Genomic DNA, 71,019 nt, shown 5'->3' with positions numbered 1-71,019 from the left:
GAGCTTCAGTATGGTCGAGGATTGAGCTGTGCGACCTCCATTTAAGCACTTAGGAGGGTTGGAAGGGCAGAAGAGCCAAAACTTTCTCCTACCGCTGTCTCATTAAAGCGCCGAGGCTCATCCATCCCAAGCAGTCCTTTCGCATGTGGAGGCCAGCCCACAAACAAAAATGATTGAAAGTTGGAGAGGGAAATATTTGGAATAACCGAAGTCTTAATTCGGAAAGTAAGAAAAAAGAAAAGATCATATACAGTCCTGAAGGAAATAAATGTACCCAATAACTAGGTCCTAGAGTGAGTGAGTTTCTAAAGGATTTGATAACTAAAGAACTTCGAATTAATGACTTTTAAGCAGAAGCTCTAAGGGGGAATGGAAGTATATAAGGTGCGTTCTGGTGGAGCACATGGCGGCACGTTCACCCTTTGCTCTTCGCAACCTACCTAAAAGGACAGCCCCCATCCCATGTGCTCGTAGAAGAAGAAGACACCGAACCCTCTATAAATGCCACCACATGAATCCAGCCCCCAAAGTACTCTCTTCTGATGGTTATGGCAATGACCTTTCTCTTCTCTTCTCTTCTCTTCTCTTTTAGCTTCTTCTCTAGCTAGACACCTCTCCTCCCAATACCTTTCCAACGTTACCACTTTCAATCTGCTACTATTTGTTCTTACATGAAATGAAATGATCAATATAAGAAAATATGAATAAAAAAGAGTTAGAAAATATAACTGGGCATGCGACCAAATACTTTGGATTAAAATGGTGCTTCTGAATGGTGTTTGATGGGGCATTGGATATACATGCATCTTTTTTTCTTTTTTCTTTTTTGGTTTGGCCTCGACTCTTCGAAAGGGTCCCTCCAAGGTCATGGGATGCACTCAGCCCAAATGCCGGGGAGAAGGTCCACACAATCCTTTGTTTAATATGAGGTGGGGTTTCTAATGACAAGATTGATGGGAGTGGTGTGCCAACCCCATGCACCACAAGACAAGGGAAAGATGAGTGTCGTCGGTGTCGACGTGGTCACCTAAGAAGACACCTAGGCCCAATGATTGATGGCAAGTTTGTAGGTTTACTTGGAGGGGGACCTGCCAACCACGTGAGAACTCTAGTCCAGGAGTTATCAAGAGGACAATGAGAGCAGTGGTTGTCTTTACATACCAAACTCTGGCGTGCAAAACCTCTCATCGGAAACCACATGGTAATCCCTGTCATGCTGTGTTCTAAGGAAAGTCCGGGAGCTTTCGGATTCCATCTCTCTCCCCCACCTCGAGGAGGGACCAAATGATTCTGTTCGTCCTTTTTGGATATCAGGCACGGAGTTATGTGGTTGTTAAACGCACGACAAATCCACACTAACCACTGAAATGGTTGTTGAGAAAGTTTTACATGATTTCCATTCAAAAAAAAAAAAAAAATCCCACAGTAATGCCTACTTTTTTTGAAGGAATTTCCACAGAATGTCATTCTTTTAAAATGCTATAATAATAAAATATGGAAGCAAATGTTCCAGCTGTTAAACTTCAGCGATCCTTAATTCTTCCTCTTGCTTTTCTGTCCTTTTTTTTTAACAATATAATATCCAATATAGTGAGCACTGTCCCTGATATAAGATGGACAAAATCAGCTGTGACAGCCAAAATTGCTCCATTTGAGCTTACTCTGTTCTTGTGATGAAAATTAGGAAAATAATCCAAGCTGCTCTGGTGCTAACTCTCAGCTTAACTGGACTGTTGCTGATATTGAGAAATACTCTTTTCTTTTGATGATCTTGAGACCTAATCAATGCATTCTCTCATTGGACATGAAATAATAGAGGGCCACAACATCTTCTTTTTTCCCTTTCTTCTTCTTTTTTAACTTTTTAGCAAAACGGCACCAAGCAATAGAAGTCCATAGAATCACTAATGGAAAGGATAGCAGAGGTCCAACGGATGGTTTGTGCTAATGGAATGATATCATTAATGCAAATTTTTGGTCCAAGAATCAGACCGTATCACTGAATTGTTCTTGAAGAAGGCTCTTTCATCTATTCAAATCTGCTAGCCAAATAGCAGGAATGCTAAAGTCTCTTTGAATATGTTAAATGTCCATGTTTGAACCTACTTTAGCAGCCCTTGGGTATTTGGAATGTGATTTGCTGCAATCTCAGGAGAACCCGAGAAGAGAATTTGTTGCTAGAAATAGAATTACCGTTTTTAGTAGAAGCTGCTTCTGTCTCGGTTGAATTTCTCATTGAGGAGATCGAATTCTGTAGCCTTCACGAGGCATCATTGACTCAACTGAGAGTTTGAGCTTTTTTTTTTCCTTCAGTGAGAGAGAGAGAAGAGAGAGAGAGAGAGAGAGAGAGAGAGAGAGAGAGAAGAGAGAGAGTTGTAAGTCATTGAGATAATGAATGAAACAAGAGTACGAAAGGCTACTCCAGGCCTACAAAACAGCAAAGCTCAGGTTAGACCCTAATATTCCCATCTTCTAATAATAAAGTTGGTGGACATTTTTTTTGGTGAACACAGAATAAAGACAACAAAGAAAAAAAAAAAATCTTTTGGGCACGAAGATGGGCCTCCTTAGACTGGCTATAGCAATGGCATAACCAGCCAGTCTCATCACTGGCATCTACCTGAGGCTTGTTCACCATGCTTGGTTATTACTTTGAAATTGCTATTAGCTCCAAAGTTCGGCTGTGTTTGTCTGTGCTATGAACATGGCTGAGATTGGAGTCTAGCGAGAAGGGGAGCACATGGGTTTCGCTTATGGTGTGTCCCAGTGGGGGCTAATCTTGTTTTGGACTCGTATGATTCTTCCCTTCACGTGCAAATCCATTGACAAGCTTCTTCAGATGCTTATATCTTTCCTTTTTTTTTTCCCTTCGTTTTGAACAACAGTGATCATGTCCTACCACCAGCATTTGAACACTGGACTTCCCCAAGAATAGTGTCCTTAGAAGAGAAGTGCCAACCAGCTGAAACAAACAGTTGTTGGCCTTCACAGTACTTATCTTCACAGAAGTATGTCATATTGAGGAAAAATGATATTTATTTGGTCAAAAGTTTAAATGGGTTTGGATGGAGGGAGAATTTGCGAAGAGATAAGATTCGTTAAATAGATTTTGTTGTTATTATCTTTTCTTTCCAAAAACTATCTATACTTGTTATATAGTTGAGGTTTCCGACGAGAACTAATCAATTTATCTACAGGCCCAGACTCATTTTTCCTAGTACAATTAGATTATAACTTCTCCAAAATTTTGGGCAAGTCTTTAATATTTTTAAGAGGCGCTTCCGAGATTATATTTATCTGGCCAAATTGTTTCTGACTACTAAACTTGTGACTGCGTATTAAATAATGGCTACATCGATCCAACCAGGCTATTAGAAATAAAATTTGAGTATTTTAATGGTAGGAGAGTGAGGAGCCTTGGAAGCATAGTGGCTTTCCTTTAGAATGGCTTTGTCAAGTCGAAATTTTAAAAAGCATACGCCTTAGGATAAGGCTGAGCTTATCGATGTGATGGTAAGGATAGGATAGGATAGGATAGGATGGAGGTGAGTGGTCTCTTTGAAATAACTCCGATTTGGATAAGAATTTGATTCTTGAGTTTAAAATGAACTCTCTTGCTACTTCTATTTTTTATATAGCATTTCTTGAAAAGGGCCTAATATGCTAATGTACACATTGGCACAACACTTCCTTCTCCCTATTCTGTATTTTAGCTAGATGTGGATATAATTTTCATGACATGCACCTTTGGAAGAAGCGTAAGGAGTTTTTATTTCTCCAACCAAAAAGACTACTATTTGTAATGGCCTAAGAATCATTCTAGGTTGTAAAGAATCTATATAAAGCCGAGTGCTACAGATTTCTGTGAGCTGGATAGCTTGATGTTGGTTGGTGGCATCAGTACATTCTCTATATCATGGGACAGTGAACATGCCAAAGCCCTTGATCATGAATCATGAATGCAATCTTCTTGTCACTCTAGTGTTCATCAATTCCCTTTAGGAGCTTCTACCAAAAATTTTCTCAATGGAAAAAAATCAATTGTGAGTTAGGTAGGTTCAAACTCACCTTAGGATTCGTGGAACTTATAACACATCCTAGGACTGCTGCAAGGCTGCATTCTGAATGCGTGAATAAAGATTTCTGTAAAAATTATTCCACTTTGTCTATGTAGTGTCCAAAGGAAAATCTCTGAATCTGTAGTCAACGCTATGTACAAAGAGTCTGAAACTCAGGAGTCGAAGCATTTCTTTGAGCAGAAGAAGCAAAACGTTTGGTTCTCTTTTGTCTCTAGTCATGCCAGTCTGAGTTCTTTGTTTCTTTTTAATCGTTTTGCAGTTCTGTTGCATGTTTACGTAACTCATTAATTAACGGACATGTAAACCTATCAAGTTAATTAATTTGCAGATGTGTCTTATTTTTCTTCCAAATGATCTTATATTAATATTACTCTTAACATTGTTTGAAAAAAATAATGATAAACAAAAATCCAAACCAATGAAATGACTACTGGTTACAATGTGTGCTTGACAGCTGGAGTCTCTCTAAATCATTCAGAATACAGCATCAGTCCACTGGAAAAAGCTGGAAATATCTCGCAGGACCACTACTTAGAAAATCAAAGAGTATATACATTGAGATCTAAATTTTTTTGACATGTTTAATAAACAGTTTCAATTTGGATCGGTAAATTTTTGATCTGAATTGCTAATGATGATTGGTGGCAATATTTATAGTTGTCAACCATGACATCTTAATATTTTTGGACTTTGGCACTCATAGAGTTAAACAATGCAAGCACTTAGTTTGCACACCCTGTAGGTGGCTCACACATGTGGCTTGCACGTAGCTAGCGTTGAACTGCAGCAATAATGCAATGTTTGCATGCATGTAGAGGTCCACCGTCTGCCCTAATATATGACTAGAAGACAAAAGAAGTTATATTAAGTTTACATTGATTGCCCATGAGATGTACGACACAATGCACGAGATTGATGTCGACTCATGGAATTACACCAAAATCATGCACGAACGCATTTTTACAAACACGCAGGAGCATTAGCAACAATAAGGATGATGCTGATTGAACCGTAATAAGTTAAAACGAGGACAGCGACACATGTCAGAGATATGCACGTGCAACCGCACACATGTGGCCATGGAACGGTACCAGAAGATGCCGTGAGCTTGAGTTGGCCCCGTTGATGAATTAGATATGATAACGAGGCCCCAACTTGCAAGTGACCAATTATGTAGTCGTTTTTCACCTAACCACGCATGTGCGTTTAACGCTACTGTTGGATAGCTCGACTTGACATCACTGTTTTAGTCTCATTATGGTCAAGCTAGGCAGGGAGACCAATAGGGCACCAAGACCCTTCTTGACCAGGTTGCTTGAAATGGGCAGAGTTATTCCTAATGGGTGCATCCAATATTTTGAAAATTAGATCGGATTCATCACTTGAACTAGTTAGGTCGTTAACCGGTCTGGCATTTCTCCAGATATACACTGAAAATGATTTGAGATAAAAACTAATTTGGTCTTGAAAATTTTCTTAAACTTACGGTTGAATCGTCAACTTGTTCGAACCACTTTGAGTTCGAGCAAACCAGCTGGTTAAAGTAGATTAGGATTAAGGATTCAACCGAATCGAGCTCTCTCCTCCCACACTTTCACGATTCCTGATCTTTCTCTCATCCTAGACCCTCCTTTTCGGCACCAACATGAACAAGAATGATCGACAACAAGCACCAACTACCACTCTTAGCCTTCGATGTTTGGGTAAGACCCTATCCCTTTCTCCCTTTCTTGCTGCATCTAAGTAGATGATCGATAGGAGACGACAATACCCCATCCCTCTCCATCATTGGATGGTTAGAGCTTGGTGGCAAGCCAAACTATTGGAGGGTAGTAGCATTAAAAGGCAAATTCGCAATGGCACCTAGATTCCTTTGCTCTCTCTCCTCTCTCTTATGACCTTGCTAACCCAAAGGCTGAAGCCTCCCCTCCCCTCTCTCTCTCTCTCACAGTATTGTTGACTCAATGATCAAAGCCTCTCTTGCTCTCTCCCTCTCTCATGACCATGTTGACATGATGCTCAGAGTATGGTAGTAGGTCAGATTATAGAAGGGCAAATGGATAAAAGCTCCTGGGACTCGACCTACCTTGCTCTCTCCCACTAATTGCTTACTCATAATTGGATCTTTGCTTGCTCTCTCTAGTTGTGCCATTATGGGACCCAGTTGGTCAATATAGGCCACTAATAGGAAATATCAAAGGGATCGCATTGAACTCTCTTCCCAAATCATATTAGGCTAACGGATGGTAAAGCTGATCATCGGCTGGGCTTGGATATAGAAAATATCAGCATAGGCTTGGCCTGAAATCCAATTAAAAATAAATAGAGTTTAGGCCCGAGGTATGACCCATGATCAGCTCTGACGGGTAGCATGCTAGTAGCTGGTGGGGTGATAATTAAAGGAATAAAAATTGAAGCTTCTTTAATTTTCTGCTTCACTATGATTTAGCCTCCAAATTAATTCTGTATATCTAATCATTTATAGTAGCTCGGAAAAGATATTGTTTAGCATAAGTAATAGGAATTTATTTTGCTTATATTAGTTTTGCACGGATTCTTTGTTCAAGTTTTGATTCTTCTGCAAACAATACCATTCACCGAACAGGTACATCAATATGTTTATATATGCTTTTTTTTCTATATATTTTATTGCTTGTATCTCAAAAATATTGATGTATTATTGGAATTTTAAAAAATGAAGTTTGTTTTTAATTTATATTGTATTCATGATATAATTTTTTCTTTTTTGGTCTGGTGTTATTCGTCTCCAATATAGTTATTATTGTTTGAAGAACTTGAATGGAATAAAGTGATAATGATGCTATTATATTATACATTATTTATAATACATTGTTATTATAATTTGTCTGATTGAGTGCACCAACTCCCCCAACCCCCGCCCGCTCACCCACCCTCTCTCTCTCTCTCTCTCTCTCTCTCTCTCCCTCGGATGGTTTTAGCGCAGCCCTTCGGAGCCATCACCGGACCCAACCCCACCACCAGTATCCTCGTCTCCTCCTCCTTCTACCTCCCTTCCCCTCTCCTCCCCCGTGCCGCTCTCGAATCGCTCCTCACCGCTGCCCTCGATGCCGCCGCCAGCCCCCGCCAGCTCCGAGAGGCCCACGGCCGCATCGTCCGTCTCGGGCTTCACCGCAGCAACTTCCTCGTCGCCCGCCTCCTCCGCCGTCTCGCCGACCAACGCGTCTCCACCCACCCCTACCCTCTCCTCGTCTTCGCCCAGGTCCCCCGCCCCAACTCCTTCCTCTGGACCGCCCTCATCCGCGGCGCCGCCCTCCTCCTCTACTCCGCCTCCTCCTCCGCCGCCCATCCCCTCCGCCTCTACGCCGCCATGCGCCGCAGCTGGCCCCCCGCCCCGCCCCTCCCATTTACCTTCTCCGCCCTCCTCAAGGCCTGCGGCGCCGCCCGCTGCCTCCCCATGGGCACCCAGGTCCACGCCCAGGCCCTCGCCACCGGTGGGTTCGATTCTGACCTTTTCGTCCAGAACACTCTCATCTCTTTCTACGTGGAGTGCTCCGACCTGTCGTCAGCCCGCAAGTTATTCGACCGAATGTCTGTGAGAGACGCCATATCTTGGACTTCCTTGATCGTTGCCTATACCAAGACCGGTGACATGGGCTCCGCCGAGGGGCTTTTTGAGAAGACCCCGGTGAAGGATATGGTGGCGTGGACCGCCATGGTCACGGGGTACGCCCAGAATTCGATGCCGAAAGAGGCATTGGAGACGTTCGATAGAATGCGAGAGGCAGGTGTTAAAATCGATGAGGTCTCGTTAATCGGCGCCATCTCCGGTTGCGCTCAGTTGGGTGCCGTGAAGCATGCGGGATTCGTACGGGAGATTGCCGAGAGATATGAGTTCAAGAGGAACGTCGTCATGGGGTCGGCAATGGTGGATATGTATGCAAAATGTGGGCTTGTTGACGAGGCCCGTAAGGTGTTTGATGGGATGGTAGAGCGAAATGTGTACACGTACAGTGCTATGATCGTTGGCCTTGCTGCGCATGGGAGGGCTCAGGAGGCAATCGCTTTGTTTAAGGAGATGGTGGAGAGGACGGAGGTGAAGCCTAATCGGGTCACATTCATTGGGGTGCTCACGGCATGCAGCCATGCCGGGATGGTGGAGGAAGGCCGCTCTTACTTTGCACAAATGAAGGACGAGTATGGGATTTCTCCCTCTGCCGATCATTATGCTTGCATGGTGGATTTGTTGGGCCGGTCAGGTCTCGTGGAAGAAGCACTTGAACTTGTGAAATCGATGCCTGTTGAACCCCATGGTGGTGTGTGGGGAGCATTGCTAGGTGCTTGCCGGATCCATGGGAAGACCCAAATCGCTAAAATTGCAGCAGATCATCTATTCGTGCTTGAACCTGATGGAATCGGGAACTATGTGTTGCTGTCGAACATATATGCATCGGCAGGGATGTGGGAGGAGGTGTCGAAGGTGAGGAAGTTGATGAGGGGAAGGGGGTTGAGGAAGAACCCAGCGGCAAGCTGGGTGGAGGCCAAAGATGGTCTAGTTCATGAGTTCTTTGCAGGAGATGGTTTGCACCCTAGGTCTCGTGAGATAAAGGAGGCACTAGAGGAGCTTTTGCGGAGGTTGAAGCAAGATGGATATGTGCCTGTCTTGAGCTCAGTTGTCTATGATGTTAGTGATGACGAGAAGGAAAGGCTACTGAAGGGTCATAGTGAGAAGCTAGCTCTGGCATTCGGTCTGTTAACGACCACTGTTGGAGGCACAATTAGGATTGTGAAGAACCTAAGGATTTGTGAGGACTGTCATTTAGTGATGCGCCTTGTGTCTAAGGTTGAAAGCAGGGAGATTGTGGTGAGGGATAACATGAGGTTCCACCACTTCAAAAATGGTGAGTGCTCCTGTGGTGAATTTTGGTGAAGGTGAGCTTTATAAGCAACATAAACATGAGAAGGGAGGAGAAATAGTATGGCATGATTTTGATATGAGATTCCTAAATTCTTTTGAAGCTCAGTTGCCTTATTGGATCCTTGTGAATTCATTTGACCTCTGCTGAAGCAGCGCAAAGAGCTGAAGACATGCATTATACTAAATCCAGGGAACTAATTCTATGATCTTTTTTCTTATGAAAGATATCTATGATAGCGATAAACATGGATGGAAAAATGAAACTAAAGGGAGTTGAGCTTCTCAGCTGGCCAGAAGATTCAAACCAGCTTTTCCTTAAGGAGAACCAATTCTTTTCAAACAAAAAAAGGATGTACGTTTTTTTATGTTTTCAGAATTTTTTTATAAGTCAGATGTAGGCGAGACATGAAGTAGAGCTGGTTTCTTTTATTAGCTGTATTAAAAAATCTCATCTTTTTTTTTTTAATGCAGATTGCACAACTATCTTGGAAAAGTGATTGAACATTGTCGTGATATACCGTAGTAATTTATGTGAACTGTCAGTGGTTCTTTATTTAGAGGAGGTTGGACTTTGAGAAATTCTCAAATCCTCTTCTTGCATTTTCTTCTTTGTTCTCTATTGTTATTGCCCCTCCAAGTACACCTGGTGTACTGACAACTCCTATTCTATCTAGGTTTTACCTATTTGTTCTTTTGTTTTACGAAGACAGTGATTGTAGTTAAGCATAGTTGTTTTCCATATTCCCAAAGCTCATGTTCATATTCCATAAAAAAAATAGAAACAGTCTTTCAGTGTCCATGTAAATTGACCTAGTTCAAAACTGCTAGGCCTATGAGATCACTCCTTTGAAGACCCTGGTTGGAGGTTCTTTCTTATCTCCTGGTACTTTTTGAACCAAAGAGGATATAAGAATAGAAGCAGAATCAATTGAACCAAGAAAAAATAATAGATTGGTGAATATGGAGGAGCAACATGAGAAAGTACTACAATCCTGCAGAAAAAAGTTATTAGCTTGCATTTACATATAAAGAAGTCAGTGTTTACAGACAACAGAGGTGACCTTGTTATTGATCGTGAGTCCCCATTGTGAGATGAGCCTCTGATACTTATTCTCATGGGGGTGTTACTAGAAAGGAGAACCGTTTGCAAAAAAACATTGTAAGAGAACCAAATTTACTTCCAACTCCATTAAACCAATGAAGTTTTCCCACCAATATAAATCAATCTTGAAACCCAGAAAAACTGATCCGATGATAGAACAGAACCTTAAATGCAGTAGCTTGAAGAACACGGGATGTAGTGGTGAGAAGACTATAGATCTCAGGAGGCATGATTCCTGCATGCCGGCTGTCACCTAAATGAGTGCTGATACACTGAAGTTGAAACTCCATAAATAAAGCAATTGCCTATACCCAAAAGACTTGCACCAAGTTTTGAAGTTATGTCTTGTTCAAACTTAAAGCTTGCAAAAGCCAGGGGGGTCTCTGTAAGCTTTCTCTGTCGAAGCTGCTGGTCGAGTGGTCACTGCATTCCTCTGTTCTCTGTGGTATGACAGGTGTAGACAAGAGCAGTGGCCTGATATCACTTGGAGCTGGCTTAGAGTAGCTTATTTCATCATTCAAGCTAAGCCAATGTTTTGATCTCTTCTTACCAATGCCACATCCTATGCCAAGTGTGAGCTCAACATCATTCTCATCATCAGTCCACATTTTGGAGCTTTCTGTGTTCATCTTTTCTTTCAGATGCTTCCCCAAGTTGGTAATCTGATCTTGGGTGTGTCCAACTTCTGTGGAGGTGTACTCTTCAGCGGGCTGTTCAAGATCGAAGCCCTTCGGCACTCTTAAAGGGTCTTCTGAGCATATGCTCAGTTCTCGTGAGCTAGGGCCTGCTCTTGTGTTGTAGTGATGGATGGAGCTGTACTCAGAGTTCAGATGTTTAGTGGAGTGAAGTGTATTACTGACATGGGAAGAATGACTGGTCTCTGAGGTAGATGCACTACCCCAAAATCTGGTCCTTGTATCTGTGAACCCTCTGGAAGTCACAATTGTGGGAGATTGGGGCTTCTCCTCCTTACTTCTCATCTCAGCCATTAGCATCTTCTGAACTCTGTATAGCCGGTGTAGATCATGCACCTGCAATATCCAATCCAAAATCTGCGCATCAGTACTTGATGATAAACTAGAACTAAAGTAATAACAGTTGCCATCTATCCATCTTGGCATTCTTATTCTGCCACCTGTTAGAGAGAGGGGTACATCAGAAAAAAAAATGTCAGAAGGGAAGAGCAAAGCCAGCAAAGAAGGAAGTCGGCCGAGAGGATTCAGAAGTAATCCGCATCCATAACACCATCTGCCTATCCTTGGAGTGGGTAGAAATAAAAAAAATGAGACACATGAGCACAGTTTCACCTGCTGTCTGAATATTTCTTCATGCTTCAACATGGCATTTCTGACAGATTCTCTGTTGCTTTGCAATCTATCCATGGACACTGGAAGACAATTGAAAGCAGTCTGGCTGCCCGTCTTCAGCAATATATTACTGAACCTGGCCCAACTATCTGGAGTGTTCAGATCGATGGTTACTACATGACGGTTGTTCTTTAGCAAGGTGGAAAAAACATTATGAGTGTCATGCAGTTTTGTTCCCATTCCTGAGACAATGAGGGGCCATGTCAGCTATGTTTTCTTCATAATGGCTGGTAAAATGTTGTATCAGTAAAGACTCAGAAACTAAAATGTAACAATGTAAAGATTTAGATATTCAATAAACATTTACAATTTAAGACAGCTCTAATGGCATTCTTTTCTTATATTTCACAAACTGTTTGTAGTGAGTCAATTGGCTTGTTGGAGATTCAGCTGCATTCCAAAAACTGATGCTGGACCTTCGTACTATGCAGAACAATCTTCACATATAATTAATAATAAACTCTACAGCCACAATGTGTCTTCCTCAAATAATGATCTGATCCGTGGGTGGCCCTAGGCCTCCCTTTCAATCAAAACAACAACAACAACAACAACAATAATAATAATAACAACAACAAAAACAATAATGATCTGATCATGCATGTTAATCAGCAGATCACTCCAGTTACAAAATTATGTCATGAGTGCATTCCAACAGAATCGAGATGTTATCAAAACTTAAATCCATACTTCCAATCGAGAAGACAAAATATAGATAAATGAAATATCCGCATTCAACCCTGATAAATAAAATTATAGAAACATCAGCATTTTACTCAAGACTCATGAAGCAGAAGTGCTATATGATCGCTGCATCTAACAATTTTAGCTCAAGGCTTTGTGCCGTGTTCCTAAAATTGTTATCGCCAGTCCACTACAATTATGTCATCAGTCTATGACATCTACAGTCGATCCAACAAAGAAATATTGATTATAAGATTTTGATTCAGGTACAAGGAAATCCTTGAGCACAACAACAACAAATAAGAGAACCCGGCTCCTATTTGATTGAGTACCAAAATAAGAGATAGATATCTAACATAAGTTTGGAGCTACAGAGAGATGGAGAGCCTGGAAAATCTTTTTAGCTCAAAGTGGACTGAAGATCACAGGGTGGGATAGACGAACACCAGATATCGGAAATCCAGAACGTGGTTAGTTCAAATAAAACAGAGAAGTGGTATGTTTTATTCTTGCCAAGGAAGAGCGAGCAGACCTATCTTCGTTTGGAAATTGAGTTTATGAACTGATGGCTACCTTTTAGGGTTCGTAAAGTTCTATCAAATTATAAAAAACCACATGGTTAGCCAACAATTATTTTTTCCCCCCTCTCGGCTGCCATAAGAATCTAAGCAAGGCTCAAACTTCTGCAGGAAACAAAAGATTGTATGAATCATATATGTGACCCCCAAGGTGAATCCTTTTGCAATATTAAGAACAAAAAACATCTTCTAAGCTGAAGAACAAAACACATCTTGCAAGAAGACTATAGCTTCCTTTTTTTTGAATCTTTCACCAGGTAGATGACTATTATTGATAAACAATTGCAATTCAAGACCCACTCCAGGGTTCTGCTAATTGTTGATAAAAGGCTTGTAAAACAAGACCATCAAGAGGATTAGCCCTTCCAAGTAAGTGCATGACCATGGTTTAACACCCAAAACAACAAGGATCAACTGATTTGATCCCAATGAAGCACAATTACAAAGTAATGAACAATAAATTTAACATAAGTAAGGACTCTAGAGGTGTTAAAGGAAGAACAGGAAGAAAGTATAATTCACCTGCAAGCTCTGTTTCCACTGCTCATCAAGCATCTTCCCCCCCTACCAACCCTTCACTCCTCCATCTAACATCACCTTAAACAGCCAAAGAAAGCTTGAACCCACTCTCCCATCATCCTCTATGGCCCCTTTCCAGGCGACGCTGTCACTGTGGAGGTCCGATGATCATCGGAGAAATCCAAGCGAAAGGGGTGATAGATTCGGAGACTAGTCGGATATGGGCAGGCTCTTTACCACACATGAACAACCAAGCAATTGCTTGGAAAAACAAGAAAGGCAGCCCAAAAATAATGTAAGCATGACAGGCTGTGAAGGGGAAGAAGGCAAGAAAAAGGTGGAGAAGCCCTTGGTGAAATCGGTTCAGAATTGTATCATATCCACAAGGGAGGATCAGAAGAGTCAGCAAACCAAAACAAGGACATATAAAAACAAATCTCACTCATCCATGTAACCATGGAAGCATGTGAACAAAATATTCCAGACAGCTCTTATAGGACATGAAGATAGATGCTACAGTGGGCTGATGCTTCCTCTCTCTCTCCCTCTCCCTCTCCTCCCCCCCCACCCCTTCACTCCAGCTCATCTAGACAAAATCAAATACTTTTCATTTCTTACTTCTGTCCCTTTAGAGATCTAAAGATATCCATGCTTTGGACCTACTCAAGTGGTTTCTACTCTTTGCATTAGGATCACTTTTTTAATCAAGCATGGTGGTTCAGTATCCTAGAGTTGTCATTCTAAACCAGATCCAACTCCTCAGATGGGTAAAAAGGCAAAACTTTTCTTGGATGGGCATTATTCTACTAGAGAAAATGGTGCTTCCCTAAAGGCATTTGGATAAGAGAAGAGCAAAACAACTAGAAAAAACATTCTTCAAATTCTACACCTGGAATAACGGCGTTTGGAACTTTTCCTCAATCAACAATGGTGGTTAGTACCCTAGATTTGCCATTTTGGATCAGACCCCACCCCCTTTTATTGGCTCGAAGCTGAAGTAATCCTTGATGGGGTTTTCCCATAGGATAAATAGTACACCATAAAAATCCTTTTCTCCACTACATAGTATTCTCCAAATTCAATTATTATATAGAGTCTATACCTTTTCCTTCGATGTGTGTGTGTGTGTGTTTTACTTTTTTGTCTAAATATACAAATTTTGCAAGAAGTCGGCATCATCACCACAAGAAAACTTATCTTTTCATTGGCTAGATAATATTCTCAACCCAATCATTGATTTTGGTATAGAGTCGAGGACTTGCGTGTGGGGGTTTCTTTCTTATCTGAAAGAAAGGGTTCCGTACTATTTATAGATCAGAAAATTCACCCAGGGTAGAATTCTATCTTTGAGCTTTCTTGTAAATTGATGCGATTTTTTTTTGTCGCAGATCATTAACTTTTTACCACATCTTCTCTAAAAAAGGTTTCAAATTTCCGTTACCCCCAATTGGTAAGCGTCCAAAGTGAGATATTCATTCATTATTGAATGGTCTACTTTTTCTTAATAATGCTGGTTATACTCATACAAGATTAATATGAGTAGCCGATATACAAAAAAAAATTTCAAAATAAAAATAAAAATAAAAGATGAAAAAAAAAGAGGGACAGTAATTTCTCATCTAATGCTTATCGCTTTCGTTCGAAAAGCCGACAGACCAAAAACATACTTGTCCGCAGAGGTTTGAAGCCGATTAAAAAATCCGCATCTCCGGGGAAGTCCACCGCCACCACCAACAGCCCCACATGCGTCAGGGGATTTTGTTTTGGAGAACCCACCCATCTCTCTCTCTCTCTCTCTCTCTCTCTCTCTCTCTCTCTCTCTCTCTCTCTCTCTCTCTCTCTCTCTCTAATAAAGAAAGACCGCTATAACGGTATTGGGTGGCCCGTTACGTTATTGAAATGCATGATTAGGAAAATTAAATAATAATTGTTGCTTAGCAATTATTTTCTTGTTTTCCATAAAAAAAAAGCATTTATTTTGTTGTTTTATAATCATGGATTCAAAAGTTAATTCTTAAGCTAAGAGCAGTGATTTCATCAGATAATTTTGTTATCTTGTAGTCACTATCCATTATTTTCTAGTAGAAGCTTAGTGCAGAGCTTCCTTTCTTTTATATTTTGCCTAACTTTGCCACTCAAAGCATTCGTCATCATTTTAAATGGGTTCATTAATCAAGAGTGATTGATTGCTTATCTAAAATTAAAAGTTGTTTTATCAAAAAACAAAAAACAACAACAACAACAACTGACACATACAAAGAAAACCAACAAAAATGACATATAAAAGCACTTCATAACCAATTTACAAGTCTTTTATCACACTCCTTAGTTTGCACCATTCAAACTACTTAGAGGCCAGCAGATCTTCTACAATGCAACTTACATGGAATTCTTACAGCATACATACAGGATAAGTTTTGATAGGTCAATAGAATCTAGGAGAGATTTTTCTTCCATGTAGCCCTCCCCTCTCTGTTACCTCAAAAAAAAAAAAAAAAAAAAATCTTATTCCCCATAAATCCAATCTCTCTAGCGAACTTCTACATGCCAGAGTCATATCGCCAAGAAAAACCTTATTATAAATCTGATTGTAGAAATTTCTTGCAGCTGCATTTTAGAGGATTAGGTCAAAGGAAAAGTTGGACAAGAGCCGTATGAGTTTTTTTTTTTTTTTTGTGGTGCAAGATTTATGTACCACTCAAGCATCTCTCCTCTTGAATAAATAAAGCCCAATATATTTTTCAAAAAAGGCTAATAGTAATGAGTTCTAGACCGCATACGTGTATAGAGAGGCGAACAGGGTCACCAACTAGGTCGCCTCCTATGCAGCGTAGCATTTCGGAAAGTTCTTTTGAACACATCAAGGAGCGCCTCCTTTATAGTTATGCCGAATTGCATCTCTTGATTCTGCTTACTGTGCCTATATACAGTAGGATGAGCTATCGTTGTACAAAAGAAAAAAAGAAAAAAAAACCAATAGTAACTAGACCAAGCATGTTACTAACTAAAAACCAAGCTCTTCATCCATTTTGGAATGGAGTCTGTTTCAATTTGGGTAATAGTAGGGGGTCAATTTCTGGGTAGACAACCGGTCGGATAATTCACCATCTTGTCACACTTTCTTTATTTATATCAATGCTGCTGAGAAAAGTTGGTGGCAAACGACATTCTTGATTACAGTAACGAGACTTCTAACCTGGCAAGCTAAATAACAATCTCTAGGCTTCTAACTGTAGATCTTTCTTTCATTCTTGTCCATTCTAATCTCTCTTCTCTCCAATAAATTCGGGTGGCTTTGCTTCCCTTCCTTAAAAAAAAAAAAAACTTTAATAATCTTTCTTGGCCAATAATTATAGTCCTCAAAAGCCATTAGACTAGTATAACAGTATTATCAAAATCTCTCCCTATCCTGATTATCAGATGCTTGGTCTGGAACCATTTAGCTTTTTTTTCTCACATATCACTACACAAAAAAAGAAAATTTCCGACTCTTATTTGCCGACGCTTATTCCAAGCATCGACAAAAAAATTTTCCCGCCAACATTTGCCGACGCTTGTAAAAAGCGTCGGCTAACAACGACGCTTTTAAGCGTCGTCGAAGGTAATATGTAATTGACGACACTTTGAACGACGCTTTTTTGCGTTGTTAAATAACGATGCTTTTAAGCGTCGTTGAAAGCGTCGTCGGAAGCTAAAAAACCACCTCATTTTAGTCCACGTCGACGGATCTGAAAAAGAAAAAACTGTTTATATAGCTAAACCCAACCACTCCGCACAGATGAAATCAAGGTACCGATCGGGGAGGGTGTTTGTATTTCTCTTTGTGCTTCATCAGCACTATGGTTTCGGTCGTTTGTACTCCATCAACATTTGTGATGGAGAAGAATATGCAGACCGCAAATGGTATTTTTTTTGGCTAAAAAAGCAGTTTTGACGCGCTTTAAAGCGTCGGTAGATCCTCTCTTCCAGCGACGCTTTGGAAAAGGGTCGGCAGATCCCCTCTGGCGACGCTTTGGAAAAGCGTCAGAAGATATTTTAGAAACGCTTTTTGACATCGAGATAGGCTCCAAAAAGCATTGAGAATACTATATTATCCTGTAGTGTATGTTTCTCTTTTTCTTGACAATATAACTCATATCTACCTCTTATCTCTGTTGTAAATAAGATTAACTTTCAATAAAAACCGGATGGCTCCTTTTGCCTCCCTTTACATCAAAAAAAAAAAATATCTTCTATAGAAATACATACAAACATACACACACACACATATATATATATATATATATATATATATATATATATATATATATATATATATAGAGAGAGAGAGAGAGAGAGAGAGAGAGAGAGAGAGAGAGAGAGAGAACTAGGCTCTACATGAAAGAAACTATATATGTACATACGGTCAGTCCCACTAGCGTTGTACTTTTTTCTGTTTTCCCTTGAACTTCAGCTATGAAACCTGGCTACATTTTTATTGCATGGCGTAGTAACATGGGCTCCTGATGGGGGGTGACAGAATCCGTGGTTGCTGGTCGGGCTCCTTCCAGAGGAGAGAAAGTCTGAGGAAAGTCTGAGGCTGGCCTCGGATTTGTCTAACGATCCATAGCTTTGTGGGATGGAGATTGGAGATCTGCTGCTCTCTTGAAAAGAGCTGTCGTTTCCGGTGGGATTCGGTTGTGGTACTGGAAAAGTCTACTCTGTTCTTAAGAATCTCTAGTCCTTTTCAAGCTTTCTTAGCTTCCTTCATCCATCTCTTCTCCTCACTTTTTTAAATCAGATGACCAGAGCCTGGCTATCGCTGAGTATGACGTCGGCTGCCATGGGTCCGGTGGACTGCAAGCTGGTGCACTTGGAACTTGGAAGGAGGGTGAGCTCACACCTGGTGACCTGATCCAGACAATTTACCGTGACTAGGCAAATGGATTCCATCACAATGCAGCATGGTGGTGGGGGCATACAATATATATATATATATATATATATATATATTGTATTTCTCAAAGAAAACTATCTCATTATTTTTTTTCAAAATTATTCGATTCAAAACTTGAATACAGGTTTTGTTGAAAAAACATGAATAGAGGTCCCACAAATTTTTCTCATAATTTTTGTGTTCGAAATTTGAATATAGGGTTTTACCCAAAAATAAATAAATAAATAAATATATGTTCTGTTAATTTTACTTAAATTGGTTGGTTTGATCAATGGAACCAGCAATTTGGTGTTAGAAGATATTTTAGCTTGTCGGTGGCTTCTTGTCTCCAAAAAAAAAAAAAAAAAAGTGTGCCGATTGAATTCAAGTTATTCGTAAAAAAACGTTTAAGCCAGCCACTAGATGGAAGCTTATGGAATATTAGTTTCAGAAAGAAATTTAAAAAAAGATGGAATTAGAAATACACAACCTTTCAAATTCAAACAAACTTAATATACATTTGCATGTCTCAGTAACACAATAAACTCTCAATACTATATTAGAAGATCAAAAGGTTTAATAGCTCCATGTAAACCTATTTTAGTGTGTAATCCGAAAATTTTGATTTGTATTCGTGCCATACATCTTCAAATATTGTGTATGTAAAAATTTTAATACTAATGTCTTAGCCAATAAAAATCAGTAAAAATTAAGATTAATAATATTAAAATTAAACTTTAATTTAGTTTTAATTCTAGATTTAACATGTTGGTTGAGATTTTGCTCTCCTTCTCTAAAAATATTTGTTAAGGTGTTTCAAATTTTTATTTTCTTAAAAAAATATTTATTTGATGTCCGTTCATTTCGGTCTCCGCCAATCAAGGAGGTAACCGATCCATCCAGATTTAAAAATCCTTGGACGCAATCATCTCTGGTCAAAATTTTTGTCCCGGTGAGTGAAAGACGGAAGCAGCAGCACAGATCATTCACCGTACATTCACTGATCCGGACCCGTTTCCAAGACTGCCGTTACCCTCCAAGCGAGATCTCCGTACAACCACTGACCCAATGATTAGGACCAAAATTATACACTTTTGCAGTTAAAAAAAAAAAGAAAAAGGGCAGGGGGCGTTTGGTAACCCGACAGGATCACCACGATGATCTAAGATCCCGGTGATTCGAATGCTGGGATGATTTGATTCCGGTGATCTAAGATTAATGTGTTTGGTAGACCATGGTTCAGTGATTAAAAATCTCTGGATATCTATAAGTAACTTGTTTGGTATGGTACGGGATCCAAGATTACTGACAACATAATACCACAAATACCTTTGATATATCTTAAATAGATTTTTTTATGTATTTTAATTATCATGAATTAAAAATGTAAGTCAATATACTAATTCCTATAATAACTCCATAATTTTGTCACATATTCTACTTTTAGTAGCTCTTATCATATATTTACTAATCATATAAAATATATTATAATAAAATATTAATATATTTATCAATATATTAATTATTAATATATTCTATAAAAATATATTTATTACTCCTATAAATTATTAATCTTATAAAAATATGTTATTTTTATTATAGAATTAATATTTTTATTTATACTTATAATAATTTTTTTAATACTAATAATTATTTTGATTAAAAAAATAAGGTAAATAGAAGTAATATAGTAATATATTATATATTTTCATTATATAAATATAAAAAATAAAAATGTATTTCTACTAGAATTTAAAATTATCCTTCAATAATAATAGGATAATAATATGATTAGTAATATATTATAATATAATATATATCATTAATATAATATATAATATCAACATAATATATATATAATATTGATATAATATATTGATGGTATATTGATATATCAATTTTTATGCTAACTTGAGGGGTATTTTTGTCTTTAATTTTCAATCCAGGATCACTGCCTTGGGGTGATCTTGGATTTCCGACCTTAAGGATAGATATCCCATCACCGAATTGGGGGATGATTTGAGGAGTGGAGGTGATTTAATATCACCGCTACGTAGATTACCGTGGTGCAACTAAATACGGTGATCTCATCACCTCTATCCATATCATCCTTGATCTTAGAACGATCATTCCATACCAAACGCCCCCTAGCAGTGGAGAGGACAGGAGTGGCAAACAATAAGATAATCTTTCGCACGAAAGGACGGTTGGTCTTTTTTCGGCGTCAGATCGCGCTCGCACAGCTCTCAAAGCACGTCCAGCTTTTTTTATCGTACCCAAATCTTGAAGTAGCTACGGTACAATCCAACGGTTGACGCGGTGAATCATCCTTTCGCGTCCGAAGTAGGGGTAATTTGGGAAGTCTATTCTCGGCGAAATCCGCGAAGACAAGGCGGAAGACGACAAGAGAAAACCGGACGGTAATTTCCAAATGGAAAAGATTAATAGTGGGGGCCCACGACTGCCGGGTTCCAGAGCACGCGCTGCTGCCCCGGCGAGGCACGCGCCTAGTCTGTGGGCCCCACCCACCCCAGCTTCCCCTTGCGCCAGATTTTTTTTCCCTCCTTGGCATCAACCATCATCATCCTCATCATCTTGTCTCTCTCTCTCTCTCTCCTTTTCTTTTTAAACTATCATTATCGTTCATATAAAATCCTTAATTATCATCAGTTATTTAAATAAATAAAAAATATAAAATTTAATATACAATGCATATCAGGTGCAATAATTTTAATGCACAGTGCGGCAGACTAGATCGCTGTTCTTTAGGAAAGTTATGGTTTTACTGGATGCACTTACACAGAGCTGGTATGAGTCACCGCTATATCAAGAAAAAAATAATTTTTTTTTGTACGAGACTAAATCCCTCATGTGCTACTATTAATGCCCATACATGTGGGAATTTATTGGATTGATTATTATGCAGCTAATCTTCTATTTAGTATTATATTTACAAATGTATAAGCGTAACCAGAACTCTAAAACTCAATTTTATAATAAGGATTCTCTTTCTATGTGAAAGGTTATGGGATCTATTCCAATAAAAAAGAGGGTGAGATTATAATATAGATGGAGTGTAGAAAATTTTTTGTTATTTGCCATCAAATTCAATTTTAGTGGGTGATTAAGAAAATCTAAAATATCTATTTATAAAAAAATAGATTTTATAGATGCTCTATCTACGCACCAAGTTGTTCCGAAACTAATACTCTATATCATCTTATTACGATTATACATTGAGATGATCTGTTGCATAAATTAGAAATTCTTGAAATATATAATTTTATGCAAGAAGATATTTTAGAGTTTCTAGATTGCATTCGATGGAATAATTTTTTTTTCAACAATTAACATTAAATTAGGTAATCAATGAAATATTTCTCTTTTATATTTAAATTTTTTGCATAAATACCCTCCTAAATATCGAATTTTGTATGAATACTTTTAGAACATTGATATTTGCATGTATATCCTCGTAAAACACTTATTTTTCTATTCTATTCCTTTTTTTATCCTTATTTTTATATATATACCTACGCCATATAAGAGTAAAATATTCTTAATGAGTAGACATGCAAAAAAAAACATTTATAAAAAGAATATATTGAAGGACAAAAAAATAATTTTTAAATTTTATTTTATTTTTAATTTCAATAAATATAGTTATTAATGGTGTTAAAAGAATCATTATATATCAGGAGCATTTGTGCAAAAATAGTATTTTATTTAGATATAAAAATAAATATAAATTTTTAAAAAGTATTCACATAAATTTAAATTTTTAGAAGAATATTTATGAAAAAAATTATATTTTGTATGAAGTGGGTTATAAAGACATAACAAGGCTGCTGCCCGCGAGGGATGCCATTTTCGATACATGTAATAGTATTCAATATAGTTTTGAGCGGCGATTTGGAGAATTGCAGCTGTGCCAAATCCCATGGAGAAAAATAATCTCAAAGTTTCCAAACTGGAGGGGCCTCAGATGGGATAAAGACAAGGCAAGCGCAGGTGGTACGTCTGCTGAAGCGTTATAACGTGTACCTAACTTTACCTTTTAAAATTATTTTATCACTACTATCTAATTAATTTTGTCCCCTAGCTCGAAATTATGGACCACTAAGCTGATGGGTCCAGAATTTGGATGAGGCAGGTCGCACAGAAGAAAAAAGATATCTAATCGTACAATTACAAAGAAATGGACAGTCATGTTTAAACGTGGATCCATTTGGACGTGGAAAGCTAAACAAACCCACAGCATAGGCAACAATTACAAGGAAGTTGAAAGGCATCCAAGTTGAAAGGATATCTTGTCGACTTCAGGGAGACTTGGTCTGCTGTACGCCGATATGTTCATGATGATCACAGCAAAGGGCCAGACGAGATGTCAACCAGGGGTATCCAAGATCTCCAACCTCCTTTTTCCTTCATGCTATATTTATTGGATAGAGTTTTGAGATTTACATTAGTAAGTTATTGGATCATATTTTTATGATAATTTTTTTTTTTTAATTTAAAAGATAGAACGAGAAGAAGTTTGGCAAAAATCATATCAAAACGAGATTTAAAAAATTAAATATATAGTTAGCGGTAATGTTGTGTAACTTTACTAGACTAAGCTAGTTAGCACTTTTTTTATGGGATGAATGTCGAACATGGTATTTTTTGAAATCAAGATGGTTGGGTAATCTATCTCCATAGTATAACCTAGCATGGGTAAACCTTTTTATCGCTTCCAAAACACTTGGGGCCACTGATATTTTGCACTTTCACTTGAAAGGATTCTTCCACTATTGCCGATTGACCAGGGGATTTCGACTCCTCTATTGAGTCTGGCACTCGAAGATATTTGGGTTGTGCATGAAAAGCTCGAGAGACTGGTAATTATAATGGATGTGTTGCCGCTGGGTACGTATTAGCCAGATCTAGAAGCCATGCTGGTGAGGGTCGCTGGAGATCTTGGATCATCTGCTATCTGGATCGGAGGAGTTGAATGGGATCGTTGTACGCCTCTGCGACGATGTTTCGATGGCTATTACGTTCGATCGGTGGGGATCATGTTATTGAGCATCTACGAGTTGGCGTTGGATGATGCATGAATGGCTTCGGGTGGCTCTCAGATGCTAGCGCCAACTTGAAACAACAAAAATAAAAAAGTTCACCTGCCAAAGCGTGTCCGACGTAAGATACTTCGATGCTTAAGTTAGATGTAACACTCAGAAAATAGGAGGAGGAGGCTTGATAGGGATAGAGAGGCAGTGCAAGAGAGTCGAAAGAGAACTTATTTAGAAGACCTTCAGAAATGCAATATATAGGTAAGGGCCAAAGCCCGTTGCCAAGTAATTTATGGCTATACGCTGGTTGATAAAGCAATAAATCATATATCTCGCTTGTGAATCTCGCTCGTGTTTCTCGGTCGCAAAATTTGCTCGGATATCGCGTTTGTTCGAAAACAGTTAGCGATCACGAGCAAGTTGTTGCTAGCTGAGATTTTTTCTTTTTAAATACAGATGACTCTTCACACACCTATTGGGTCGACTATGTAACAAGCTTTCAATGATCAGCTTGCAGTTAGGTAGTAAGCTTTTATTGGTCGATTCGTCTTGTCAGCAGAAGTCGGTTCGTCTTGTCAGCAAAGGTCAGTTAAGAGGTATATCAAAATAGAAACAACATATAAGGTGGGATTCGGTGGATCTAATTTTTATGACAGAAAGCAAGTTAGATCTTGAATACCTAGATTGGCTAGACAATTTGGATACTTGGATATTTGGATACTTAGATATTTGCCACGTGTCTCAGCATGCATCAAGAAGAGACCATGCCATATCTTACTCTACATAGATATTAATTTTTATATAGAATTGTCATGCTCTTCAAGTGGCCACCAATGAGGCAAGCAAAGATGCATTATATGCGCACCTTGGCCTGGCATCTAGGATCTGACATTGTTTTAGAGCAATCTCAACAAAAAGACAACCCATACAAATATGTAGCCATGAGAAACAAGATTCAGGTCTAGGTCACCCAAAATTTGTGGCCATTGGAGGGCCATCAACTAAGCATTTGAACCTTTCACATCAAGCATGATATCTTAAACACCGACTATTGAGGTTACAAGGGGGCCTTTCCTTGAATCCACGAGTACAAAAACATTAATCAGCTAATTTTTCTTCATTCACTGTAGCTATTTGACAATTCCAGTTTCAAAAAGACAAAAAAGACTAAAGGCTCTTGAATAATGTGAACATTGAACTTAATAAATATGAGCTATTACCAAAAGAAAGAAGAAGAAGAAGAACAAGAAACTTCATAAATATGAGCCACTACTTGCTTAAGGGATCTAAATTAAATGACATTATATTCTTTTTTATAAGCATCAAATTTCCTCCTCCTCAGCAGAAAAGTAATGCACCAGCTCCTGTAAATTGTGATACACTATCTGTGTAAGCTTTAAACCAACAACTTGAAGAAGTTTAATGGCCAAATAAAACCTGATATAGAGTACTGGGAGGCTCTTTGTCTCATCCTTTGAAGGACTTTGTCTTCCACATGAATAATTAATTAGGATGTGGAATCCAACGAAGATGATGACCCTAGTCAATAACAAAGTGCCTATTTCTTTGCCAAAGCTACAAATTTTCGAAAGAGCAAAAATCTATGGAATGAGATGGAACAATGTTGCATATAACTGCAGTTATTCCATGAATCTAATTCCCAAAACTATGGCCCATCTATTAAGGGTGATAGATTGATTGAAATATAAATACATTTATTTGCTTGTTCTCCACAGATGGTGCAACAGGGACGAATCTTCTCCAGTGTCTCCTGTCATCAATGCCTCTGGAGCTGGTGTAATCTTGTAGTTTGATAGAATAATGTAGTAGTTCGATAAGGACGTGATATTCCAATGGCTTCGGATGGCTGTCCTATGTCAAGGACAATTAATTCATCCAACCACAATCACTGTGTGTCTGGTGAGCCAGCCTGGGTTGTTAAGTAGTGTGTACCAATAGGTAATCTCTTTAAAGATATTTAAGACTGCAGCTTCTATATATGTGGTTCTGGTAGTACATTTTAGTTGTGGCGAGTGACTCGGTACAGGAGTTGTTTTATTTTTCCTTTTCGGACTAGGTGAGGTTAACCCCACATTTCCATCCTCCTATCTTATCCTTCAAGGATGACTCCAACCGAAATTGAACCCTTGTATCATCTGAACTAAAGTTCCATGGTGTATAATAATAAGAGTTACCAACATTAGCAGAAGTCCTCGTGGCTCATGCCACCCGATTTAGCCATCCTCATGGGGCCAACCATGTTATCCAAAAATAAAAAGTTAGTCCAATTCTTAAGCTACAAAAAATTAAGACAGCCGTAAGATGCGCAATCTAATCTATATTATATCATGGTTCCACTTCAACCATATTTTTTTCGCATCATATCGATCCTGTTGGGCTGAGGGGTCACACTTTGCTAGGGTAAAGCTGTTTCGGCCTGCATGCCAAGTTGGGTACTGATATGTCAGGTCGAGCACCTGTTTTCACTGAGAATTAGCATAGGCAATATCATTTGCTTTCCCTAAAGTGAACCGCAAAAATATAGATGCCTGCCATTTTCTTTGAGTTAGCATGTGCATCACATCTACTCCATGAATCAAATAATTGTCCATGCTGTGGACTGTTGCTATGGTTACGTGGTTGTTGATGGCTTAAGGTGTTAAATTTGATGCCACATATATGTACTTCTTGCCGATCATTGGTCACAGATCCCTATGGTGTGGACCGAGAGGGGGGAAGAAAGAAGCCCGTACCTCCGCAATAATGTTTGCAAAATTTCTTTAGGAGTAGGGTTAGGGCCTTGCGAATTTGCTTTAGTAGTTTCTCCTTCCGAGCATCATTATAGTCAGCTTATCGGCTAACAAGAGTTCTTTTTCAAACTAATTTGCCTTTTGATAGGGATGAGTTGTATAATTAGGAAGGAGATGAGAGATGAGCAATGAAACAATTGACAATGAACATAATTGGTGTCTTTCAATTAATATCTAGGTTGTTTAATGGCTTTAGGGGGAGGGGTGGTTGAATGGATTGGGATGGAGCCGTGAGGGGGGGCATTTGGAAGGCTATGGCTGGAGATTCTTGCGACCGGTCGCCACCACATCAGCTCCCACCATCAATGAATCCGATTTGACGCATGAGATACAAAAGCTAGAAAACAGGATTGTGATAAGGAGAGGGAATCATCAAGCAGATGATGTCTCTGTGAGGGCCCCCTGCTCCTCCTTTCTTATCTTCCTGGTCCCCCCGGATTCATATCTTCATCCCATGTTGCTCAGATGTTTCTTTCCTTCAAAATGATTTGACTCTTAGGACTATGGGACCAGCCATATATATATATATATATATATATATATATATATTTGGTGAAAGTATGTAAAAGATTTTTGTGACACCAAAAATTTGTGAAGGAAAGTGGATAGGATAATATCCGTTCAGATCCATATTTGTATTGGAATCTATCTGGACATGGATAAAAATTTGAGTATCCGATTAATGTCAGTAACCGTATTGATATTGGTGAAAAAAATAGATATAAATATGAATAGACAATTACTCGATTGATATCCGAATATCCGATTCTATTTCCAGCCCTATTTAATTTTATACAGCATTCATAAATTTTTAATGGAAATATATAGCTACATTGATATGCTATTAACTTGACTTACCATCCACTTACTAATATGTTTGATTCTGTGATCATAAAATTTAGTTATAGATATAAATTTTTGTATTTAACTAATATTTGTATCTGTATCTGTATTTATCAAATAAAACAAATATGGATATGTATATATTATTCTTTGATCCGATTTCAGCCCTACAGAAATCCCAAAGTGAGGTGCTTAAAAAAAGGGTAACATGGGAACTTTTTATTGCTTCTCTTTTTTTTGGACAAAAAAAAATTTACAGCTACCAGATAGGTATCTTATAGACAAGATTACGCAATTGATGCCTAAGTGTCTGTGGTCCTTACTATAGGCACAATGCAAGATTGAGAAATAAATAGGAATTTTGCACATTAGTTGGGAAACTTTTTCGTATAAGATTTATATTTTTATACTTGTACAACTCAAAAAAAAAAAAAAAGTTTGGCTCTAAAATAGCATGTATTATAGGCTGTCTTTGTCTTGATGACACCTAATCTCAACAAGGTAGGTCCCCTCCAGATCTTGCTCTTAATAGAGTTGGCATCGTATATAGTACTGAGGAACCCAACAAACTAAAAGCAAAATTTAGCTAGATGCATAAACTCCATAAGCCTAAAGCTGAATCTAATCTAATAGACCATAATCAGCAAAAGGCATGCCACTTCTGTAGGAGAAAAGCTAAAACTTGACAGGTATTTCTCCATATAAACTCAAAAATGTCGCAATCAAGTAAGTATGCTTTTCTTGGAAAACCTCTTGATGAAATCAACTGAATAATTTCATATTTAAGCTGAAAGTCCAAATTCAGCAAAATAGTCTTCCCTTGTTAGGTGAAATATGTTGTGCTTAAAAAACGTAGTTGGTAAATAGTTAAGAGTCAGCTCAGGCAGACTGTCTCTTTCTAGTTTGAAGAATGCCATGGATTTAAATCCTATCTAGAATCAAGAATTGCAAATAGGTCCCAAGCTACCTTGTTCTAGATTTAATGCAGACTGCCGTCACTTGATAAGTTTGGGTTGGATTGGATCGGGTCGGGTCGGATCAGGATTCTTTTTAGTTGGTTTGGGTCGGGCCTGGATTTTTCAATGTACTTTTGTCAGGTTAATTTGAATCCAAATCCTGTTGGTGCAACCTAATCTTACAACACTCATACCCAACGCAATTGGAGGCCATTTCATTACTTTGCATGGCCTTGCTTGATTCCATGAATCTTCTGTTTCGATGGATTTCTTGGGTTTATCTGGGTTTCAAGTTTTGGTGATATCAGGGGTGCAAGAAACCACTGCGAGCTCAATCACCAAGGGATTCACACCACTTATTTGTAACAACATGACCATCTCAAGCTGAAATTTTGGATGAATTATCGGTTACTTAAAGTGCTAAATTAAATAATTAATAGACAGATGTTAAAGTTAGAGCACATTCCTTGTCTCTCTCTCTCTCTATTGTAATCATCATAAATGTTATGGTCTATGTGATTGAAATAGGGACATCTGAGGTTGTAATCATCATAAATGTTATGGTCTATAAATAGGGACATCTGAGGGCATCTGACATTATTTGTTATCAAAGGTATACCAGTTTGGCACATTAGGTGGTGGTAGCTTGTTTGAAACCCATGAGGAGGAATCATCAAAAAAGAAAAGAAAAAGAAAAAGAAAGACAAACAAATGAGGAACACTATTTGCACTATCACAAAGCTTATGTGCGAAAGAAAATTTCTATCATGAATTTGAGAGCTCCTTTACATTTTTTTTTTTTGGATTGAACATCCTTGTGCAAGGCTATGCTAATTTTCTCTATACTGTTCTAATTTTATCATATATTCAAAGAGGCAGAGCTCCTTTATTTTTCTCTTATAGATAACGTATAGCACTTATTTTATCAGATACCGATTACTGTTTTTTGTTTTTGATAAAATGGGAGGTATTGTTACCACCAACATCTGTTGTGTCGGTACCCGACTTCGTACCAGTTGTCTGGTGACACAGGTCAGCGTGGCTCCATGTCGTGCTGTGTCCGCCCAGTACCGACACAATAGAGGTAGGGGAGAGGAAGAACAGAAAAGAATAGAAGAGAGAGAGAGTGGGAAACGGAGGAAGCGGGAGAGAAAGGAAGAGAGAGGCCGGCCCTAGCCCGCCAATAAAGGTCTGAGAACGTCCGTGTTGAAGAGGCCGGGGAGAATGGCTTTGCCAACTTCAACTTAAAATCCGTAAAAATAAAAAAAGTTTCCTCCGGGCTCCTGTTTCGAAAAAAACAGAGAAACGGAGGCAGAGCCCCACCTCCGCGTCTCTCCAGCCAGTCTCTCTCTCCCTTCCTCCCTCCCTCTTTCTTTCTCTTTTTCCTTCTCTTTCTCTCCCTCCAGCGACGGGATCTTGGTTTCGATGATAGAACCATCTTGGTCCGCCGCAGGTATAGCTCAGGATGCCCTAAACGGGGTTCGAGATGGTTTCGCCAACCATGGTTACTATCTTTTATTTTATTGATAATGAAAAATACTTGGTGCTTGATATCTGTTATGAATCATGTGTTAGAATAATTTCAAAATATGGGCTTACACTGATTGCATATTTTGTTTTATAAAACGGGTTAGACGTATGGCTCAGAATGGTACTATGGTTAAGCCCAATATGATGTGTGATCATTTTGTTTTATGGGCTTTGGTGCACCTTGGATGTATAGGATTGAGTCCTATTTATTGTGGTACTTTTGGTATGTAGGCCAGGAAACCCAATTAGGGTTATGGAGCCTTTAATGGGAAGGCTCCTCTATGTTTCCTATATATAGGCTAGGTCCCCCTCTCCTCTCCATATGGTTGATAGCTTGCCCCATTGACGGCTATCTTTTGTGAGGAGCAAGGAAGGGAAGATCCAGCCGCTATTATTCCAGGTGATTGAAGAACATATTCAATATGTCTTCCGCAGGTATATCCCTTAAACTTGAATACAATATTATTTGTGATTCTAAATCTTAGCATGTTATTATTTATGACTAACAATTGGTATCAGAGCCTCCATGCTAGGATTAGAATCCTTCATATATAATTATTATTTTATCTGGATTTATAGATTTTATGCATTGGTGAATGGATCTTCTGCATAAATCGATCTTCCATTGATAATTAAATATCTGGTTTTATTTTATTTTAGATTTGAATGAAATATGATTATATATGATTTTCGGATTTAAAAAAAAAAAAATCACTGTTCATCTTCTTCCCTTTCCTTCCCGTAAGCTTTTCTTCCATGAATCAAAAAAAAAAAAAAAAAAAAAGGGAAGGGGAGGCAAGGCCTCCCTGGACTCGCGTCCGGCCTCCCCGGGAGGCGGACGGCCGCCCCACGGCGCCACAGCAGGCGGACGCCGCCGCCGCTGCGGGCCGCGGGCGCGTCCCAAGCCACCCCACGGCCGGCCGCAGGCCGTGGGGGCTTTCTTCCGGCCACCCCACGGCCGGCCGCAGGCCGTGGGGGCCTCGCGGAATCGGGGGTTTTCTCCCGGCCACCCCACAGCCGGCCGCGCGGCGGCCCGGGGAGCCTCGCCGGCCGCTCGCAGTGGCCGGCGTGGGTGGCGGCCATGGATGGCAGCCGCGGGCTGCCACCATGGGACAGCCACGGGTAGCAGCCACGGGCTGCTTCCCACACACACAAAAAAAAAAAAAAGGAGGGGAACAGCGGCGGCCAGAGGAAGAAGAAAGGTCAAAAAAAAAAAAAAAAAAAAAAAAAAAAAAAAAAAAAAGGGATTTAGGGCTTTTTCCTTCTGATTGGGCTTGGTCCTACTAAGCCTAACCTGAATAGGTCCATAATTGCAAGTTGGGCCCTTTTATTTAGTCAGCCCATGTTTATTTCATTTTGCATTTTAATGGACCAGAATGGGTCCATGCTGTAGGTTAGGCTCTTTTATAAACCAGCCCAATTTTATTTAATGGACCATAATGGATTTTGGACCCGGGCTAAGAGTTAGTAGCCCATTTAATTATTTTTTTTTTAATACTGAATAATTTGAATTAGGCCCTCATGCATATTAATTATTAAATTGTTAAATTTTGGACATTTCTTGCTGTCATATATGCCTTGAATTTTGTGATTAACATTTTTGGTTTAAATCACATGTGATTTTGATTATGATTTTGTCACATAACTATTATTTTGTGATTAAAATTTGTTGGGCATAAAGACTATCCTTATTTTCCCATTAAGAGAATATTTGAAATTGAAGTGGGTGGTAGTCACCAAAGTGGCACACTCACTGATATTTATCTGATTTTCTTAACCAAAAAAAAAAAAAGGAGGGTAGCATTGCATTTTGCCAAATCATTGAATGCAATATCTTGCCCGAAGGTGTTATTGTGTATGATGATTTAAAAAAAAAAAAATGACATGAAGTGATTAATGGGATTGCATTAGCCTAGAATCATTCTTCTGCCCAAAGGTGATGGTGTTTCGAAAGCTGATGTGATTTTGTTAATTAGCTTCATGATATGTTTTAAGAGTACCTTATAGCGTGTTGTGTTGTTAGCCCAAAGGCGACTCTACAATGATGCACGGAGGCTCTTACCGTAATTAGACTTATATGTTTTTTCAAGTTGATTACGGACTATCTAATTAATAGCCCAAGTTGATTAGATAGATATGTTATCATCCATTGATTGCATGCATCACTTTTGGATGATATTAAATAAAATATGTTGTTTCCGCAGTCTTGAATGCCTCTTCCCTATCAAGCCAATTGTCTGCCGTTCAAACTTTGACTGGAAATAATTATGTGAGATGGAAACGAGACATAGAAATAGCACTGGGTCTCTTGGGTTTAGATTTTGCTTTGGAGGAGCAGCCTTCAACACCAACAGATAAGAGCACTATCGAATACAAGGCTGAGTATGTCAAATGGGAAAGAGCTAACATGCTATGTTTGAAGATTATCAAGCGTTCCATATCTGATTCCATTATGGGTGCTATACCGGACCACGACAATGCTAAGAATTTTTTGGATGCTATAGGACAGCGATTTGTTGAGTCCGATAAGGCTGAGACTGGGGACCTAATGGATAAATTTATGAATATGAAATATGATGGTGTTTGTGGAGTTAGGGAGTACATCATGAAAATGTTGCACATAAGTTCTAAATTGGAAGCCCTCAAAGTTCCCATTGCAGAGCCTTTTCTTATCTATCATATTCTTAATAGCCTTCCTAGCCAGTTTAATCAGCTTAAAGTTGCTTATAATGCCCAGCGTGACAAATGAGATTTGAATGATTTGATTGCTGTGTGTGCCCAAGAGGAGTATAGAATACGTCGTGAGACTGTTGAAACTGTGCAACTGACCCATCAGCCTTCTCAAAACAAGAGGTCTTCTCATAATCGTAAGGGCAAGTTCCATAAGGGCAACAAACCTCACTACAATCAGCAGAACAAAGGATCTGGTGGGCAGACTTCTGGTGGTCCTAAAGGAATTATGAAAAAGAATGACAAATGTAAATTCTGCAAAAAGAAGGGTCATTGGCAGAAGGATTGCTTTAAGTTTAAGGCTTGGTTGGAGAAGAAGAAGATTTCATCAGGTATCTCCTTGGTTTTGGTTTGTTTTGAGTCTTATTTGATAGATGTACCTTTAAATTCTTGGTGGATAGACTCTGGTGCAAGTATTCATATCACTAATTCCTTACAGGGATTAATAAGGAGACGGAGGCCAAGTGAGAATGAAGTGAACCTATGCGTTGGAAATGGAGTTCAAGTTAAAGTTGAGTTTATAGGAGCAGTGAAGTTATCCTTGGAGTCTGGTTTTTCTCTTATTTTGGAAAATATATTTTTTGTACCGACGATGAGACGGAATTTAATTTTTGTGTCAAAGCTTGATCAGTCTGGATTTTCTTTTAAATTTAGTAATGGAATGATTGAACTATTTTATGACTCTCGTATGGTTGGACATGGCATTTTGTGTGATGGTTTATACAAATTGATTTTGGCTCCAGTTGATGAAATCTCTTGTGTTACTAAAGTTGGAAAGAAAAGGGCTTTAATTAGTGAATCATCCTCTATACTATGGCATAAGCGTTTAGGGCACATTTCAAGAGAGCGAATGGAGAGATTGATGAAAGTTGAGATTCTACCCTCTCTGAATTTTTCGGATTTTGACACTTGCATAGATTGCATAAGAGGAAAGCTGACTAAAACTACAAGAAAGGGATCCACTAGAAGCGATGGTCTTTTGGATCTAATTTACACCGATATTAGTGGACCGTTACCTTCTACTATATGTGGGAACAAATATTTTATAACCTTCATTGATGATTTCTCGCGTTATGGTTATGTTTACTTAATTAATGATAAATCCCTCGCTCTTGAAAAATTCAAGATATTTAAAATGGAAGTTGAAAAACAATGTGGGAAAAGTATCAAAGTTGTGAGATCTGACCGTGGTGGTGAATACTATGGTAAGTATGACGAGTCTGGTCAGAACATGGGTGATTTTGCAAGATTTTTACAGCAAAGTGGGATAGTCCCTCAATACACAATGCCAGGAACACCTGAGCAAAATGGTGTTTCTGAAAGGCATAATCGGACTCTAAAGGATATGGTCAGGAGTATGATGAGTAGAACAAATTTGCCAAAATTCTTATGGGGTGAAGCATTGAAATCTGCCATGTACATTCTGAACAGGGTTCCTAGTAAAGCTGTTGAGAAAACTCCTTTTGAATTGTGGACAGGTCGTAAACCCAGTTTAGCCCATTTTAAAGTTTGGGGCTGCCCAGCTGAGATTAGGATTTATAATCCTTATGAAAAGAAATTAGACCCCAAATCCACACCTGGTTTTTTTCATTGGGTATCCAGATAGATCAAAAGGCTACAAGTTCTATTGTCCTAATCGTGGCACCAGAATTGTTGAGTCCATTACAGCAAAATTTTTAGAAAATGATGTTGGTAATAGTGAGAGCTCCGTGTTAAATAAAATTTTTGCTGAACCAGATCAAGTTGTGGTTCCGATTCCTGTTGTACAAGAAAAAGTTATTTCTCAGCCAATTACAATAGTTAATAAAGAACCTGAGCATCAAGAAGAACTTCACGTTCCTCCTCCAACACCAGTAGAGTCATTTTCTGAACCACAAGTTAGGAGATCACAAAGGAAAAGAAGGTCTGCCTTGCCTAATGACTATATTGTCTACTTACTGGAGAGTGATTTTAATATTGGGCATAATATTGATCCTGTTTCTTTTAATGAAGCATTAACAAGACCTGACTCAGATAAATGGCTGAATGCTATGGAAGATGAAATGCTTTCTATGAAGAGAAATAAAGTTTGGGAACTTGTTGAACTTCCACCACATGTTAAGGCCATAGGTTGCAAATGGGTTTACAAATTCAAGTTAGACTCAAAAGGGGATGTTGAACGACAAAAGGCTAGACTGGTTGCCAAAGGGTTCACTCAGCGAGAGGGCATTGACTATAATGAGACTTTTTCACCGGTTTCATCCAAGGATTCCTTTAGAATTATCATGGCACTTGTAGCACACTATAATTTGGAGCTTCATCAAATGGATGTTAAGACAGCGTTTTTAAATGGAGATCTCTATGAAGAAGTTTACATGAGGCAACCTGAAGGTTTTGTCGTAGAGGAAAAGAAAAATTTAGTGTGTAAGTTGAACAAATCCATATATGGGCTCAAGCAAGCATCCCGACAATGGTATTTGAAATTTGATGAAGTTGTGACTTCTCTTGGTTTTGTTGAAAATACAGTGGACCAATGCATTTATCTCAAGATCAGTGGGAGAAAATTCATTTTTCTTGTTTTGTATGTAGATGATATTTTACTTGCCAGCAGTGACTTAGGGTTACTTCATGAGACAAAGAAAATGTTATCTGCTAATTTTGAAATGAAAGATCTTGGAGAAGCTTCCTTTGTACTTGGAATTGAGATACAGCGTGATAGAGACAGTGGCTTGTTGGGACTTTCACAGAAGACATACATACGACGCATCCTAGAGAGGTTCAATATGCAAAATTGTGCACCCGGTGATGTACCTATAGTAAAAGGGGATAAGTTTAGCAAAGCCCAGTGTCCAAGAAATGAACTTGAAAGAGAATCTTTGAAGAACATACCCTATGCAAGTGCTGTAGGGAGCTTGATGTATGCTCAAGTTTGCACTAGACCTGACATAGCCTATGCAGTAAGCGTCCTTAGTAGATTTCAATCGAATCCAGGACATGAGCATTGGAAAGCAGCTAAGAAAGTTATGAGATATTTGAAAAAGACTGAAGGTTATATGCTTACCTTTCAACGTACAGATCATCTTGAGGTGGTAGGCTACTCAGATTCTGATTTTGCAGGATGTCAAGATGATCTGAAGTCAACTTCAGGTTATGTTTTTATGATGGCTGGTGGTGCTATTTCTTGGAAAAGCGTTAAGCAAACTCTAGTGGCTTCTTCTACTATGCAGGCTGAATTTGTGGCATGTTATGGAGCTACGGTCCAAGCCATTTGGTTAAGGAATTTTATTTCTGGACTAAAAGTTGTTGATTCCATCTCGAGACCAATTACCATCTACTGTGATAATAGTGCAGCGGTGTTCTTTTCAAAGAATAACAAGAGTTCTGGTGGCTCTAAGCATATAGACATCAAGTACTTGGTAGTCAGAGATAAAGTTAAAGAAGGGCAGACAAAAATAGAGCATATAAATACAGAGGTAATGATTGCAGACCCATTGACTAAAGGACTCGCACCGAAAGTCTTTAAGACACATATTACCAATATGGGCATTGTGGAAACTTTTGATATTTTGGGTTAGTGGGAGTTATTTATGTAAAAGAACTACGTTTTGGCTTGATCCTCTTTACGAGGTACGTAGGCAACCCATATGCTTCGGGTACAGCCTCTTCCAATTATAAAAAAAAAATATTTATCTCCCTATTTATAATTCTGTATTTTGTGCACAGAAATTATAATTATATTTGAGCATGCATTGCACATATGTCTTTTATTATGATATCATTTTGATCTCGAGATATAATGCATAAAGACATGATGTGAGTCTCTTTTGAGACATATGGCTTCTTTTGAAGCATTTATGAGGACCGATATGAATTAGCACACCTTTGATCACATTTTGGTGCTAATTTCATACTACATACTACCACATTGGTTGGAGGATGGGGATCCATGTCGATAAGGATGTTAGCATTTGTAGCTGTGGAGTGGTCTTACATCGATTAAATGGTGTAACGACTTCCATGCTTCATGTTGATGTTCTTGTTGGACCGGATCATGTATCCAAGGTGATTATCATTTGAGCTATATGTGTGGCCACTTTTGTAATCTAACCCGAGAGTCGTTTTCAAAACAAAGTTTTTAAATTAATATGACAATCCGTGTTCGCCCAAGTGGGAGAATGTTAGAATAATTTCAAAATATGGGCTTACACTGATTGCATATTTTGTTTTATAAAACGGGTTAGACGTATGGCTCAGAATGGTACTATGGTTAAGCCCAATATGATGTGTGATCATTTTATTTTATGGGCTTTGGTGCACCTTGGATGTATAGGATTGAGTCCTATTTATTGTGGTACTTTTGGTATGTAGGCCAGGAAACCCAATTAGGGTTATGGAGCCTTTAATGGGAAGGCTCCTCTATGTTTCCTATATATAGGCTAGGTCCCCCTCTCCTCTCCATATGGTTGATAGCTTGCCCCATTGACGGCTATCTTTTGTGAGGAGCAAGGAAGGGAAGATCCAGCCGCTATTATTTCAGGTGATTGAAGAACGTATTCAATATGTCTTCCGCAGGTATATCCCTTAAACTTGAATACAGTATTATTTGTGATTCTAAATCTTAGCATGTTATTATTTATGACTAACATCATGTACATAATAAATATGAATCCATCTGCCAACTGCTTGAGAATGAATTAAAATAATCGATGGGAGTAAATTAGCCTTATAGTCAACCCCATCCAATCCACGTTTAGCAAGTATGCTGTTCTAGGAAGGGAGGCTTAGCAAGTAAATTGATGTATAGGCATTCTCCTACCTGTGTTTTTCTGATATATAAATGTTTCCATGTTTACTACAAAATGGTTTTACATCAAAACTTTCCCAGAATTTGCTTAGTGGTAATATGCTTCACTACGATGTTATAATAAAGGTGGTTGCATATTTAATTAGGAGTTAAAAAAAGAGAAAAACAACTAGTTTATAGATCAGTATGTGTTTTCTTTGGTTTTCTTTCTTATCACTTGATTTGGTTTCTGGGTTGTTTATTTTGGCCCTCTTACGGCATTGCTGATTAGCAAAGTGTATGCTTTTGCAATGGACAAACTGGAGGTTCTCTTCTTTCCAGGATTGAAGTATACTTGGCGGGTGAGCAATGCGAGTTCGCCACATGATCTTCACTAAAGGTGTTGTAGGACCACTTAAATCCTCCTCAATGGATGACGGTTACAGCTTGGCCTACGATCGTGTGCAGTTAAGCTGATGCGCATAATAGGTGGATGGTTACTGAGTTATGAGTTCGCCTTACTCGATAACAGATGCCGGCCCATGTCCTATATAAACAATGCTGGAGAACCTCTAGGTACACTTTCTCTATGCTTTTCTCACTTACACTCACTTCCTATCAAATCTCTATTGTTTCTTCAAAATTCATGCCCGACTTAGCCATCGGAAGATCTTCCTCTAAACAAACTCCGGCAAGTGGACTTCTTCTTATTTTCAGGTCGGACGACAGCAGCCACAACCAGCCATCCTCGCCAGCTGACCTCTCTAAGCTCGAAAGTCGTATTTTGGCAGCAGCAAGGAGGTCATGCGAAAACTTCTATTCCAAGAGCCTATGTGCCTTCACACATAACACCAAATATATTATGAGGATCACATGAAATTGTGAGTTGGGAATCATCCCAATATTCACTCCTCTCTATGTTATGGTTCGATTTTTGGATGGATCTCTATAAAATCAGCTAAACTTTGGCTATGGGAATTATACCCGATGTCAAGTTCAGCTCAAAACGGTCGCTCAATTGCATCTTCCTTGTGTCCAAAACAAATTGGCCTGGCCAAGTTTTGTAATTCCCACGGACAGCCCACTATCTGGACTAGGGCCCAACCAATCATGGGCCTTAATCAGTGAAACGGACGGGATTCAAGCTTGGGGCTTCTGGCCATTTAATACAAAGGGCCTTTACCGCTGAAAACAAAACGGGCCAAAATCGGCAAATATCCTGAAGCCGAAATCCACGATTGGCGTTGAAGACGGGGGCGGAGCGATCTGATCTCCGGCGAGAAGAGCGGAGATGGCGCTGGGTTTAGCCGCCCGCATCCAGCTATTGCGATTCCTCGCCGCGGTTCTTTTCTTCCATGGCTCCGAGTACATCCTCGCCGCCTCCATCCACGGCCGCTCCAGCGTAACCTTGAGCTGTAAGCGTTCTTTCTCTCGCCTTCCTTTTCTCTCTCGCTAGGGATTTGGTTTTCGGTAACTCGACTTTCTTGATTGGAACTAATTGTACCCTTTAATTTCATTTCCTGGTTTGATTTCATTGTTTTCTTGTGTTGGTGGATTTCTTGGATTCAAGATTTGGTGAATCAACCACCAAGTGCATGCTCGACGGGTATCACCTCTTGCCTCTTGGGGACGGGGTTTGAATCCTTTTGGAGTCATCTGGGGTGGTGGTCTAGGGTAGAAGGTGGGGATTAGCTCCTCCTAATCTCAAAAAAACAAATCAGGGTTTTAGGTGCAAGAAAATTAAAAATCTTTTAAATTATACCGGGATTGCAGGACATTGACCCGTCTGTTTGATCGAATTTTGTTGATATGATTTTTGTTATTTCTTCTTTTGTGGATTTCTTGCATGAATTCTGGAAGACTGTGTGCATGCGAGATTTGGTGACTTAGGGAGTTCAAAGCAGAACCTGATATGTGTGTTTGACATAGCTCAAGAATATGCGATATCTCAAGTCCTAGACAAGACGCGCGTGATAATTTCTATAAATTCCACAGCATGTGACAAGAGTGATTGGAGGATGTTCTTTGTCTTGAGGTTTCAAAGGCTAGGTCTCTGTCAGATAAGAGATATAAGCTGTAGAAGATGCTAGTTCTGCCCGTGAGATGATCTTGGAAAAAATTAGTGACGTTTCTGTTTCAATATTAGTTATATCTCATTTTTAGTAGTATAGTTGTGTTAGAACGAGAACCATGCCCTTGTTTTTTTTCCTTAAAAAAATAAATGCAGATATACTAGATTTGATTTCACAGGGTAGATTCCTCAAAGATAGAGAATCTACATTTGGAAATTTTTGTTTCACTAGGATGTAAATAGTGTGAGTGAAGCTAGTATAGCAGTTGGGTGGTTTAGGATGCATAAGCATCTCAAGTATTTCACTTGTTCTATTGGATGGTCTGTGCTCTCTTTATTCTTTTCTCCCCTTAATATATTTCTTTTTGGTACTGTTATGGGACTTTGAAAATCCATATCTTTCTATGAAACTTAAGAAGCAAGTGTTAGTATGGATGTGCAGCCTCATGGGGGTTATAAGTATCAGCACATTGGTATCTCTTTTGATGTTCCCCCATGCATCACTGTTTGTAAAGTAGTGCTGTATCACTGTTTGACTTTCTTTCTTTCTTTCTTTATTTATTTTTTGCATATCTAAAGTTGTTAACGGGCTTGTTTAAAGGTCATTTTGTTTTTTAGTACAGTTAGATTACTATTTACTGAAATTTCAGAGTCTGTGATCGGATAATTCTGTATAACCCAAATACGCAGTGGCTAAGTGCCAATATTTAAAATTCTTTAAGGAGATCTTATCACTAATTTAATGATAAGTAGTCATGATGGCAAGTTTTTGGTTGGTTGAATTAGAAGACAAAGGAGAGTTAGTGCTAGACATCGATTTCCTCTGGGGCCTCACTAGAGCTAATCAGGCATGATTTTTTTTTCTTCTAATTTGTTCTCCTCTAGTGGTGGCTGCTTTTCCCCAAGAGGAGATTTTTTTGGAAAGAAATGGCCCCCAAGAAGCATGGGTTGGCTGCTGTTGGAGGTAGAACCGGGGAGCCACGCTCATAGGTCAGGTGGACATGCTTTGAAAGTCAGTGGAGGTTTTGCTTCTTCCAATATGCATGGTTCACTTTGCTAAAATGTGATGATCCTGTCATAATGTAGTCCTCTTATAGGGTTAAAGTAATGTAAATGTGGCTACATATGAAATAGTTGATTCTTCCTCGTTTTCTTGGCTCAATTTATCACCAATCAATTATATTGGAATCTTACATTTATTCCATGAATATCGCAAGAACCTATAGACAAACATTTTGGGTTTAAAAAGTAGCATGAGATTATGCAATAATAATTCCATTTATTTTGACCTAATTGTTGAAGTGTACATTAGTAAAGAAGTCTTTAATATCAAGAATGCAGATATACATCAAAGTATCAGATTGCTTTTCTTGTGGATTGTGAGTAAATGGTAAATTGGTTTGACCAAAAATGAAGCTAGGCTGGCATGAACTCGACCAGCTCTTTGGTTGCTGAGACACTTTGATGGGCCACAGCCTGGGAGAAACAGAAAAGCACTCTGATATCGTAATACCCGTCTCCCTGCTTGCCACTTAATGCCAGAGTCACTATCTCTAATGCCGAGCTCGATCACCACCAGATCAAAAACACCTACTTGCTAGCTGCAATTTTTGATAAAGTATCCATTAGTTTTAAACTGATCTAAACATAGATGTTAAGGTAAGGACTCATGTCTGAAAGAGGCTAATGAAAGTCCATGTTTCTCTCCCTGATGTGGTCATGATAAATGTAAGGTTCCCTATGACTGGAACATGGTGAACCAAAGGCATGTGACATAATTTATTTGTCAATTTACACCATTTTGGCACATTTAGGCATGTAAATTGTTTGATATGCATTTGAAACACAATTTACATCACTGTGAAGCTAATGATGCAAAAAACTGAAATCCTACGAAGCAATTTATCCACAATTGCATTTTTGAAGAACTGGGAAGCTCTTTAATGTTATGTAGTCTATAACGAACCTATGTGATTTAGTTCAGTATTTGTTGTAGTAGATCCCTAAGGTCGATGGACCCTATATATTCCAGTTATGTTCTATAAACTCTTGTGCTCTATTTAATTTTCTCATATTGTTCGTTGCTACTTTTTTGTGCCCTTATTTGGTCTGATCATCTAAGATATTAAATTTTTAATTAAATTTTTAATTAAATTTTTAATTGAATATTATCCGAAACCATACCTTGTGATTTGGAACTGGAGCTGCCTCTGCATCCTTTTAAGTGTTTCAGAGATGGATGCTGATCATTAATATTTCCAAATCACGAGTTATTAATTTCATGAAGGGATTGGATCCTGAACCTCAGGTGGACAATACTCCAGCAAGCTGCCATGCGCATCGCTTCTGTTGTCATGAGAAAATGGACATACCCAAGCTACAATCTTTCTTTCTGACACCCACCTTCATATACCTATGCCACACCCTTTATGGGCCACGAAAGAAGTTATAGTCATGGAATATCCAACATGAATTCATATCTCGATTGCTAAATTTAAAAAACAAGTGTTGTCACCAAGTCAAATTGGTGTACTAGGATATGGTTCATATTCACATGCAAGTACTACAACACCATATATTGGCACTCATAGGCATTCAGAACCTAATTCTATATCAAGAAGGGTTCTGTCACCGCATCAGATTACTGTACTTGGATATTTTTTCAATTCACTATATCAATATAGTATATGGTAGGATATGGTTCACATTCACATGCACTACACTTGCAAAGGGCAAGTTATCTAACATGTTGGTTTTACGTATGCCAGCCACATGATAGATGCACATGAATGGAACCAAACAGAAGAAGCCATCTTACATGCCTTGCATTCTAGAGATGCATGAACTCATGTTGATGCACCACCTTGTGGACAGAAGTTCACTTGTCCTGCTTCTTTCTCCAGCAAATGTCCAGGTTAAGAACCCAACACTGATTCTCAATCAACTGCGCTGAGGCAAGACATGGCTAATTTATAGGAGTGTTGAATGCTTCTTAATGTTTGGCCAATGTATAATTAGTGTACAAGATGTGGGCTATGGCAATATGGGTCTTGCCTCCCGCTGCTGCAGCCAACCCCACCAATACTCCCTCCGCACCCCACAAAATACAGAAAGAAGTAGAGGAGGCGGCTTCATGTGTGAGCACATTGCCGAACTATGATCCATTTCTGCAGAAGGAATGGGAGAGGTGATAATGGGTCGTGTCTCGGGGGTTGTGTCTAGGTTTAGCATGTCAACGACCGATTCATTCAAGTAATGGGTTAATATAGGTCTAAGACACTACATTTTGAGTAATCCAAAATTGCCCACCGTTTTTGGCTCTTTGCTCTGAGTCTTCTGATAAAAGTAAAATTAGGCATTATGGTCATATATGGGACCATAGCTCAAATGAGGACACTGAAAATGTTGAAAATGAAATAAGCCAAAAGGGTGCAACATATAGACCTCCTTATGGGATCTCTATGAAGAATGTATTCGTAGTATCTTGCAAGATTTGGTACCTATGAAACATGTTCGGAACAATCAAATGAAACTAGATTGAACTAGAAAATAATTCAGGCACACAAACAAATGATACAGCAGTTGATTACAGGTCAGAACTGAAGAACGATTCAAATTGATGCTTCAATGAACCAAATGCTCATGAATGATGGAGAATGACATGACAAACCTATAAGCTGAAATTTCAGGACCAGTGACAAGCAAATGGCGAAGATATGCAGTATCCTATCTATAACTGTATTTCACTAATGAAAATAGGAGAAAAGAATTGAGAGGTAAACAAGATTATTATAAGTAACCATAATTAACCTCTAATGACAATTCAAAGATGAAACAACACCCCTTTCTTTCTTCTAAATCTGGTGAACTATCTAGTGGCTATTAAAGCTTAGATTTTGGTCTCATGAAATTATTTGTCTATTAGCTTATTGAGCAAAATACCATACACCTTTAGCTCACACCAGGGAGAAAGTTCCGTGGTTGAAATGGTGAAGAAATGACTATCGCATTCCCTTATTATTTTATCATTGGTCATTCTTAAGACAATCATGCATGCATGATGTCACAAATAGCAAATATCAAATACTGTCACTCATGAATTGAATTCCTTTGAATTGCTGACTAATGTTAAACAAGTCTGTGGCTGAGATCTGTTATAAATAATGTGTATAGCAAGTATGAAAGCATGTGCCAACTACTTCTAAGAATAAACTAAAAGAAATGACAGTTGATAGGAGAGCAGTCTTTTACAGTATCCCATCAAACTCATGATTAACAAGTATTTTGATCTATAGGCACTTTCCTAATGTGTTTGGTTGATAGGTAAATGTAATAATTTTTAGTTAAAAATAGTTTTCCATTAAAAATTCCCTAAAGTTTGCTCATTGATGATGTGCTTCACAACATAGAACAGATTGGACACGTGTCTGCATATTTATTTTGGTGTGAGCACAACTAATTTATAAATGAATATGTGTTTCTTTGATTTTCTTTCTTATAATTTGTTTTTGTTATAATTTGGTCCTCTTGCAGCACTTTTGATTAGCAAGCAATATGCTGTTGCAATGATTTGTGCATTGCTAGAGTACAAGATAGAGCTAGTCTTCTTTCCAGAATTGAAGGAGAATTGGTGGATGAGCAACATTGGCCTTATGATGGTAATAATAGGGGAGGTCATACGGAAAGCTGCTGTTTTAACGGCTCGCCGTTCCTTCACACACACCATCAGAGTTTATTATGAAAATCACCATCAGTTGATCACTCATGGAATTTATAGGTAATTTCTTAATGAAGAAATTCATCACAATGTTTACAGTATTGCAAAGAACTCTAAATGTTATGGTATGATCAGAATTTACTTTGAATAAGCTACTTGCATATAGATACAAGTTCTTATTGAATAATCACTGATTCACTAGGTAGAATAAAATAGTTTCCTTGCTGGATAAGTTGAAAATAGTAGTGCAGATAATATTCTTGTTGATTAGGAGCCTCTTGATCTTTGACCTGCATCAGTTTTTCCAGTTTGTAACTGAATATACATTTCATGCAGCTAACTTGTTTTAGTTAGTGGAATGGGAGCCACATGAAACCAGTATGCTAAAGTACCAAGGATGCATCAGTATCCCTGCATGCTGATTTGTGGTGTGGATAGTGCTGGTAAATTAAAGTATTCCAACTAGGACTGCTAACAGATCTCCTGCACGTGCTCCCAACCCAACAGAATCAAAAGAAGAGGGAGGAGGAAAGAAATTTAAGAACTTGTTAATTTTACTCATGAGGAGAGGGAATATTGACTGATTTTAACATTATCTTATATTAGGATTAACCTGATCAAGGCTCTAAATTCTAAAGTCTGATGAGGATAAGGTGTTCAATTTAAAGGTTAAGATGTTGGATACTTATTAATATGTTTCAACTGTTTTTTTTTTTTTACTTTTTGTATAGACACATGCCAGATTTAGAAAAAGAATTAGAAGCTGTACTATTAAGGAGCTCTGCAAAATACAGCAATTCAGGTGAGTAAAATTTCAGGTTTGGTTGTTAAAAATATAATGGTTTGAGTAAGCTATGTAAATGATATTCGTCTAAAGAAAATAAAGTAAATCTCTATTTAGGTTTCATCCTTCTTATCATGTGACTTTTTTCTGTACATTATCAATTAGATTAATGGCCTAATTACTCAGAAAAGAGAAATGCTTCAGGATGCTGCTGTAGTTTGATTACGGTATTTAATCTTTTATTTTCCAAAAAAAAAAAAATCCTTCTCTTTCTTTCTTTATTTTTACCTTTCTTTTCTTTTCCTTGGAAGTTGGGATTTCTTTTTGTTCTCAGAGCTCATAATTTGTTAGTATCTGCTATAGGGTCTGAGGTGGTATAAGACAGCTTGTTCTTCTATATTTTAGATGTACTTATGTTCTGCACTGCTGCTTTATGGGATAATAAAGGGGTGGGCCTCTCCCAGCCAAATCCCTACCCCAATGTTTCTTAGGCTATAAGCCTTGTATCAGCATGATCCCAAAAATTGATGAGGGAGATCTTGCATAAACTAATCCCAAGCAAACTTTTCATTGCTAGAGCCTGAGTCCTGCATTTGACATAGTATACTTGCTATTTCTACTATTTGCTTCTAATGGAATCAACTAGTCATCATATAATAGTTGTCTAATATGTATTCAATGAAACAGATTCATGCGCCATCCAGGGTATTGTGGCTTTTTTATCTGGGCAACTGGAACTCAGCTTATGCTCTGCAATCCCATATGCATCGTAGCCTTTACAATGGTCACCTGGCGATTCTTTTATAGGAGGATACGGTATCCATTTTAGCAAGCAAAAATGATTAAATCATATTGCCTTTATTGCTGTCTTTAGTGTGTTTTTCATTTTGAGACGATTGACTAGATAGAAGAGTTTGTTGCCACAGTTCCTGAGTTAACAGGGATATTTCCATCTTTGATAGATTGAACCTAGCATGCTATTGAACTAAAAGGTTGATTTTTAGTTTAGTCATATACATTTTTTAAATACTAATCCTTAACTCTGAAATAGATTTGAAGAGTTCTTCTTGAGGCAGTTTTTTGGCTCCCAGTATGTGGAATATGCACGGCGAGTTCCTTCTGGACTTCCTTTCATAAAATGAGAAGCTGTGCAAGTATAATTGAGCATTTGTCTTGTTTCTTTTTGAGTTTCCCTGCAGCTTTTCGAAAGCTAGCAGATAAAAATTTCTAGGAAAGTGAAAATTAGTCTATAACTCTGCACTATGATTGCAGATTGACTTCTTACCAAATGGGAAAATGTCTGCTTCAGCATCAACTTGTTTGCTATCTGGCTGTGTGAAGGATGCAGGAAACACATTTAAGGCACGTATCAATTGATCTATGCAGTAAATTATGGCATACTTAACCGGCCAAATGATGGTGGGGAGTTGTGGATAAGTTGAAATTCAGTCTCTCGCTTATGGATCCTTGGTCTTAGAAAGGAGCTGCCAGGTCTGAGCAGTGGCTGAAGATGCTTGATTAGTAACAGTCCTGCCCCAAACAGTATGCTAGGCTTTTCTCATCCAGCACAGCAGCAGTCATTTTTTGTTTCTGTTCAAAGTGAGTTACCAAATTTAGCTGTCTGAAATTCTGTATGTGCGTGCCCTGAGGTTTCTAGAACTTCCTTCCTGTAGTAGCTACCAGCATTGAGAGAGATTTCATAGTCGCTTGGTTCGCTCTATGTGATTTCAAGACTTGTTGTACTCCATTGTATTCAAACGAAAAAAAGACTTGTAATCAATGTCTGTATCTCATTCCCAAGGTGCATGCGTGTGCATGTTGACCATGACTCTGTAACTATTACAGTCGTGATTTGTTGCCTTCCTACGTGTGTTTGTAACTCGAGGCTCTGCAGTCCTTATTGAAGACCAGTGCCCGGCAAGAGAGAACCATATCAACCCTTGCTGCATCTTCTGCAGCCAAGAGAAAACATCGGTGGATTCCCATCTGCTGGTAGCTTTTGAGAAGAAAAGCGAAGATGCCCTTACTGCTGCCATAAACTGAGACCACTTCGCAAGGTTTTCCATGAATCTTTAGGGCTCGCTGCTCCTTAGTTGATAGAGGGACGTTATCATAATCATCAACCCAATCAGCTGCTTCGTGTTGGCTTAATGAATCCTGTGTAGGCTCAATCAATTCTCGTTCGCTAAATCATGTTCCTATCAGGGAGTGGATATTAACGGTGGTAAGGAGAGGAGCAGGTTCCAAAAGGCACGACGGCCGCGCATAGATACTTCTGTGCGGGTGCGGAACAAACTCGATCCACGGTGGCCGCATAGATATCTTTCTATCCGCACATCCGGATTTAACTACTAAGCTTACGTGGCACTCCGTTTCTCACCCGAGGAAGAGGAGGGAGAGCTATAGCAGCGGTTCAGAGAGGAGAACGAATCCTATCCACATACCATCCCTCTCAAAACTCCTCTCTCTCCCCACGCACCCCCTTCTTGTCCAAATCCAACTAGTGTCCTGTTCTCATATTAATGGATTATGGACCACTAGAGAGCGGGGAGAAATAGGAGGGAGGAGGAAAAGAAAGAGAAAAATAGATAGATGGGATTCTTGTCGTCAGCCCGTCTGCAGGGACCGAGCTCAACAGCGGCAATCAACCCATTCCCTCCTCCATCTCAACGCATCTCTACTTCCCACTTGAGCTTCCCCAAGGTACTCCTCTTCCTGCCCTGGCTTCATGTTATTCCAATAAATACTCTTCTCTTTTCGGCCGTCTGATGGAGAAAGTAGTGTTAAACAAGCCAATCATCCTGCTTATCGTCATCCATTCCTCTTTCGGATAAACTTGGAAACAGAGCAGAGGCCAAACCGACCTCAGGCGTTCTTTCCAATTCGCTCGGCATCGGGGGAGAAGAAGACGAAGAGGGGCAGGTAAGCAATGATTAGGTTTATTTGGACGATGATATATGGTTCTTTGATGTAACGGATTCCCATGGTTGGAATTAGGATCGAGCTCGGCGGTCTGTGTCCTGCCATTGACTGAAGAGAATGTTGAGATGGTTCTGGATCAGGTGAGGCCGAGCTTGATGGCGGATGGAGGGAATGTGGCCCTGCAGGAGATTGACGGCCTCGTCGTGGTGTTGAAGCTGCAAGGCGCGTGCGGGTCGTGCCCGAGCTCGACGATGACTTTGAAGATGGGCATCGAGACGCGCCTCATGGACAAGATCCCAGAAATTCAGGCGGTCGAGCAAATCCTTGATAGCGAGACCGGGCTCGATCTCAATGAGGAGAACGTAGAAAAGGTTAGCCATTGCCGTAGCTTGATGCCAATTTCATGCATTTAAACTTTTCTTTTGATGAAAAATAGTGCATTTCAAACCTAGAATGCAGATTACTAGTTTTGAACAGCGGTAGGAAATCGATGAAACTAACAATTTCAGATTGTTCGATCTGTTTTAATCTTTGTCCACCGTCACGAATACAAGTTATCAAGGCCCATGCAATCTTCTCACCAGCTTAAATGCTAAAAATGTTTGAATGAACATAGGTTTGCGCTACTGACTTACGACTGTTTCGACATAAAACATGCTTCCCCATGAGTTGTCTCGCGCACAATTGGGAAGGTGGGAAGAAGCAAACAGGATGCTCAAACAATTTAGAGGCTTGTGGAAATCCATATTATCCCAATTTCCAGAGGCCCAAGATTTTAAGGATACTTGAAATCGCATTTTATCAGCAGATCTATCCTGAAAATCTAAGTACTGGGTAAATTTTGATGTAAGATTGTTGTCACCCACATGCCATGCCATGCCATTAGTATATGAATGTCAATCCGTTAATTCAGCTAGTTGTGACCACTTTGTATAACTAGTGTTGAACTAGAAAGTGGCACATGTTCTTTTCTAGCTTAGCACCAGATGTATATCATTCTTCATCTGAAGAGCTTGACCTGTTCATGGCCTTTGTTCTTTCTAATATCCAATACAACAGTTCAACATTTTTGTTATGCTTCCTGCTGCTGAAAAATAGACCCGGAGGTGACCACGAACCGAGGAGGAGGAGCTTCTGCTGCCGGCGTGGTGGCGGACGGCTGTCTCCAGCGAACCTGCAAAAAGTCTTTGGCCGAGGGATCCGGCGAAGACCCTCGGATGCTCAAGTCTGAAAGGAACTTTGGATATATTTTAATAGAGGTGTTTTTTGGCTCGGGAAGAAGATCCTCTCCCTAAAGTCCCCCCCCTTTTATAAGAGGGGGTGTAGGGGTTACACGCAATCGGGCGTGATTGCGCGAATTTTGGTTTAAATGAATTACCTTAGATGGCCCGAAATTTCGGGCTAGCTGACGATCGATTGAGATTGCATGAATTCATATATTGACAGCCGTTATGGCAGAGATTGTAGAATTTGACCCCAGATATGGAGGATTAGATGGTCCTTTCCTTAGGCGGACCAACTTGACTGTTGGTGGAGTTGGGGTCGGCTCGAGGTCAATCAGGCTTTATCCAGCCAAGACCATGTGTGCCAAGGTCGTTCCTGCCGAGGTCGTGCTTGTCGGTGTCATGCTTGTCGGGATTACGCCTGCCGTAGGATTCAGGTGCTTTAATTGTATTTTGTGGGGTGGTCCACTTTTTCCCCCATCACTACTTCCCTCACAGTAGGAACATCATGTGAAGAAAGCCAGAAGGTTTCATCATGGAACATCGCTATGCAATGATGAAGAAAACTGAGAAAATTTCTGCGAGAAAAACCAAAAGGATATTTCATTACATGACTGGATATGCAATGACTCGATAATTTGTGAGAATAGCTGATGTGGATCATATAATGTGTACTCATAAATAGGAAATTCTTGGGTTGGGATGTGATGACCATGGACCCTATTGAAATGTGATCGTATAAAGCATGTTAGTACATGTAAAGAGGTGAATGGCAGTATTACTTATCTCCCATACAATTTGATTAAAAAAATACTGACCTCCTATACGGACTGATTAAGTTAAGCCTCGATGATAATTATGTGGTGAACTTGGGGCTGGCCAGGTAGGGGTATAGGTTCATAAATGAACCTATTTTTAAAAATATTCGGTAATTAATTTTCATATGCAACTACACAGACAGGAGACCATTAAACCAAAGAAATTGCATCAATATATAAAATCAACCTAACATTCCAAATCTGATTGACAAGGTTCTGTTCTATAAAATTAGGTATCTCAACCAGTTGGTGAGATATTTGAGTAACGACTGTTTTTGTTGGGACTGTTCAAAGTTAAATATATCTGTTCCTTTTTGCAATTTTAGCATTCGCATTTTCATGAGGAATTTACATGGAGTACATATAAGGCTCCCTTAGAGTGGTTTTGCTTATCACACTTTTTAGGCAGCTCAAATAGTGAAGATCATTGCTACTGATACTGATCAAACGAGAAACAATTAATTCCAGTTCCAGAGCAAAATATTATATGGAGACATGCCACACAAACTAAAGCAGCCATAATTTGACATTATAGGAAACATGAAGAAAGGTGGCCATTATCTTCTTCCTTGAAGGTAAATATCTAATTGCATGAAAAACCTTAAAAAGTAGAATGCAGCCCAAAAAGACCAAATGAGCTCCAAATCTGATTCTTCTTGTAGTATCTCCATGACTAAGCTGGAAGTTTCAATTTTACTGAAAGGGTTCATTCACTGAAAGATATGTGAGATTGCTAAGCAACCAATCATTCAGCTTCAAACAATTTCTCAGTTGCACTGCAGTCCGAAACAATCTGAGCAGAGCTGATAAAAGTAACATACATTGACATTAAATAAGATAAACCCATTCCAACGACCATATCTTGGAAAATCTGTTCCACTCTATTTACTATAGCACATTAATGAATTATAGACCTTGTAGCTAGCTTTCCAACATGTCTAATAGAAGCCATTCTGACTCCTGCATGCAAAGCCATGGCTGCACTCAAACTATAACCCTCCACCTCATTTTACTTTGGAGTGGGACTTCAGAACGCGCCTGCATGCACAGGGTAGTAGCAAAATAGAAAATCTAGAAAAACACAAGCAAAAGTATGGAGATCAATTACCTATATGACAGAAAATAAACAGACTATATATTTATGATTCAGCTTAATTTAGCTATGTGTAACATCTACTGTCATTGCTGTAAATATATGCTATTTTGGTACAAGGACTAGAAAGTTGGGTGGCTTCCATGATAACTATGTATTTTTCTCCATAAGTAATCTAATAATTCAGATTTTACACCTGTAATTTATGTTGGAGTTCTCATAGATGCTGTAGGGATATATTGGAGACAAAGGGGCGGTCCTTGGTCGCAGGAAACTTTGATTTTTGGATCTATAAATTTCACTGGATTTTTATTTAAGAAGTACATCCCGTTGCTGCTTGGGAGTAAACTTGCATGATTTTACGATTGGCATGAGGTTTTGCTGGATAATTGTACATATTTCCTCTAATGCAACCCAATTTCATCTTTAGGTTCTTGCAGAGATAAGACCTTACCTTTCGGGCACAGGAGGTGGTTTGCTGGAGCTTGTTCAGATTGATGGCTATGCTGTGAAGGTTCGATTGAGTGGACCTGCTGCTGGGGTTATGACGGTCCGTGTAGCTCTGACGCAGAAGCTAAGAGAAAAAATCCCTTCAATCGCAGCTGTCCAGCTGACAGAGTAGTAATCTTAATTCCTAGTCCCAAATGTCCTCAAGCAATCTTGATATATTGTATCATCACAAAGCAATCAGCCATTCAGTCATCCCAGAATTGAAGGTCTGAGTGTTATCACTCAATAGACTAACATTCAGTAACTGGGATTATTCCCACTTTTACACTGTATGAGATAATTTAACTTTCTTACATTCAGCTCTACATGGATGAGTTCTTATAGGGGATTATGGGTGCGTGCTCATCGATAAAATTCCCATAATTCAATCATCTAACAAAAGGAACATTTGCAGCCATCTTAGTCCTGGCCATTTCAGAATAACAGCATAACTCATTCGCCTGAGAATCAAGCTTCAAGTCTTATCGTAATTTCATCAGCTCATGATCAAGAATTTGGATTCACATAACTTATTACATCCAGCTCTCCAATGTATCGAGTTCTTAAATGAGATTCTATGCCACAGCATCTCTTCTTCTTGTGCTACCTTGACAAGAACTTAGAATTTCAATCATCTAACATGAGGAAGGTGCAAAAGCTTGCACTCCCTTCATCATGCGGCCAAGCTCCTCCACCTTCTCCATCTCTTGACCTTGCATCAAAAACCCCTCCAACACCCGAAAAGCTCTCTCCGATGGCACCGACGCCCTGTCCACCATCTGCCTAAAACAGTGGTAAGCCTCCTCCACCCTCCCTCTGCAGCACAAACCAGTCACCAGCAGATCCAATGCATGCCGGTGAGGGCAACATCCCTTGTCCACCAAATAATTCCACAACTCCAACCCCAAGTCGGCCCTCCCATTCTCGCAGAACACCTTCATCAACAGCATCACTGTCCTCGTCCTTGGTACAAATTCCCTCTCCACCATCCTCCTATATAGTTTCCAAAATCCATCCAATTCCTCCAACCTCTTGAACCCACAGAACAGAGTGTAGTAACTCACGTCGTCAAGCCCGATCCGCTTCGCCTCCATCTCATCCAAAAGCTCCATTGCACTCTTCAAATCCCCGACCCTCGTGTAGGAACCAAGTAAAGCATTGTAAGCCCCTCTATCCGGACTCAGTCCTCTCTCGCCCATTTCGTCGAACAATCGGCGGGCACGCAAAGGGTTCTTCACGATGCCAGCCCCATGGATCAAAGTGGTCATGGTTTGGACCGTCGGCGTGCAATTCTTCTTCGTCATCTCGTCCACAAGCTCCAAAGCATCGAAAAATTGCCCCTTTTTGCAGTAGGCGTCGATCCGGATGCAGTAGGTGACGGCGTCGGGCTCGAATCCCCGGGCCAGCATGTCGTGGTAGAAGAGGTCGAGCGCCACGAGATGGCCGGACTCCTTGAAGCCGAGGAGGAGGGTGTTGAGGGTCCGGGCGTTGGGGGGGAAGCGGTGGTGGAGCTGGCGGAAGACGGCGCGGGCCTCGGCGACGAGGCCCTGGGAGCAGAAGGCCCGGAGGAGGGCGTTGAACTCGTCGGCGCCGAAGGCGAGGCCAGCGAGGGCCCAGGTGCGCTCGGCGCGGTCGAAGGCGTCGAGGGCCTCGGGTAAAGGGCGGAACTTGGCGAGGCGGGAGAGGAGGACGGCGAGGGGCTTGGGGGAGAGGAGGGAGGGGTGGGAGCGGGCGACGTCTTCAAGGAGGGCGAAGGAGGAGTCGAAGTCGCGGGCGCGGGAGAGGTGGTGGAGGGTGGTGGAGAGGGCGTAGGGGGAGGGGGGTGGGTGGTGGTGGTGGTGGAGGGAGAAGCGGAAGAGGTCGAGGGCCTTGGTGGCGAGGGCGTGGCCGGCGAAGAGGCGGCGGAGGAGGGGCTCGAGGAGGAGGGAGGAGGGGAAGTGGCGGAGGAGGAGGGGACGGAGGGGGAGAGGGTGGTTGCTGATGAGCTTCGCGAGGCGGTCGACGGCGGCGGCGGAAGGCAGTTGGGGGAGTGAGGTGGTGGTGGTGGTGGGAGCCGCGGTATTCTCGGAGCGGTTCATCAGGTGCTTGCGAATTTGTGTTGGGGGAGATGCTCTAGTTCTTGGTTCACCCACCAACCTGACCTGACCCTAATCAAATTCTTGAAATGGAATGACATTAGCTTATTAATGATCTTGTGATCTGAAAATATAGTGTTTATTCATCATTATTCCAATTTGAATTAAAGATCTCTTGAAAAGTACCAAGCAGGGAAATGGGGAATACCATTTGGTTCTGGTTCCAATCCAATATGAGAATTACAATCCAGTCGTGTAGGTTGGTCACGTGATATAGCCATGCCCTCCTAGGACAAGGTTCTAAAAAATATGCAAGGTTACAACCTTAATATCTAACAATAATGGCTACAATTTATAACAAATAACAAAGTTGTAAAATTATAAAATTTAATTATTTGATTATTACCAATAATGCTCTGTCTATTTATTCTTATTTCAACCATAGCCAAATACTAAGCAATCTGAATGAGTGCAAAATCTCTTTAGCAATGAAAATAGGACAACAATGTGTTTATCAGGAACAAGTTGATCAAGAACAAGTACCAATATTGGTACATAGATGTTTATTGTGCAGCAAAAATTAATAGTTTTATGGTAACCTCGAAAGTTAGATAGATACATGTTTTAATTGCAACAAGATCAAATAATAATATGATGTATGTACTGTTTATCTCTCTTAGCATATATTTTTCGAGAATAAAGATATTAGTCATGAATACAAAAGCAGAGTAGTTTTGGTGTGACTTCAATACAGATGATGGAATAGTATCAGTAGTCATCTTCATCGCCATCTCGCCACCCTGTGAATCTTCTGATAACAGCTGCAATCGCTCCAAGCACTAAGAACGCAGCAAATACTTCAAACCCTCCTCCAATACCTACTGCAACGCTGGGGCCTGGTGCAAAGAATGTGAAAGGAGACCAGCCCCATCCACCGTAGAATGGTACCCCATAGCCATACCCACCAACAAGAGGCGGCGCCATTGGTGGGTTGATGAATACATTAGTCCTGTCCAAAATGGAATGCTGTGTGATTAATTAGAAAAAGTAACAATCTAGGATCTCGCTAAAAAAGCTAACCGAAAGGTATTATTTGGGTTCCTTGATCTTGTATAAGTACTCAAGATCTATCTAGCAAATAACCGATGTGGGACTAAACACTCGCCCGCACGGATCCTCACAGAAAGCCCTAATAATGTGATTAATATATTTAACAGTGGAAGCTATGTTAGTTTCCATGGTGGCAAAGAAAGTGCGAATTATATGACGCAAGAGCCACATGGATAATGTGTTACTGAACTTAGGAAATTTATGTAACAAAATCCTAGTACCAAGCAACGATGAGAATTTTTTTTGTCATTTCGATAGATTTCCCAAAGTAAAATGCCAAATAAGAGAAAAGGTCTGTTGAAGTGAATCAAGTGAGAATAATGGAATAGGTACATCTTGTGATTTGGGTTAGTATCGGAGTACTTGGATAACATAAACATCCTACCAAGAAAATCTTTGTGTCTAAGGACTTACCTTGCTTCTAATTTTTTCCACCCCATCTCTCCTATTAGAAAGTGCTCATAAATTCTATCTTGACATTAGATCATATATTTTTCTTTTTCTGTACGGTTCAATTCTGCACTTTGCTAATGCTTTCAGTACTTCTACCTCCAAATATCCAACCCAACGATCAAAATTTACCATACCAATCAGTATCATACCATACTAAGCATACTAGTTATTGTTTGGTATGCTGTCTCGAAGCATACCAATACTATGTATATCTCATCGCCTCGTATCGTACCATATACTAACACTGTAATAGAATAGTACTAGTACAAAGTTCGATACTAAGATGGCGAACCTTGCCAGTGATTGCACCGTGATCATTCTTAGTCCCAAAGATGCATTACTAGTCTTACCAAGTAGGAGCCTAGCACATGTAACCTATTTGGTGACTGAACTAGGGAACAAATATTTCTGCTTTATATGCCCATATGATAAATGGCCAAGGATTCTCATAAAACTGTGACATAAAGAGAGAACATTTAAATTCAAGATTAATATTGAAATCTTTGATCAAAAATCTCCTAACTTGGACATTCCTAGAAGTTCAGGTTCTAATTTAAACCAGTTCTTCCCTTACCTTGAATTGTTAATTCGCGGGCCTGATGACCTTGGTGCTGCTGACCGGAACGCCTGACCTCCGACTCTGCCACCGGACTTGGCGGCCATGGCATCATGGACAGACCCAAGAGTGAGCACACCAGCCGCCAACGTGACAATACCCAGTTTGGCCAACTTCATCTCACTTGTGCTGCTCAATCCATAATACAAATCTTATATCGTCAGACACCAACCAAACTAGCAATGAAAAGTTTTTTAAAGTATTGGGATGGAGTATGTGGAGGAAGCTTTTCTTGGTCATACCCAGATGAGCCTGATTCCTTTTCCATGGAACACCGGAATGAGAGCAGTAGGGGCGGAAGCGACCTCCTTGTGGGCTTGGGAATTGAGGAGAGGGGGTTGCCTGTGAGGAAGGCGTGTTGAGGGGAGGCTAAAGCCATGCTCTTCTTGCTTGGTAAGGAGAAAGCTTCTTCTTCCCTCGCTGGGAGCCCTTGTATCAGATTTTTTTTTTTTCTTTTTCTTTTTCTTTTGTTTCAACTGTGGCATGTTTTAGGGAGAGAGCTAGAAGAAGAAGGCTGAGGCTCATCTTTCTAGAGGTTGGAAGCTTACCACGTGGCTGGAGGACAATGGCGTGGTGGAAGTTTCAAGAGGGGGAGATCTTTTTCCCTTCTCCTAGCTTGATAAAATTTGGTGCCATTCTCTGCTGGCGTTTTGTCTCGGTTGGAATAGCATGTCGTATGCAGTGAAATTGACTGCTTTTCTGCATGGTTGTGGTTTTACTGCATAGGATGTTACTAACTACAAAAATTATCTTAAATATCAGGTCATGTTCAAGTCCAATTTACTTTACTTCCAGTCGGCTACAGGGTTAATTTGTGGAACTTGTCTTTGAACCAGAAGATTTTGCACAAGTAGTGCATAGCTAGTTGAATTTATGCCTGGTCATCATTTTCTAAGGTTTTAGCAAGTTCACTATTATACTGCAAGAGGCATGCATCCTATACAAGTGTAGGTTGAAATTGCCTGCATTGCAAGCTTTACTGTACTAGGCCAAAAATTGAACTCAGATGGGTTGCTTGGTATGGTAGTACATTATGCAATATATACAGCACACTTTTGCCTTGAGGGCGAGTCTTAATATAAGTGTAAAGGTTGCTCCTGTGATTTGGAGGTCAAGAGTTGCTATGAAGTCTGGAGAGCCAGTATTGGCCATGCAGTTAGTACTGTCGTAGTCCAAGAGCTTCCCCCAGAACGTTTCTCTCAGATGGAAGAAAAGAGAGTTTTGGCATATGAATTTGCATTAATCTCTCATGCAAATTCCCTAAAAGCCAATGAAGCCATAAGTAGATACCGCCAATGAAGCCATCCAACATTAGGAACATGTAGATCATGGAGGCAGAAATAACCAAACTGTTGTTTCACATTGCAGAGTGATCATTACCGAGGACATAACATCTATGGTAGCCATGGCCAATGTATCAGCACATGAGATCTTGTTGGTGCACCGGGGGATTGCTGTCCACCGCTGCCTTAGCTTTGATCACCGTGTCAAACCCGTCCCCTGCAAGCGATGAGTCCTGAATTGTGCCTCTCATCATGACCGATCGGTGATACGAGCATCGCCGATACATCACAACCCTGCCACCATGTCAAACACCAAGCTAGTTGGGTTCTGGAGTCCGAAGAACTTATCACAAGCATTGTCATAATAATAGAGGGACTAGTTTTTGCCGAAGATCATGGTCTGATCCGGACGAAGCAATCATGAAAGAAGAGCCTTAGTGTGTGCCTGGGGCTGTGGCAAAAGTCTGCTGTAGCTTCTGAGTGACAGCAACACGCATGATGGACTCAAACATTGTGTAAGAAAATATAAAATATATAAATAAATCTATCTTATCCTATCAACTTAAGTTTTTGAAACAAGTGGTGATTTTAACATGGTATCAGAGCAGAAGTTCTGAGTTCGAACTTTGTCTTTGCACTATTTAACTCCATTTATTAAAAATTTTACATGTTGGGCTCACCAATTAAAGAAAAGTCTAGAGTGGTTCGTTTTTTGGTGAAAGCTATGTGGGCTCATATGGAGGTATGATGAGATGTAAAGATGAGTGCGGGAGGGGGGTTATGGTTTATTACTTCATATTCTTCAAATGCGTTGAAACCCGAGAGCAGAGTGAACGAAATGGGCTTCGATTGACGAAATTTCCAGGTGAGTGAGATCGTGTTGAGTGCAATGGAATATTAGAGCTTGTGCTTTGGTGTTGGAGTTTGGATCTTACTAACACGTAGAAACTAAGGATTTTTTGATGGGTTCTCATCTTTACATCGAAAAAAGGTAGATGAAGTTTGGGTCTGGATAGAATGCACTGGCTTACATGAGCATTTCAAGACACGTCAAGGGTGCTTTTAAAGAAGAGTGGTGTGTGTTCTCATGGACTTCGTGTCAATGGATTGTAAGCATTTAGATCAGGTAGGCTTACAAGATTGGACTGACGCAATGGGAATTTGGACCAGCTTGAATCCTAGCACGCATTGGATTGCTTTATAAAAGCGTAGGTCACCTAGTTAATATATTAGGCTTGGCATTGCCATTGCCAACCCCTTGGGCCCTACTGGCGCTAACTGAGCATGAGAAGCCACTTACTTGGATTAGGAAAGCCAGTGTTGGGAACACATGGATGACCAATACTATCCCAGTAACCACTCTGGACTGCTGATTGTGGCTCTGCAATCAGTCTCACCTCCGCATTTAAAGAACTATTAGAAACATCAATGAGTTTTTTCTTCTTTCTTTTTTTTTTCTTCTTTTTTTTCTTTCTTTATATAATGCGTGTATGAATACATTCAATAAAATCAAAAAACACAAGCTCACGGAGTGCTTGTGGCAGCTCCTTTCCTTACCACAGGGTGTATCCTGAGTGGTGGGCCGCGTAGGCAGCCACCCAGTCAGCCACCCCGTTGGCGAGGCTACCCCATCCCTCATCATCCCTATGTCCCAGATTAGGGGGTGGTCCGTGCTCTCTCCACTCGGCCCCCCTCGAATCTACCCAATGACCGTGGCCGAATCGTCTTTCCGGATGATCGAACTGGCCTGCAGCACCTGCCGCGCATGTCAAATATCTGCCCAGGCAGCTTATAACTCCGCCTATGAAACCGACGTGTCAAACAATTGACAGCTGCCCGCTGCTACTATTCTGGAATGCGGGCCCCATATAACAAAGCTTGCACCGCCCAAACATCCATAAGTTTGAAAGCCTTTTTAACACCATCAGCAAGCACCCCCATTAGAGAGAACCTAAGTTTGATCCTCATCGACACCATCATTGGCATCGTTAATACTCGCATCTACGCAGAGAATGGAGAGTAATGCATGAGCTAAACTTTCGTTTTATATTATATAATAAAATACATATGAGATATGAATCATTACATTTAACCCTCCATCGGACTAAGATATAAAAAAAAAGAGCCTCGAATGTGAAATTTGAACTAAAGCTTGGCAGGTTAAGACCGCATTTTTGGCCCATTTGATATCACTCTTGTTTAGGGCTAGAAGTGGGCTCGGGCCGGCCCGAAGCCCATCGGGTCGGGCTGCCTGCGGGCCGGGCTATGGGTTAAACCCAATGAATTTCAGGCCGGGCTCGGGCTGAAAACTTAAGTCCAATTCTATTTTGGGTCGGGCTCGGGTTTTCCATTGGCCCGGCCCAGGCCCAATGCCAGCCCGAACCAGATTGAAGACGGCCCGAGCCAGTCGCGACTTAGAGTTAGCCAGTTAGGGAATTTTTGGAGTTTTTTTTGCCGAGTCGTGATTTGCAGAGGCGAGAGCCGCGAGACCGAGACGCGGAGAGCCGGAGACGGTGGTCCGGTGGAGGCGTGGAGGCTCGTCGTCGTCTCGAATTTCTCACCAGTCGTCGTCGTCGTCGGCGGCTTGTTGAGTGCAGAGGCGAGACGAGAGCGGTGGAGGCTCGTCGTCGGCGGCTCGTTGAATGCTACTGCTAGGGTTTCTCCGCTCCCTTCTCGGATCGTCGTCGTCGTCGCCGACTCGCCGAGTGCCAATCGTCTCGGATCGTCGCCCTCATCTCCCTTCTCCTCCAGGCTCCACCCCCTCACCGCCAAAATTGATCGTCACTTGAGCTGCATCGGCTCTAGTCGGCTCTCAGGTTAGGGTTTTTTGGATAATCTATTCTCTCTTGGTGCTTTACCTTGTTCTATTCTCTCTTGAGTCTTGATAGGAATCAACGGTCCTTCTCCTTGATAATCTATTGATAGAAGGGTATTTAAAAAAACAGAGCGACCATTCGACCAAGCGTTTCTCCTTTCCTTCTCCCTCCTCTCTGGCGCTGACCGACCGGCCCCGATCCTCTTCTCCTCCTTCCTCTGTGGTGCTGACCGACCTGCCGAGAAAGAGGTAATTACTTGTGTTTAGTGCGTTTTAGACTTTTACTGTTATTTCTACAATTCTACTAAGTTTGTGGTTTTGATTAGGTTTGTGGTTTTGAATAGGTAATTAAAAGTGTGATGTGTAATGCCTGATGCTATTGGCTTGCTTTTCTTGTTGTTTGCCTCAGACACACTGAACTCAATCTCAATTTGTTGATCACTGATCCATAGTCTCGCTGATTCCTTTCCTCTTTATTTTCTCCTCTCTTTATCTGATTTGAAGGTTTCAGGAAGTCCTTGTTATCTTTCCAACCTTAACAACTTGTAAGCCTAGGAACTATAATAGTTTCCTTTTGACATAAATCTTCAACTTCTAAAAATATTTTGATAAATCTATTTGGAAGTCCTGCTTGTGGCTTTTCAGTGCCAGGACTTGTATAATCAAATTGGCCATTTCCAAACAGGGCAAGGGTAACTATTGACTTGTAAATTGAAAAAATCTTCCCAATATTAAAAAAATCAGTGATTGTGCTGCCAAAAGTCTTAAGATTTTCAGATATAGCACAAATGAAGGGCAATTAATTCCTTATTTTACTTACCAGGATAATGGTATAGCTCTTCAAAAGTACATAGCTAGATGATCTCCCAGACATCAAGAACATAGCTAGATGATCTCCCAGACATAGCTAGTCACACCACTTATAAATTTCCAAGAAACGCTATACGTGTTCCCAGTAGACATGAGCCAAACCAAACTAAATAATATATCTTCCATTCCAGAAGCTGCTCATACCTCATCTGTTTATAAGACTGTAACAAACAGGGGATGATTCATTGAGATAGTAATGACATGACTATATCTCCAACTTTGTCAATAACAAGAGTTCTAAATTTTCGTACATATCTGATGCTATAGGTTAAATTTGTGATATTTATTTTGTTATTTGGGCAGATTATTTTTACTAATGTCTCATTCAAAAATGGGTGAAAATGAGACTGTTGAAGATTTAAGGAATGAGGATGATAGAAATGAAGATACTTCTAGAAAAAGTTCTTGGGTATGGAATCACTTTATCGAGGAAAAAAAATTCTGAAGGGTCAATAGCTAAGTGCAAATATTGTAAAAAAGTTTTAAGTGGGAGCACTAAAGGAGGAACGAGTCATCTAAAACGCCATCTTGAAAATGTTTGCAAGATGTATCAAAAGAATCCGACTAATCAGTTGTTCTTACTACCAAGTTCAAAAGATCCAATAAAGTGTTTCAAATTCAATCAAGAAGAGGGTAGAAAAATTCTCGCAAAATTTATCATATATGCCGAGCTTCCATTTCGTATTGTTGAGCACACTGTTTTTCTGAATTTTATGAGATCTTTTCAGCCATTATTCAAAATTATGGGTCGTAAGACTGTAAAACATGATTGTATGGCTTTGTATCAAGAAGAGAGGAAAAAATTGCATGATGTATTCAAGAACCTAAGTTCTTGGGTTAGTTTCACTACATATTTGGACATCAAATCAGAAAATTGGTTACATTTCTTTCACAGCACATTATATTGATTCTGATTTTATTCTGCATAAGAAGATTATTAGTTTCAAGAAACTTCCATACCCTCACACCAGCTTTGCAATTGAAGATGCTATAAGAAAATGTCTTGTTGAATGGGAATTGGATTGTAAAATATGTTGTATTACTTTGGATAATTGCAGCACAAATGACGCTGTAATGAGAAGGCTCCGAGATCACTTTTGTTATGCAATATTGTTTAGTGGGGAGTACAGTCATATTAAATGTTGTGCACATATATTAAATATTATGGTTCAGGATGGAATGAAAATCATTCATGAAACTATTGAATGTATAAGAGAAATTGTTAGATATGTCTCTGCATCCCCATCTCGAATGCAAGCATTTAATGAAATTGTACAGCATATGAGACTTCCTGCTAGAAAAGGACTCACTTTGGATGTTCCTACAAGGTGGAATTCTATTTATGAAATGTTGCATGATGCACTTGGTTATAAAGATGCTCTTATTAGATATGCAACTGAGCATTCATGTGTATGCCCCACCAATGATGAATGGAAAAAGGCTTCTATAATTCTTAAATTCTTAAAAGCCTTTCTTGATGCCACTAAAGTATTTTCTGGTTATAAGTATCCCACATCCAATTTATACCTAAAAGAAGTTTGGAAAATTAGGGCTTTATTGATGGATGAAAGTATTGATACTGATGAAACAGTGAAACAATTAACAAATGAGATGCTAAAGAAGTTTAACAAATATTGGTCTCAGTGCAATAATTTGTTGGTAATTGCTTCTGTTTTGGATCCCAGATCAAAGTTGATATTTGTAGAGTTTTGTTATCAAAAGGCATTTGAGTTGGAGGAATGCAAGAAAAAGATTGATGATATTCGTGCTTGTCTTTTTAAATTGTATAATGAGTATGTAGATGCAACAAGGGTGCAGCCCTCTACGAGTTCAAGTGAGCGAACATCTAATTTTGGTGGACAAGGTGATATAAGTTCCGTTTCTTCCAAAAAAAATTTGGTATGGATTTTGCTCAATTTAGAAGTCAGAGTTCTTCAAAACGCCTAAAGAGATCCGAGCTAGATAATTATTTGGATGATGATGTGCTTCCTGATTTGGAGAATAAGGAATTTGATATCTTGGCTTGGTGGAAGAGCAATGCAGCAGTCTATCCTATACTATCAAGAATGGCTCGAGATGTTCTGGCTATTCCAGTCTCCACTGTTTCATCTGAGTCGGCATTCAGCACTGGTGGTAGAGTTGTGGATCAGTATCGAAGCTCTTTGAGCCCATCTACCGTAGAAGCCTTAGTTTGTACCCAAGATTGGCTTCGTGAACAATATGATGAAGGTATATAAATCTTTTAAATTTATCTAATATTTTTTATTTGCTTATTGTACTTATAATTTAAACATTTATGATTGATTTGTGTGTTAACAGTTGCAAATTGCTCGAGTTCTGTAACGTTGAATGTAGATGACGACACCTTGGAGTGGGCAAATTGCTCTCTCCTCTAGCTGCAAATTACAGGTCAAGCATAAGATATCTTTTATGTTTCAATCTCTACAATCTTATTGTAAGCTCATTTGGGAAATGCCTTTGTCAACTGTTGTCAATACTTTTCCATTTTACTCGATCATAAAATTTTGTAATTTACTATAATTTGTACTTCATCTCCTTAATTTGTGATCTCATTTGTTTCTGATGTCCAATGTTTTCAATGGACAGATTTCATTCGCTTCATCTGAGGTCAGCGGCATTCTAGAGGCATATATCTTCATAGCTGAAGTACAGGGCCCTTGAGTTGCTTACTTGCTTGGTTCCATTTTGATCTGCATCTTTTCATTGAAGCTACTATTTAACTGGAGGGGGTTGGCTTAGTCTTTGGTTTATTAATTTGGTAAAATGATTCTTGCATTATTTCCAATGCGTATAATTTTATCCATGGTCCGTGAAGAATGCAATCCTTAGTTCTATGATTGGCCATTTGAATTGAGGTTGGTGTGGTTTGAGTCGTTTGACAGAGCTGCCCAAATTTGATTTGGTTATAAAAATCTATCGTTGCAGGAGCAGCAGGACAGACAAATGAGACTAAATGACTTCTGCAGCATTTTATCAAGCATAGGCATGAATATAATTTGACAGGAGTTGCATTGATTTTTTCATTAAATCGGGCTGGCCCAATTGGGCTGCCCGCTCGGGCCGGACTCGGGCTGGCCCAATCGGGCTGGCCTAATCGGGCTCGGGCCGGGCTCGGACCGAGTTTTTGTAAAACAGTTTGGGCCGAGGGCCGACCCGAAGCCCGAAAAATAATTTCGGGCCGGGCTTGGGTAGGGGTGTTGAGGATGATAGTGTTATTTTGATGATTAACAAGCAATAATCAAGAGTATGTTACAAGTTAATTCGATACTTCATTTATAAGTCTGTTACTCTCAGTATATTTGTATAAATGCATTTCATTGTTTATTTGGATGAATCTAACCTTGAGTTGCAGTAAAGTGTGGATTGAGTCGACCCCAAGGTTGATTGGGTTGACCCCGGCACATCAAGAAAGCATTTGGCACACTTCTGCAAAAATGGCACGGATGAACAGTAGTTGGGTCGACCCAAGGAAAGCATGAGTCGACCCAAACCTCAAGCCTCTCAAAGACTCAGGAAAATGGTTCTCTGGAAATACTGAGAGGGTCGACCCAAGATAAAGTTGAGTCGACCCAAGCTTGAGTCGACCCAAACAGTGAGAGGGTCGACCCAAAGACAATGACAGAATACATGACAGAAAAGGTTCTCTGGAAATCCTGAGAGGGTCGACCCAAGTAAAAGTTGAGTCGACCCAACTGAACCTTGAGTCGACCCAAAGAAATGTTGAGTCGACCCAAGTGAAGGAAGGCTGAAATGCAAAGTTTTGTGGTTCTGAGAGGGTCGACCAAAGAAGAAGTTGAGTCGACCCAACTGAACCTTGAGTCGACCCAAAGAAATGTTGGGTCGACCCAAGTGAAGGAAGGCTGAATTGCAAGTTTCTGTGATTCTAAGAGGGTCGACCCAAGGAAAGGTTGAGTCGACCCAAGTGAAAGTTGGGTCGACCCAAGGACAGGTTGAGCCGACCCAAGCACGGACAGAAGCATAACGGCTAGTTGTGCAGAAGTGCTTTTTGGACTCCCAACGGCTATAAACGGCTAGTTTCTTCAAACCAACGGTCAGAAAGGTCTATTTGGAGGTTGGAGAAGTATTTAAGAGGGGGTATTCATCAGAGGAAGTAAGCTTGGAAAAATACATCAAGTGCATTCAAGAGAAAACCCTAGCAAGGCAAGCTTCATCCAAGTGCTTCATTCAAGAGTAAAAAGAAAGTGGTTGAGCAGATTCTAAGAGTCATTAAGAGCTCCTTCCACCCTTGAAGAGTGAAGCATCCTTGACAAAGAAGAGAGAAGTCACATCAAGCGATAACTATTCTCTAAACTCTTCTTTGTAGATTATATTGTTATATTTGCTCATCTAGGAGCTTAAATCTTCTTACTTTGTTTATTAAACTCCTTGTTGTAAGGTTTGTTGGTAAGCCCGTAAAACCAACATTGAAGGTTTGTTGGTAAGCCCGTAAAACCAACATTGTAGGTTGTTGGTAAGCCCGTAAAACCAACGTAGGTTGTTGGTCAACCCGCAAAACCAACATAGGTTGTTGGTAAGCCCGTAAAACCAACGTAGGTTGTTGGTAAGCCCGTAAAACCAACGTAGGTTGTTGGTGAACCCGGAAAACCAATTGTTTAGGTTCGTTGGTGAGCCCGTAAAACCAACATAGGTTTTTGGTGAACCCGGAAAACCAAAGTGTAAAGGTTTTTGGATTGTGAGCCCGGAAAACAATCCAACTGTAATCCGCGGGATTATAGTGAATTCCCAAGGGGTCGCTTGGGGAGTGGACGTAGGTGCTAAGGAGAGCACCGAACCACTGTACTTCTTGTTGTTTGTATTGTAATTTGTTTAATTCCACTAACTCATCATTTAACATAAGTAAGATAGTTAAAATTGAGAGAAACCAATTCACCCCCCCTCTTGGCTTGTCACTTTGGGCAACAGGTGTGGCCCGACCCGGCCCACTTCCAGCCCTACTCTTGTTTTGTGTTCTCGTTTTCCAAAATAAACAAGCCCGGCCTACTTCCAGCCCTACTCTTGTTTTGTGTTCTCATTTTCCAAAATAAACAAAAAAATCAATTAAATAAATAATATGTTTGATGAAATCCCTTATTCCTTTTTAACATGGTAGTGGAATTTTTTTTTTGTTGGAATATTTAGAAGAGCAACCATTTTATGATTTCATTAAAAAAAAAAAAAAGAAGCAAAGGAGCACCAGGGTTCCATGCAAGTGCTATCACCAAATCAATCTTCTTTTATTTCATAATTTGTATGGAAAAACAAGAATTAAAAAAAAACAAACAAACATGCTGTTAATAATTGATTTTCTCGTCAAGTTTCCCCTCTTAGAATGACTAGTTCACGTACTTCTATGGTGAGTTTCAACTAATCCGGGACGTGACCTGCCAAGCCTATTACATTTCTTTTAAAAATCTCTCACGACGAATTTCATTTAGTCCAGAGCTTCGCAATGTAATTATGATTATAACAGAGATTAGGGACTATTTAGTTGGGAAGACATCACCTCACGGTTGGCTTTACTTATCCCTTACAAATTCACTGTAAGTTTAGAAAGATTAAAAACGATGTTTGAAAGTCAACATGCTGTTTTTGATAAATCAAGACTTGGCTGGATTTCTTTGCTCAACAATAAACCCCTAAAGAAAAAGGTTATCAATTCGCCAAGCAAACCATTAAATAAGATAACTTATTTCAAACATAAAAAGATTAGGCATAAAAACTTTACCTATGGTTCTAATACGAATAAATCAAATGGTAAAGTTATTACGATTAAACAGATTTGGGTTCCAAAACGAACCATATGCACTAACCCTCAAGGACCCAAGCAAGCTTGGGTACCCAAAATGAAAATATGAGGGTGTAGATATAAGTGTGCCAAGCTACCCATGGAACAAATGAAACTTTCATACAAATGGGTGCGTTGACACATAATTAAAGATAAGTCTCAATTTATTCATTAAATCTAGTATAAGGTTTAACATTTTACATCGTGTATCGAAATTATCTTTTTATGAAATTACAATACTCTCTGCATCAAAGTTCTTAAATGCCTCATATGTTGAATTTTTATCTCAATGATCTTAGCATAAAATTTTTTCTAGTGCTTGCATGATAATAAGAAAACAATGAATGAATATGTATAACCTTCTCCTTTAAGTTTTTCAAAATCTAAATTTCTTCTCTAATATAAATGGTTGATGCTGATTTCATGCTAAAACTTTATTGAGCATAATACTTATGAAATCTTATGTTATCCTTCGTGAAGGTATGAATGTAATTCATCATATTATTATTATACCATTCATTCCTTATATGATTATCTGAAATGTATTATGATTTGCTTTATAAGTCTCATATATGCATCATAGGTTAAATCATAATCATTTCAAATTGGTTCAATCATAAATGATTAATGTGTTATGATCATAATAAGAAACTTACTTAAAAGTTTTTATAATAACAAATCGTCTTCCCTCTTACAAGTAATGCTCAAGACTATTCTAAAATTCAAAATCAATAAATCTGATCATTAAAATATTTCATTGAGCATAATCATTGTATCTATGATTAATATCTTTCTCTAAAATGATCTCAAATTCCACTGATTAATTTTAACTCATTATGTTTAATCTGAGCATAAAAATCTGTTAAAGCATGAATATTAATTTTCTTGAACTATCTCTCATAAGTCAAAAATATTTCTTATTTGCTCTAAAAGAAGATTGCTTGTCTTCCTGAAACAAGAGTGTCTATGTTGAAAGCTAAATCATAATCAGAATTTTGATAGAAACAACTACTTAAGATAATCTGATTAAAATTCAACTTGTATATTTTATTGATAATTATCTTATGCAAATAGAATCTAAGTTAAATTGATTCTGAAAACAAAAAAATTGATTTAACTTTAATGAATCTTTCTATTGCCTCACATGCTTGTCCTTGAACCATTTTACTTAATGAAATTATCTCTTTAGTTCAAGTGACTTGTGTTTGCTTATATTTAGGCAATCTCTTGAGTAAAGTGACTCAAATTCAATTATTGTCATGTCTCATGTTGAGTCATCTAGTTAAGTAATATGTTGTATGAATGTTTTTGTATCCTAGAGAACCTAATGAATTGCCTTCAAGAAAAGAAAAAGATTTTGCTAATGATACAGGATTTATGAGCAAGAAATTTCAACTTGAAGGACACCTCGATGAAAGATACAATAAACATTCCCTTGCAAATAAAAAAAAAAGGAGAGATTTTCTTCAGCCAAGGGTGTAAAGAATCTAAAAGGTATTTGGCTTGAAGAATGCTAAATGCACTGGTAATCTAAACTCTTCTCTTGTGAGTTAGTTGAGCAAAATCAATAGTCTGAAATTATATGGTAGTATGATTATACCTTTAATTGCTGATCATCTTGATATCATGCTTCATTCTCATGCTAGTGATAATTGTTTCATGGTGTGATTAAATTGAAGTTTACTTTTTCCTATATAATGCATAACCATGAAATACACAAGTTTATGCCTCAAATCTCTAATTCAAAATAACTTGTGATAAGCTATGAATCATTGGGCATAATGAAAATGCTGTTTGCATGATATACATTTATATGCAGCATATTAGATTATTTTTTTTATTATTCTGCTCTTTCATGTAATTACTTGAAAATAACAAAAAGAGAGAGAGATAAAGAAAAAGAAAACGAACATTGTTCGGGAGAAGTAAAAGCTAAGTAAATACTCCAATCATAGGTAAAAGCAAAACAAGTATAATATATTCAGCACATTTATAAGAATTATGTGAGCATTCCTTTGGATAGGATAAAATCCATAATCAACTATAATAGGAAGAGTTTGGAGTGAACATTTTTAAAGAGAAAAGTTTAACCTTTCTACATTGCTCATCATAGGGATGGTGCCAATGGGGAGGCTAGTGGTAGTACCCGGCACTATTTGACCCAACTATTCGGTGTAGGGTATATTAGGGACGGCACAAGAGGGAGGCTAGTGGTAGTACCTCGTGCCCCTTCCAATTCCACCGGATAGGGAGCAAATAGAATATAGAGCATAGAAAAGTAAAACTGAAAAACAAATGAAGATAATCAAAATGTTCATTGAGTGGTTAAAGGAAGAAAATTAAAAAAAAATTTTGGAAAATAACTCAATATGATTCCTAGATAAAAACTACGGTTTAAGAAAAATAGAATTAATTTTGATGCCTTGGTTGTTTGCTCCGATACGCATATGAAACATATCTTCTTCTATCTTATAAGTATACTGAAATTGGTCTAAATGATGTGTTTTTCAATGATCTTGATTGCAAATAAATGGTTCTAAATATATGATATTATTTTGATATTAAAAAGATTTATGGTGCTTCATATATACATTGCTGAAAAACTATGACTAAGAAATTAATATTTTGAATATACACTCCTACATAATTAAATGCTTCTATCATTAAAAAGAAAAGCTGTTTTTAAGAAGAGAGTTAATGATCCTAAAGCTTAAAATATTTCAACTCACTTCAATAATTCTTATAGGAAAGAAAATGTAATTACTTTTGAAAGAAATTTGAGCTTCAAAAGAATTATTTTCTGATTAATATTTTCATACATATTCAAAAAAAAATAAGAGAAAATATAATTTATTCTTGAAAGATTAAAAAGAGTGATTGCTATAAATTTTGAAAAATTCTGGATCACTCTACATTCTTGATATTATAGAAGAACAAAAAAAAAAAGGTTTGAAAGAAAATGCATCTTTTGAGGGGGAGCTTTAAATACTCAATCTCTTTATTGAAAATTATCTTCAAACTCTAAACTCTCAAATGGAATGATTAATTAAGGGGGAGAAAGAAAATTTCAGAGTGAGAGATCATATAGAACTTAATCGTATAAATTCGCATCTAAAGATGAGACAAAGAATACTAAATGTAAAGTGGTATTAAACTTTGTACTTCATTGAATATCTTTTGAAAGTTGGATTTCCATCTGTATTCATCGGTAAATCATTTATTTCTGAAAATTAATTGAAAAGGATTCCATCTGTCTTAGTTTTGAAAATTTATCTTGGAATCTACTTATGAGTTCTTATTGGCTTGCACTTTAGTGTTTCAATCCTGAGCCAATTCATTTTAATTGATTTTGATGCTATGATCTTTAACGGAGTAAAAGAAAGTCTTTAAGAGAGCTCTAAAAGAACTTTCAAAGCCTTGAATTTTATGTATCCTACACTACATAAATTCATGTTTTGGTATCTATGCCCCAATACTTTTATATCATGAAAGAACTTTGAAGTCATTAAGAATTAAGGATTCAACATAATCTTATGTTTTTCGAGTATATAAGGTTTGATCTTTATTTGCTCTTATACTATACTCTGAAAATTAATTAGATTGCTCTCATCTTGCTATATACTTAATATATATATATATATATATATATATATATATATATATATATAAAGGTGTTGAATTTTCATTCGTGCCTTCTTTGAATATTATTCTTGATACTCCTTGAAATAACTTGAAAAAGATTCCATCTACACTTGATTTGAAAAATATCTTTGGAATCTACAGTTAGAGATCTCTTTTGGCTCACATCTTAAATGTCTCATTTCTAAAGCCAAACACATAGAAATAAGATATCATTTTATTAGGGATCATGTGCAAAATGGAAACATATGTATTGAGCATATATGTACTGAAAAACAATTAGCTGACATATTCACAAAACCCTTGAGTGAAGATAGATTCTGCACACTAAGGAGGAAATTAGGCATATGTGATCCTTTTTATTGAAGAGATATAAAAGGGAGCAAGCAGTCTCATGATACATTCCTCCCATTTCTAAAAACCCATGAAACATGAGTTAAACTTGTAATCTATAGATTCCTTACTCATGTATCATTGTCCCAGAAAGAATTTGTAAGGATTGGAAGCAAGGAAAATTTTTAGAAGCGAAAAGGAAGAGAAAGGAAAAATTTCTGAACTTGGGTCGACCCAACCCAGAATAGGGTCGACCCAACATTGAGTCGACCTAAGACAATTCTTGAATCGACCCAACGTCGGGACCCCACTGTTAAAAGGGGGACCCGTGAGCTTCTAGGGCACTGTTTACCCTTTGTCCTCTTCCGAAAACCTTATTCCCCACTCTCCAATCTCCTCCAATCATCTCCAAACACTAGATTACTTCAAGATCTTGGAGAAATGGGACCCAAGAGAGCCGTAGCCAAGCGATCCGGGAGAGTCTCACGGATCCAACGTGCGGAAAGAGAAGCTACAGAGCCGACCTCCCCTCGCCACGTACACTAGGAGGATGAGGACTAGATCACAGCCATTAGATACTCCCTAGGCTGATATTAGCATTTCTGTTTAGAGCCTAGGATATGTATCTAGTTCTCATATGTATTTTGTGTTGATTATGTATTTTGAACTTTGATTGAGGAACATTGCATTTGTTTTTGTTTTGGCATTATTGTACTAAAATGTTTCTATTTGTTAGTTATTGTGTCTATTCCCATGCACCTATTTGATGATAACAAAAAGGGGGAGAAGTAAGGGAAAAGAAATAAGAGAAGTAAGGAAAGAGAAATAAGTTGTCAAACAAGTTGAAAATTATAATAGGAAAGCATATACATTTAAGGGGGAGCAATTTGTAACAATGAAAATGATCAAATCTAAAATTTCCATTGAATTTCAGAATTTGGCATATAGAATTTCAGAATTTGGCACATACCTTTCACACCTCGATACATAATCTGAAACTCATGCTTTATCTCAAATTTTTGAAGTTTCATCTTTAATGAAATATAAATGAAAGGGGGAGCAATTCAAAAAGTCAA

General features: G+C 39.0%; 6 protein-coding genes and 1 non-coding gene across 9 annotated transcripts; 4 read left to right on the top strand and 3 right to left on the bottom strand.

The window, feature by feature from the left end:
• The first annotated feature begins 6,979 nt into the window (after positions 1 to 6,979).
• Positions 6,980 to 9,738, top strand: LOC103718042 (pentatricopeptide repeat-containing protein At5g44230). Its single transcript, XM_008806684.4, has 2 exons — positions 6,980 to 9,328; positions 9,448 to 9,738. Exon 1 carries the CDS (start codon positions 7,030 to 7,032, stop codon positions 8,986 to 8,988), a length of 1,959 nt encoding a protein of 652 aa, XP_008804906.3. The 5' UTR covers positions 6,980 to 7,029; the 3' UTR covers positions 8,989 to 9,328; positions 9,448 to 9,738.
• A 166-nt stretch (positions 9,739 to 9,904) lies between these two features.
• Positions 9,905 to 14,140, bottom strand: LOC103718043. The gene is made up of 3 exons (XM_008806686.4): positions 13,230 to 14,140; positions 11,386 to 11,627; positions 9,905 to 11,109 (listed from the first exon to the last, which is right to left on the bottom strand). The coding sequence occupies exons 2-3, from the start codon at positions 11,623 to 11,625 to the stop codon at positions 10,417 to 10,419; spliced, it is 933 nt and encodes a 310-aa protein (XP_008804908.1). The 5' UTR covers positions 11,626 to 11,627; positions 13,230 to 14,140; the 3' UTR covers positions 9,905 to 10,416.
• A 14,440-nt stretch (positions 14,141 to 28,580) lies between these two features.
• LOC120107660 lies at positions 28,581 to 28,686 on the bottom strand. Its single transcript, XR_005509355.1, has one exon. It is a non-coding gene; the product is annotated as a U6 spliceosomal RNA (small nuclear RNA).
• A 78-nt stretch (positions 28,687 to 28,764) lies between these two features.
• On the top strand, positions 28,765 to 32,083 carry LOC120107655. Its single transcript, XM_039121017.1, has 2 exons — positions 28,765 to 28,771; positions 31,539 to 32,083. The coding sequence occupies exons 1-2, from the start codon at positions 28,765 to 28,767 to the stop codon at positions 32,081 to 32,083; spliced, it is 552 nt and encodes a 183-aa protein (XP_038976945.1).
• Positions 32,084 to 38,013: 5,930 nt separating this feature from the next.
• On the top strand, positions 38,014 to 46,198 carry LOC120107658 (probable protein-S-isoprenylcysteine O-methyltransferase). Of its 3 annotated transcripts, XR_005509353.1 has the most exons (6): positions 38,014 to 38,241; positions 43,431 to 43,674; positions 44,346 to 44,416; positions 45,086 to 45,214; positions 45,450 to 45,552; positions 45,671 to 46,198. XR_005509353.1 is itself a non-coding variant. In XM_039121021.1 (5 exons), the coding sequence occupies exons 1-4, from the start codon at positions 38,118 to 38,120 to the stop codon at positions 45,538 to 45,540; spliced, it is 588 nt and encodes a 195-aa protein (XP_038976949.1). In that variant the 5' UTR covers positions 38,016 to 38,117; the 3' UTR covers positions 45,541 to 45,548; positions 45,671 to 46,198. The 3 variants fall into 3 exon arrangements, 2 of the variants coding, with proteins under 2 accessions (XP_038976949.1, XP_038976948.1); XM_039121021.1 differs by lacking the exon at positions 44,346 to 44,416 and having other exon boundaries at positions 38,016 to 38,241; positions 45,450 to 45,548; XM_039121020.1 differs by lacking the exon at positions 44,346 to 44,416 and having other exon boundaries at positions 38,016 to 38,241.
• A 661-nt stretch (positions 46,199 to 46,859) lies between these two features.
• LOC120107657 (nifU-like protein 3, chloroplastic) lies at positions 46,860 to 51,269 on the top strand. The gene is made up of 4 exons (XM_039121019.1): positions 46,860 to 47,101; positions 47,245 to 47,320; positions 47,396 to 47,691; positions 50,885 to 51,269. The coding sequence occupies exons 1-4, from the start codon at positions 46,991 to 46,993 to the stop codon at positions 51,074 to 51,076; spliced, it is 675 nt and encodes a 224-aa protein (XP_038976947.1). The 5' UTR covers positions 46,860 to 46,990; the 3' UTR covers positions 51,077 to 51,269.
• An 86-nt stretch (positions 51,270 to 51,355) lies between these two features.
• LOC120107656 (pentatricopeptide repeat-containing protein At3g61360-like) lies at positions 51,356 to 55,707 on the bottom strand. Its single transcript, XM_039121018.1, has 3 exons — positions 55,440 to 55,707; positions 55,156 to 55,326; positions 51,356 to 54,027 (listed from the first exon to the last, which is right to left on the bottom strand). The coding sequence occupies exon 3, from the start codon at positions 53,019 to 53,021 to the stop codon at positions 51,579 to 51,581; it is 1,443 nt and encodes a 480-aa protein (XP_038976946.1). The 5' UTR covers positions 53,022 to 54,027; positions 55,156 to 55,326; positions 55,440 to 55,707; the 3' UTR covers positions 51,356 to 51,578.
• Between the last annotated feature and the right edge of the window lie 15,312 nt (positions 55,708 to 71,019).

Source organism: Phoenix dactylifera, unplaced genomic scaffold (assembly GCF_009389715.1).
Source record: "Phoenix dactylifera cultivar Barhee BC4 unplaced genomic scaffold, palm_55x_up_171113_PBpolish2nd_filt_p 000948F, whole genome shotgun sequence".
NCBI classification, from domain to species: Eukaryota; Viridiplantae; Streptophyta; class Magnoliopsida; order Arecales; family Arecaceae; genus Phoenix; species Phoenix dactylifera.
Note: the sequence above shows the minus strand (reverse complement) of the source record. Positions and strands in the feature narration are given on the sequence as shown.

What these genes read in the sequence shown, in the direction of transcription:
- LOC120107657 (XM_039121019.1), top strand. Translation starts at nt 46,991, where the DNA reads ATGGGATTCTTGTCGTCAGCCCGTCTGCAGGGACCGAGCTCAACAGCG. An exon ending in CCCACTTGAGCTTCCCCAAG is followed by an intron (nt 47,102 to 47,244) that starts GTACTCCTCTTC and finishes ACTTGGAAACAG; the next exon opens with AGCAGAGGCCAAACCGACCT. An exon ending in AAGAAGACGAAGAGGGGCAG is followed by an intron (nt 47,321 to 47,395) that starts GTAAGCAATGAT and finishes GGTTGGAATTAG; the next exon opens with GATCGAGCTCGGCGGTCTGT.
- LOC103718043 (XM_008806686.4), bottom strand. Translation starts at nt 11,625, where the DNA reads ATGGGAACAAAACTGCATGACACTCATAATGTTTTTTCCACCTTGCTA. An exon ending in AAGAAATATTCAGACAGCAG is followed by an intron (nt 11,110 to 11,385) that starts GTGAAACTGTGC and finishes TGGATATTGCAG; the next exon opens with GTGCATGATCTACACCGGCT.
- LOC103718042 (XM_008806684.4), top strand. Translation starts at nt 7,030, where the DNA reads ATGGTTTTAGCGCAGCCCTTCGGAGCCATCACCGGACCCAACCCCACC.
- LOC120107658 (XM_039121021.1), top strand. Translation starts at nt 38,118, where the DNA reads ATGGCGCTGGGTTTAGCCGCCCGCATCCAGCTATTGCGATTCCTCGCC. An exon ending in CTCCAGCGTAACCTTGAGCT is followed by an intron (nt 38,242 to 43,430) that starts GTAAGCGTTCTT and finishes GTCCTCTTGCAG; the next exon opens with CACTTTTGATTAGCAAGCAA. An exon ending in ATCACTCATGGAATTTATAG is followed by an intron (nt 43,675 to 45,085) that starts GTAATTTCTTAA and finishes TCAATGAAACAG; the next exon opens with ATTCATGCGCCATCCAGGGT.
- LOC120107656 (XM_039121018.1), bottom strand. Translation starts at nt 53,021, where the DNA reads ATGAACCGCTCCGAGAATACCGCGGCTCCCACCACCACCACCACCTCA.